The sequence below is a fragment of the Oryctolagus cuniculus genome, chromosome X, assembly GCF_051225735.1.
Source record: "Oryctolagus cuniculus isolate XC-2025 breed Fujian yellow rabbit chromosome X, ASM5122573v1, whole genome shotgun sequence".
In the NCBI taxonomy this organism is placed as follows: domain Eukaryota; kingdom Metazoa; phylum Chordata; class Mammalia; order Lagomorpha; family Leporidae; genus Oryctolagus; species Oryctolagus cuniculus.
Window position 1 is genome coordinate 75,141,842 of NC_142888.1, and position 72,089 is coordinate 75,213,930.

The window sequence follows — 72,089 nt, forward strand, 5'->3', positions numbered from 1 at the left end:
ACTTTATTAATCGCATGGTTTACAATCAGGGGCAATGTGGCCTTTGGTCAAAACCAAAAGCATATTCCTTTGAACAAAATAAAGGAAAGTTCCTTTATAGAGGAATTTCCCATCTAGGTTCTCATTGAACTCTACTTATCCAAAAGAAGATGCCAAGCTTGTTAGATTCTGATTCGGTTATACAAATCAGATATTGTGTGTTGATCAGCTTGATCAGTTGACCACAGGTTGTAGTCCACTGGAAAAATCTGGTACTTTAGAAGCAGGAACTGCATGAAGTCCAAGTACTTGTTCAACATTCTCTGCTTTTTTCTGAGAACAGAATATAGATGATATCACCTTGGTCCAATGGTTTCTCAGTTTCATTTTGTTTTAAGCCTCTGCTTAGCCTGTGGGAATCCATTTTGTCTCTTACTCTTTCACACATTGTGGTGTGCCAGGTACAGCAATACAATGATGTGAAGGTAATCCAGAGAAGGGAGGGGAAACTGCCTGGGGAGGTCAAGTTAAGGATGAAAAAGAAGGAAAGAATACTTCAAGACATGTAAACAGCATTTAAGAAGGCACAGGAGTCCAGAACATAGTAGTATGATTAAAGATACTTGGAAGTGTTAATACATGACTATGACAAATTTAACGTATAAGGAGAAATAGTAGATATGGCTGAAGTGGCAAGCAAATATCAGGTTACACAGAACTCTGTATCTCCTGCCAGGGATTCTGGGGCTTGGAGGAATGTGAGACTTGTTAGGAAGACCAGTTAAAAGGCAACTGCAAAAAAAAAAAAAAAAAGAAATGAGGACCTATGCTTAGGCAGAGGAAGAAAGTAGATTCAATTTGGGAAGGATTTAGGAAAATCTAAATGAAACGTCATTTATAGATGATACAAATTTTTTCTAATTGTTTTTTTCCTGAGTCATTTTAATAGGTTTGGTAATGCTGTTTCAACTGGGATTCCTAATAGAATGAATGTGTAAAACTGATGGGGCAGGAGTAGGAAGCATACAGTTATTAATCCTATGCTTAATACAGTAGTTCTAAACTTGTTTTCTTCCTCCACATTGCAAAATTGACTCCAATTAGTAACAACATTTATTACCCTGGGGTTATTTTAAACTTGAGTGGGGAGAGAGTCAGTATGAAGGGAGTTAAGGAATCTTCCAGGTAGCATCTTCAGTTTGAAAATGCTCCAATCATATGCCTTTGAGAATCACTGGCATATTTTCAGCATTGGTGAGAGAAGACACACACACACACACACACACACACACACGTAACTGGCTAATGAATTCACATTCACACAGAGAGTACATAAAGGCCTTGACTAAAGCAGCCACTAGTTCAGATTAATAGGAGGCCACATCATTATGCTCTAGTTTTCTTCTCTGTGATGCTGTGATTTTTAATGCATTTCTGATAATATAAATCAACTCATTGGAAGAAAGTTAAGCCATGGGGAGAGAGTTAAGGGAAAAAGCAAGGGACAAACATTCAATCTAGATAGGAGGGAATATTTTATGGCTAATTACTTTCATAAAGATGTTCATTTTGAGCTGGTTGCTGTTGTAAAATTTCCATAGGATGCAGCATTTTGTGAGTGCAATATAGGAAGAGTGCTCTCTTTAGGAGATGGCTAGATCTCTGACTGAGGTCAGAGAGAAAATATTTAAGGCATCAGAAATAATTTCTGTTAGGGGCCAGAGTTAATTCAGAAAAAAATGTGATTTTCTTCCAGGTCCTTCTACTTTATACCTGTGGCATTAGTTTCCTTTCTCACCTACCTAATACTATTATCTTACACTTTAACCCATACGATGATCCCTTTCCATCAATCATAACTATTCAGTAGCAATGTGTCCACATTGTGGTGAGAGTAACTGACAAAAATTTAGGTTGGATCAGCTGTCCAAGAGTATAAATAAATACTGGGAGGACCTTTTTAAAAAAATTTAATTCACTGTGCACTTACTCCTCATGTAGGATCTTTGTCCTTAGTGTGCTGTACATTGAGATTTAACGCTATAACTAGTACTCAAACAGTATTTTTCACTTTATGTTTCTGTGTGGGAGCAAACTGTTGAAATCTTTACTTAATGTATGCTAAACTGATCTTCTGTATATAAAGAGAATTGAAAATGAATCTTGATGCGAATGGAAGGGGAGAGGTAGTAGGAAAGGGGAGGGTTGTGGGTGGGAGGGACGTTATGTGGGGGAAGCCATTGTAATCCATATTTTGTATTTTGGAAATTTATATTCATTAAATAAAAGTTTAAAAAATTTTTAAGTATTCATTTTATTAATTTGAAAGTCAGAGTTACACAGAAGAGGAGACAGTGTTCTTCCATCTGCTTGTTCACTCCTCAAATAGCTACAATGGCTGGAGTTGGACCAAGACAGACAGGGGTTTGAAACTCCATGTGGATCTACCATAGAGGTGGCAGGGGTCCAAGTACTCAGACCATGTTCTGCTGCTTTCCCAGGCCCATTAGTAGGGATCTGGATCAGAAGTGGAACAGCTGGGACTTAAACCAGTGCTCACATGGAATGGTAATAACCCCGGTAGTGGCTTAAAATGCTGCTCCACAAAGCCAGCCACAAGTTTTGATTTTTTAATAGTGCTTTAAGTCAGTACAGCTCACATTTCAGTACCATTTTGCATGACAGGAACATGGCCTGCATCCTCATGGTGCTTACAGCCTAGTGCCAAGATAAACAGTGGGGAGCTGGCACTGTGGAATAGTGGGTTAAGCCACTGCCTGCAATGCTGGCATCCTAGGTGAGTGCTGATGGGTACTACTGCTGATCCAGCTCCCTGCTAATGTGCCTGGGAAAGCAGCAGAAGATGGCCAATTCTTGGGCCCCTGCACTCATGTAAGAGACCCAGAAGAAGTTCTTTTCTCCTGGCTTTGGCCTGGCCCAGCTCCTGCCATTGTGGCCTTTTGCGGGGCTGGGTGTGTGTGTGTGTGAACAAATGGCCAATGGGTAGAAGAGTTTCTCTCTCTCTCCCTCCCCCTTCCCTCCCCCCTCCTTCCCCCCTCCCTCCCTGAAACTCTGCCTTTCAAATAAAATAGATAAATCTTTTTAAAAAAATATAAAGAGTGAATGTATACTCACAGGTATGATCATAATGTTTTACAAGAGGGGCAGTACAAGGAATGAATCTTGACTGTGGCACCAGGTAGAGATACTCTGAGTTGGGGTTATTGTGGTTTCCTTTATTATACCATTAAAAATGTACCCTAAAATTGAGTACTCATCCTTACCCATTTATCAGCATTCCAGCTGGGGACCCAGTTGCCATTGCACTGCAGCAGAACATAGCTTTCTGTTCCCTGCTTGAGTTTTTCTCATTTAACTCTTTCTTGGCTTGTGTTTGAGAGCTCACAAAGTGGCGCAAGAAAAACAATGTGCATAAAATATTAATCATTCTGTAATATCGTTATAGTTTAATGTAGAAATTTATCCCAGATTATTTTTAAAGGTTATCCATTAAGAGAGAAACTCACGTCAAAGACAAAAACCAAACATGGCTTCAGCTGATTGTATTTATGCATAAATCCTCCTTACAGTTCCTCTGCAGGGTTTCTTTTCTTCTGTCCTGTCACTTTTTTGTTTGGTCAAGCCATTTTAATTCACATCTGCCATGTAGGCTTTGTACCAGAAGACTCTTCCGGCCTCTTTCAGTGAAGGGTCTATTATATACTGCCATCTTTGCTCATTTATGTAACTGTGCCTGGGAAACTCACATTGTCCAGAGACCAATTTGGCAGAAACCCAAGTAGCTCAGGAGGTAATGTGCCTGAGATGGGAGGTCATTTTGAGTTCCATTTCCCAGTAATCTTGTGAAAAACTGTCAGGTGCGGACTTTTGAAAGGTTAATTTTGCTCTCAGGTTGTAAATTCTGACCTCAGATTTTCTTCTCCTCATAAACTGTCACAGGGTCATGATACTTCCTGGTACTCCCTCAATTTATTCATTATGCATGACAAACAAACTCCTTACTGGAACATTCAGATTTAGTCTGTGCCCACATTTAGTGTGCTTTGCATATCCAAGAATACAATTTCCAGCTTGGAAAAATCTTCTAGCGTGATATTTAGTTTATATTGAGTTTATGTTGTGAACTTATTTACAATCTGGCTTCCTTACTGGTGCCCAATGGGTTATTGAACATGGATGACTCTGGAGTCACATTAGCTAGTGAGGCTAGTGCAGCTATATGTGTTTTTTTTCTCATGGCCTTGGAACCATTATCAGACAAGACTAGCACAAACGGAAAAGGAAAGTGGTGATTCTGACTGCTGCTACCAACTGGCTCCTTAAGGGTGAACCTTATCACATATTTCAGTAACATGACCAAATAAGGCAAGGATGCCTGGATACAAGACAGTAATGAGAATTATTAGATAAGTAACCCCGAGTGAGACTTTTATAATTGTGATTGACAATCAGAAGGTGTCCTACATTAGTGATTTCCAAAAGGTTAAAGTGAGCCAGGCCTTAGAAACCACAACAAGGGTGTGGGGTCTAGAATCTTAGGTTATGCATGGTCAGGAGTAAGGTAGGATGCAGACATATGGGCATGGTGCAGAAAAACAAGAAGAACTCTGAGGTTAATGTAGTCAGAAATCCAGAAATATAAGTACTTTGAGATTAGGAGCCAACTATAGAAGTACAGAGGTAAACTCTGTCCTAAGTTAGGAAGTGCATTTTTTCTGGATTCTTTGGTATTTCAGATAGAGGGTGTAAATTTTGATTGAGTGAGGTAGTCCCTGATTCATGGGTATAATCAAGGAAGTAGCTAAAAATATATCCTTAACTGTCTAGGCTGAAGTTTGGAGAGGTTGTTTCCAGAAAAAAATGCTCAATCTAGTGAACATTGGATTAGAATGATGCTTCTCATAATAATGATAAAACTAATAAAACCAAATACTTATAAAGTATGTATTAGGTGCTGATATGCTTCATATCATTTCATCCTTACACAACCCTGTGTGTCTGTTATTAATTATATCTGTTTTACAGATGGGAAAATGGAGGCTCAGAAAATTTTACTTACTTTCCCCAAGATCAATCAGCTAATAAGTTGCAAAGACGAGGTCAAAGTGCCTACACTGCTGTCTTTGATTGACCTATATAGGCTAACATTACCATCATAGTGCCATCTAGCAACCTAAGACATGAAGATCCTCATGAACAGAGGAGCATGGTACAGGTGGTAGAATGACTGATGTAACTTATGTTTTCCACTCTATTTTGTGCTCTATTGATACCTGCCTAACAAGGAGTCTGTTGGTTGACTCTATTGGTCAACTCAGAAACCATCTACTGGACACCTCTTCTCCACATAGTATCATACTGAGTCATCTGGGTTTATTTTTCACATGTGTTCTAATCAAAAAGAAACCAGAGAAGAATAGGAATAATTAACTTTAGTAGGTGATGCTACCTGTGGTATGATTTCTTAATGTAATTATTTTTACATATTGGAGCGTTATTTTTTTAACTCTCACTCTTTTGATGATTGCATGCATGATTAAAAATGATAATCAAGTGAGTAGCCTTCTAGGTTCTTATTCCAATAAGCTTTCTTTGTCCAGTTGCTACTTGGCAGGCAGTCTGAGAGTTTGCTGCCAAATGCCTCAGGGTTACAGGAGCATTCTACCCTATGGATTATCCCCTTTTATATCTCAAGAACCAGTTGTGTATCTTTCATTTGGTTCCTGGGCCTATTCTGATGTCTGCTTTTGATACCATGACTTTTTATGGTAATAAACTGGATAGTACATACAGAATTCAGGACTGGTTTTGACTAATAATGTTTCCAAATTAATTCCAGTCATAGATCTGTCAGAGTAATTAGTCCTCTAAACATTTTCTTCTACCCTACTTTTAGGAAGTCTTACATCTCTGTGCTTCTAACTTTTTGTGTAGCATATCATTTCCATCCTAGTTCCTCATTTTCTCACACTTTATAATGGGGATAATCATTCTTGTTCCTCCTTTGCCACAGGGGTAGCAGGATAATGAATGTGTCGGGCTGTGGAGTCCTTTGTGGCCTTGGGGAAAAAAAGATACCCTATTAATGTAAGGCAGTAATATTGAGAAAGGATGACTATTAGGAACACCTATACATTATTTAGTTTGATCATATCAATTGAAGTTTATACAAGATGTTTTTAAAAATTTTTCTACTGATTTCAGAGCCTGGGTCTCCAAAGCCACTAATAATGTTTTCAGGGATATGCAGATATTTTAGTAATATATGGTCTCTGCCTGTAAGTAGAATCATTGAACGAATTGACGTTTGGAGTACATTACTTTACAAAGAAATTCTGTGAGAGACAACTGACCATCTTTCAAACTAAAAAAATCATACAACCTGCAATTATAAGTTACAAATGACTGCAAAAATATAGGAACAATAGAGTCTTGAGAATCTGACAAGGGAATTATGGTTTCTCCTTTTTTTATTATCTATAGAATGGGACACAAACTCTAATCTCTTTTGTAAAAAAATAAGAAGTAAAAAGTTCACATTGGAGAATGAAATGGAGAGTAAGGGAGTTACACATTCTGAGGCAGTTCCTGACATTGACAAGGAACAGGCAGGAAAAGATATCAAGTAAAGATTGAGGGAAATTTGTGCAAATGAGATTAAAAGATAAGTTTATTTTGGAGCAAAAAAAAAAAACAAACCTTGAAATCTATGCATATGAGAGATGTTTTAAAAGCTCATGAAGGACCCAGCATTGTGGCATAGTGGATGATAAAGCTGCCGGTGATGCCAGTGTCCTGTATAGGCAACAATTCTTCTCCTACCTTCTCCACTTCCTATCCAGCTCCCTGCTAACAACCTGGGAAAGCAGTGGAAGATGGCCCAAGTGTTTAGCCCCTGTCACCTATGTGGAAGACCCAGATGAAGATTCTGGCTCCTGGCTTCAGCCTGACCTTGCTGTGACTGTCATGGTCATCTGGGGAGTGAGCTGATGGATGGGGAATCTCTCCCTTCACCCCTTCCTCTCTCTTCCTCTCCCTCTCCCTTTCCCTTCCTCCCTCTCTCCTACTCCCTCTCCCTCTCCCTCCCTCTCCCTCTCCCTCCCTCTCCCTCTCCCTCTCCCTCTCCCTCTCCCTCCCTCTCCCTCTCCCTCTCCCTCTCCCTCTCCCTCTCCCTCTCCCTCTCCCTCTCCCTTTCTTCCTATGGCTCTAAATTTTAAATAAATACATTTTTAAAAATAAATAAGCAAACTGAGAAAAAAGTTCATGAAAATGTATATCACGGGGCCAGCATTTGTGGCACAGTGAATGAAGATATCACCTACCATACTGGCTTCCCATAACAGAGTATTGACTTGAATCCAAAATGCTCCACTTCTGATCCCATTCCCTGCTAATGTACCTGGGAATGCATTAGAAAATCGCCCAAGTAATTGGCCCCTGCCACCCATGTGGGAGACTCAGATAGAGTTCAGGTTCCTGGCTTCATCCTGGCACAGCCATGAGCCTCGTGGTCTTTGGGCACTAAGCCAGCATATGAAAGATTTTTCTCCCTCTCCCTTTCTTTGTCACTCTGCCTTTTAAATAAATAAATATTCAAAAATTCATATTACAAAGAGACTGTTTGGATTTCAAAATTTTACATCAAAATAAACTTTTAACTTTTTTTTAATTTGAAAGGCAGAGTTGTTATATATGGAGAGACAGAGAGAATATCTTCCATCTGCTATGTTACTCACCAAATGGCCACAATAGCAAGGTCTGGGCCAAGGTGAAGCCAGGAGCCTGGAACTCCATCCTGGTCTCCCATGTGGGTGGCGGGAGCCCAAATACTAGCATAATCTTGTGCTGCTTTCCCAGATGCTTTAGCAGGGAACTGGATGGGAAGTGGAACAGCTGGGTCTTGAACCAGGGATCATATGGGATGCCAGTGTTGGAGGCTTAAAGCCATGTGTCACAATGCCATCCCTCAGATAAACTTATCTACATTTTTCTTTCCATGAACTTTTAGAAATACCCTTGTATTTCATAGGAGTCCCATTTTCCTTCTATTACTGCCTGTGGCAAAGTATGTATGTTGAGAGTGGGGATGAGTGGAGATGGTTGTAGAGCAATGTGGTGATGACCTTTTATGGCTCTGCTCTTGTTATTGGGCCTACTTGTATAATGACATTTTGCCCTGCCCTGCTCTTGTCTTTAAATGGTGTACTTGGCTGAGCTTTTAGAATCAGGCAAAAGCTCCACAGCCCACACAGAGGCTGTAGGCAATCAGTGCAGCTAAAATCTCTTTCTCATTTCCTCTCTTGACTTCCCCTTGAACTTTATATGCCATCATCCATTCATTTTCACTTTATGGATTTAAATTTCTTGTTCTTTTCATTTAGAGGTTTTTATTGAAATCAATGTCCCTTCAAAATGATGAAAGGAAGAGATGAATTTTAAGTATACAAGTAAATAGCCAATCACTGATACATCAGACAACATCCCATCATCCACTCAGGAATCTCTGAAAGGAAAGATTACTTCTGTTGCACATGATGGTTGACTTGATTAAAATATTTAGTGTTTTTTATTCAAATATAGTACCATCATCAAATGTTATGAATATTTACATAGTCATTAAGATAAGAGGAAGCTTTTTGAATTTTTCTGTTTGATTTTGAGATATCTGATAACTGTAACTGATCTGTTGAGTGTCGTACTCTTTCCATCGTGTTCATAGATTTGACAGTAGGCAGATAGCTGAATTCTTGTGTAGCACATAAGACATTTGTCACTCCTGCGTGCTAAAGTTTTCAACAGTGGTAGGGGTTGGCAGAACACATGGTTCAGTTCTCAGCCCCAAAGAAGGTATTTGTATAATTATTTAAAAGTAGGTAGTGTGACATAGTAGAAAGTGTACAGGATCATAAGCTCAAGTACCTGTCTACTATCTATTAATTAATCACAATGCCCAAATTACATAGCTAGTAAGAAGCAAAACTGAGCTCCTAACCTAAGTGTCTGAGTAGAAGACATATGCTTCTAAATTCTAGCTACATTGGCTTTCCGGAGGTATTATACCTTATCCTAGAATGACAACTGCCATATTGGATTGAAAACTTACCGCATTCCAGATATTGTACTTGACACGCATCATCACCTTTAATGTGTAACAGCTGAGGAAATAGGAGCTTCAGGAAATCTTTACAGGCTTTGGAGCAGTCATTTCATTTCTCTAGACCTCCATTGCTGCTTCTCCCAGGAATTTCAGCAAGTCTTCAGTGCTGAAGAAAGGACATTCAGTGAGCATTTGTGATGATAATGCTGAGTTCTGCCATGAAATCCTAGGTTCACTAATTGCCCCTCCCCCACCCAGTTCTTTTTTGCCTTCTGAAACTCTGTGTTCTCTGGCATTGTTAGCTGTTCTTGTATTTGTTTTTCTCTTCTCTGTACCTGTTACCTTCCTGAGAACTTCCTTTCCTTGTCATCCTCTTTCTTGTCTAGGCTTCCTACATCAGCATTTCAATATGCACATGCGTCCCTCCACTTAAACATGATCATAAAATTCCTCCATCAAAACTCTATATATACTTAGAAACTTGAAAATGAATCTTGATGTGAATGGAAGGGGAGAGAGAGTGGGAAAGGGGAGGGTTGCGGGTGGGAGGGAAGTCATGGGGGGGGGGAGCCAATGTAGTCCATAAGCTGTACTTTGGAAATCTATATTCATTAAATAAAAGTTAAAAAAAATTTCATAAAAATTTAAAATGATATGACAACATCAACTTAATTTGACTCAAAATATTTCTCACTTGAAAATTGTCTCTTTGTAGCTACTTAATGATACTTCTGTAATGCCAAATTTGTGCATATATATATATAAGAAATATCATTAAATAATTTAATCCTCACTATTTCCAAATCCAGAAAATATTTTGAAAAACAAAAGTGTCAATTTGTTAAGTCAACAACAGGAGTCACTGTGCACTTACTCCTCATGTAGGATCTCTGTCCTTAATGTGCTGTACATTGAGATTTAATGCTATAACTAGTACTCAAATAGTATTTTTCACTTTGTGTTTCTATGTGGGTGCAAACTGTTGAAATCTTTACTTAATATATGCTAAACTGATCTTCTGTATATAAAGAGAAATGAAAATGAATCTTGATGTGAATGGAAGGGGGGAGGGAGAGGGAAAGGGGAGGGTTGTGGGTGGGAGGGAGGTTATGGGGGGGAGCCATTGTAATCCATAAGCTGTACTTTGGAAATTTATATTCATTAAATAAAAGTTAAAAAAATAAAAAAACTCTCTATATACTATATATGTATATATACTATATATATGTATAAATAACTTTTTTAGTTAACTGACTTATTATATCTACTTTCTGATCACTGTTCATCCCATTGGGATCAGGCTTCTTCCCTAACTACTGTCCCTTTCTTCTGTGTCAGTTTCCTCTGGCTGCCTATGATGTGAGAAGCTTCCATTTTGGAAGCTCTAGGGGAAAAATCAATTTCCTCACCTTTTCTAGCTTATGGAGGCATCCCGCATTCCTTGTTCATAGCTTCTGCCCCCACCAAAGGGACCCCAAATCTCCCTACATTGGGTGGTAAAAACACCACCTTACATGTTAAAGTGATCATATGCATAGGATTAAGTATCTGGTAATAATAATAGTTAGAATTAAAAGGAAAAAAAAAGAATTAAAAGGAGTAGGAGCTGGTGTGGTGGCGCACTAGGTTAATCCTCTGCCTGTGGCACCACTATTCCATGTGGGCACCTGGTTCTAGTCCCGGTTGCTCCTCTTCCAAACTAGCTCTCTGCTGTGGCCTAGGAAGGCAGTGGAGGATGTCCCAAGTGCTTGGGTCCCTGCACCTGCATGGGAGACCTAGAAAAAGCTCCTGGCTCCTGGCTTCGGATCAGCGCAGCGCTGCCCGTAGCGGCCATTTGGGGAGTGAACCAACGGAAGGAAGACCTTTCTCTCTCTCTCACTGTCTATAACTCCACCCGTTTAATAAATAAATAAAAATCTTTAAAAAAAATTAAAAAGGAGTGAATACTCCAACATGTGAAGCAGTCCACACAGCAGACTCAGAATGACAATTGCTTTATGTAGAATACTGACTTTGGAATCAGCCCTTAAGGCATTCTGGTCTGCTGAAAAGCCCACAAGAGCATTTCAGGCATGGAAAGCCAAGAAACTATGGCAAAAAAAAAAAAAAAATCCTACATGAAGGACTTCGGTGGGTGAGACCCCAGTGGAAAGAAGTGGTCATTAAAGAAGGAAGTACTTTTGTCGGAAGGGAGCAGAGAACTTCCACTTTGCTTATGACCTTGTCTAAATACTGATGTAGATTGTGGACGCAAAAGACTTCCATAGCCTAGGCATCTCATGCCAAGAGCCTTGGGTGTTCACTGATGTCATACATAAGAGTGTTAATTGTTAACAACAGGAGTCACTGTACACTAACTTCCCATGTAGGACCTCTGTCCTCAGAGAGTTGTATTATAATTGTCTAAGGGCTCTCAAAAGATGTATCATTCTTGGATGCTTCTTTAAAGTTAATGAATTTTCTAAAAAAAAATGAAATGAACTTCAAGATGTAATGAGTTTGAACAGTCCTTGTCTCAACTGTTGAGGAAAAGCTTTTTGTTATTTTTTGTGCAAATTGTTGAACCCTTTACTTTAAAAAATAAAAATTGTTGTTCTTCAGAATTTATTAAATTTTCAATCCAATTATGTTTTATCTATACAAATTCTTCCTTAACTATTTCATCCATTTCCATGAATTAAACTGAAGTTATATGAGAGGATCTTCCAAAAATTCATAGAAAATGTGTATTTCGAAAAAAATATCCATTGATTTAAAAATGTTTATACTAAAATAGATTCATCTTATATTTATTTATTTTTATTTCTTTAAAAGGCACAGAAGCAGAAACAGAGACAAAACCAGACAGTGATTTCTACCTGTTGGTTCACTTCCCTGGTGCCTTAAATAGCTGGGGCTGGGCCAGGCCAAAACCAGGAGCCCAAAATTCAATTTAGGTCTCCCATGTGTGTGGCTGGGACCCATGTAATTGAATCATCAGCTGCTGCCGACCAGGGTGCACATTAGCAAGAAGCTAGAATCAGAAGCATAACTAGGATGTGACCTATGCCCTGTGATATGGAATGCGATGTCTCAATCTGCAATTTCACCACTGTGCCAAATGTCTACTCCTAAATTTATCTTTTAATTCCATTTTCCATGAATTCTTTGAAGTACCCTTTTATATGATAATCACATTTAGTAGCCTTTTAAATTCAGAGCTGTGTCTCTAAATGTTTACAATTATGTCTTTATGTGCCTATTCTACATGCACAAATTGGTTATGACACCTGACATCTTCTTTCAGCTAATGAAAGCACTATCCATCTAATTGTCCACACTTAAACAATCTCCGACATTCTTGGCAAAAATCTTTCCATACCTAACACCAAGCATTCTAATCATCAACCATATTTGCTACTCTGCATCTGGGCCATTTCTATTGCCATTGTCTCAGTTCTTGACCTCATATTACTCTAAGATTCCTGCAAAGCATTTGGCACAGTGAATTAAGAAGCCACTTAAAACCCCTGCATCTTGTATCCATGTGCATGAGTTCAGGTCCTGGTTCCACTTTTGATTCCAGCTTCCTGCTAATGCACATTCTGGGAGGCAGTGGATGATGGCCCAAGTACTTTGGTCCCTGCCACTCACATGGGAGACCAAAATGGAATTCCAGCTTTCTGGCTTTGGCGTGGTCCAGCCTGGCTGTTGTGGACATTTGGGGAGTCAAACAGTGGATGAGAGATCTCTGTATCTCTTTCTTTTTGCTTTTAAAATAGATAAACAAAAAATTTTTAGAAGATTCCTGAAGGACCTTCTTTGTGCCACCCTGTCCTCTTAATCTTTTTTTCTTTTCACACCACAGCCAGAAGGATCTGTTTAAAACTTTTCTTTATTTCAATAAAAGTAAATCTTTATTCAGATACAGTATTTTTCAGAATAGGTCACACAGTAAACATAACTGTATGCAATTTATAAGAAATACATTCAAGAGAATGTATTTAGAAATTTTGAAAATTAAATATACTCCAGGGAAGTACAAACACAAAGAAAACAGGAGTACATTTATTTTAATATCATGTAAAGTGGAATTCAAGGCAAAGATCATAAAATGAGGAAAGAAGGCATACTTTTATATAAGGGGTATAATTCAGTGAAGACAGCATTTATAAATATCTATATACCAAGAAATATGACATCTACATTTTAATGTGTATATTTAACTTCCATATATTAGTGAAAAAATTACCTTCTTGATTCTCATTCCATGTTTTTCAGTGTATTCAAGATAAATCTAAGCTCAGTAGCTTGGTGTATAGTCACGTTTATGATCTGGTCTTATTCCATTTTCAACTCATTATGCACCTTCCCCTTCACACAACCCAGCACCCATCACCTAACATGCCCTATGATCTAACTTCACCCTATATTTCTCTGGTTTAGTACATTACTCTGCTTCCTGAAAACATTCTTCTTTCTCCCCTCCCTCATTTAAGAATGATTTCAAATAGCATTAAGAAGGAGAAATGGGTTATGGAGACAAAAAAAGTTAAATATATGCATATTTAATTTTCTAATTAATTAACTAAGATCTCAGTATGCATTCTTATTGAAGATATATTTAAAATTTGAATCCTTATAGATAAGGCTAATGTTCTGTATGGTTATCCCTTCCCTCTATAGCTAGTGTTCTGCAACTTGCTTCTTTGCTCAGCTCTATGTCTTGGGTATCTTTCCATGTCAGAATATAGAGATTTACCTCCTTTTTAGTTTCAGCTTTCTATTACACAGTATGTCCAAAGTGTAAGTATATATAAACTTTAGGGTATTAAAAGAAATTTAGGTTGACTCTTGATTTTTACTTCTATGAGCATTTCTATAGGGATTATCCTTGTAAAAGTGTCGTGTTGTAAGCATGTGCAAATGTTTCTCTATGGTAGATACTAATACATAGTATTCCAATGATACTAACACTTGATTTCCATAATATACATTATCCATTTACTGTTTCATTTCTCTCACTAGTTTACAAATTCCTGAAAGTAATGACTGTGTTTATATATTCCTAGACCCAGGCAAACATTGGCAAATAATAAATTTTATGTTGTGTGTATATACAGAGCCTGCCATGTAATATGTGCCTCATAAACATTAGTTATATGAACATGTCTGACTGTTCTCATTGAAACAAAGCATCTTCCTCACTGACTAAAAGGCATCCTTCCTCTCTTTTTCAGTGTGGCTTTAAGCCAATTATCATGGTAGTCCTTATGCAGTGTTCCTCTAAATCTTGATCCTGGGGCAGGATTTATGTATATCTATTGCTAGAGAGACAATCCTTACAGCCACTTGAGTATGTTTTGAAGGTGCCACCATTGTGAGATAATCATTTTCTCATCTATCTTCATAGAGCAGTGTACTTCTATTTCCTCAGACTATTTGTGAACCTCTTTGACACTTACTTTTGTCTCCTCCCTGAATGTAAGTTGAGAAGTTCCACATGATTGCTAGTATTCAATTTATTTTAAATAATTATTTGTTCATTGTCTATAAAATGAAGACAATGTTTAAACTTATCTCCGGCTAAGACAAACAGTAAATAATTAGACATGATCTTAGACTTTCAGATAACAGAACTACAGGTATTACATGAGGAAACTGTAGAAAGAGAAAATTCTTCTTTAGCCCAACATCTGTGTAGATTCATGTGTCGCATCAAATCCATTACACTATGTCCCTTTAAGTCAAATAATACATCTCATTCTCCCTATGTACATAGCACTTATGCCCAGCTATGTATGTGTTGAATCAATGCATGAGATATCATAATAGTAGTTAAATAGATATGATCAATACTTATTTTGCATGACTTATTATTCCAATTTTTATAATACTGTTTCTATCAGTCAGTAACCCAATACATTTAATGAGTGCCTAGTTTGTATTAGTCACTGCACTATTTGCTGCTGATAAAATAGTGAACCAAGCAGGTACTTTCCAAACCATAAGGAGAAATCTTACAGCCATGATTTTTGCAAGGGGCACTGATAGTAAGGATCTTCCTTCTGTTCTACTTGAATATGAGAACTTTTCATTCATTCTCTGTCTGAGGACAGAATTAACTATTAGAGTTTACAAGCGAGCCTACCTGATAAAAGGGCATTGATGAACTCATTTCCTCATATGATCCATCACAGCATATAGAGATTCAAAACATACCCCTGTCTAGAATATCCAATTTTCACTTTTTCCTCCTATGAAAGTATAGATCATTGATGACATTTTGTCATGTTTCTTCACTTCTTTTATTCATTGCTATCCTGTACTGTGAAATCTAGTGTTCTGTCGCTTGTGAAAAGTAGTTCCTCGTTATCTAATATCACATGCTACATTTATTCCCATATCTTTCTTTGCTTCTGGTATGCCCTCATCCTGTAATTCTTTATTAATTCTTGCCGAACTGATTTTTCAGTGCTCAACTCCAATATTACCTCTTCCATGTTACTTTGACAATGTAGTCTCTCATCCTTCTTTGAACTCAATTTATAAGCAAATTCCAATAATCTGCTTCAGGATTGTGAGCACTCCCCCCCCCCCCCCCAGTAAGACTCTAAGTCACTTTAGGGCTGATTTTGTCTTTAATTCTCCATAGTGTAACAGAATGGAAGATTGATTGGGAGTGTTACTAATTTACAGCAGCAGCATTTCAATGCCATTTGTGAACAAATGGGTATGACATGCTAAGCATTTTTTGTGATACTATTTCATTCAAAAACCAAATTTATTCATCACCTATGTACCAGATACTATACCAGATTCTGATAATCATTAGATGACTAAATGTGGTTCCTTGTCCTCCAGAACCTTATTTGATTAGACAACATGGACATTAGCAACTGAATACAGCATCCAGTGATAATTTCTTTAATGAGAATATGTAATTCAGGTCATATGATGATACAAGAAGATTGGCCTTAATCTGTGTAGGTGTAGTCAGGGAAGGCTTCCCAGTGAAAGTCAGGCCTGAGCTGACCTTTCTTAATTTCAGACTCCATTACCTCAAATAACTCACTAATACAATAATCTGATATATACTTGCAAAGGGACATAATTATAATCATACTGATATCCAAGTTTTTAAATTACTTTTTAGAATTTTGTATCATTTTATGAATATTTCCCCCACAATGCTGCATAATTTATTTTTTCATATTATATAATTAATTTTTTATTTTTAAATATTATTTAAGGCATACAAATTTTATGTATGTTCTATAAACTGTTTTAGGATCGTAGTGATAGTTTCCACCATCCCCTCCCTCCCGTTCATGCTCCAAGCCTTCTTCCTCCTCCCTCTCCTATTCCCATTCTCCTTTTTTTTTTTACAAAATCTATTTTCAGTTACATTTATACTGATAAGATTAACCCTACACTAAGTAAATAATTCAACAAATAGTATGAAAAAAAAAACCACTGTTCCTCAACAGTAAAGACAAGGGCTATTAAAAATCACCAGATCTCAAAATGTCAATTTCACTCCTATGGATTACCTTTCAGGTATTCTATTCATTAGCACAGATCAGGGGAAACATATGATATTTGTATTTTTGGGACTGGCTTATTTCACTAAGTATAATGGTTTCCAGTTGCATCCATTTTTTTGGCAAAAGACAGGATTTTATTTTTTTAAACAGTGTGTAATATTCCATATTGTATATATATACCATGATTTCTTTATCCAGTCTTCAGTTGATATATATTTGGGTTGATTTGGTATTTCAGCTATTATGAATTAAGCTACAGTAAACATTTGGGGTACAGATAACTGCTTCATATGCTGAATTGATTTCATTTGCGTGAATTCTCAAGGGTGAGATGGCTGAGTCACAAGGCAGGTTTATATTCAGATTTCTGAGATATCTCCATACTGTCTTCCACAGTGGCTGTACCAGGTTATATTCCTACCAACAGTGGAATATGGTATCCCCCCCGCCCCACATCCTCACCAGCTTTATTTGTTGAAATCTTTATGAAAGCCATTCTAACTGAGGTGAGGTGAAACCTCATTATGGTTTTTATTTTTTTATTTTTTTTTATTTTTTGATAGGCAGAGTGGACAGTGAGAGAGAGAGACAGAGAGAAAGGTCTTCCTTTGCCATTGGTTCACCCTCCAATGGCCGCCGCGGCCAGCGCGCTGCGGCTGGCGCACCGCGCTGATCCGATGGCAGGAGCCAGGAGCCAGGTGCTTTTCCTGGTCTCCCATGGGGTGCAGGGCCCAAGCACCTGGGCCATCCTCCACTGCACTCCCTGGCCACAGCAGAGAGCTGGCCTGGAAGAGGGGCAACTGGGACAGAATCCGGCGCCCCAACCGGGACTAGAACCCGGTGTGCCGGCGCCGCTAGGCGGAGGATTAGCCTAGTGAGCCGCAGTGCCGGCCTCATTATGGTTTTAATTTGAATTTCCCTGGTGACTAGTGAACTTGAGCATTTTTTCATGTGTCTGTTGGACATTGGAATTTTCTCTTTTGAAAAATTCCTGTTCAAGTCATTGGCCCATTTCTTTTTTTTAAAGATTTTATTTATTTATTTGAGAGGTAGAGTTACAGACAGTGAGAGAGAGAGAGAGAGAGAGAGAGAGAAAGGTCCTCTCTCTGTTGGCTCACTCTCCAAATGGCTGCAATGGCTGGAGATGTGCCGATCCGAAGCCAGGAGTGAGGAGCCCCCCTTCTGGCCCCCAACGTGGGTGCAGGGCCCCAAGCACCCAGACCATCCTTCACCACTTTCCCAGGCCAGAGCAGAGAGCTGGACAGGAAGAGGAGCAGCCGGGACCAGAACCGGTGCCCATGTGGGATGCCAGTGCCACAGGCAGAGGATTAAAATACTACACCATGTTGCTGGTCCCATCATTTGCCTATTTCTTATTTGGATTGTTTATTTTGTTGTTGAGTTTCTTGAGCTTTTTATAGATTCTGAATATTAATGCTTTATCAGTTGCACAGTTTGCAAGTATTTTCTCCCATTCTGCTAGTTTCCTCTTTACTGAGTGTTTCTTTTGTAGTTCAGAAGCTTCTCAATTTGATGTAATCCCATTTGTCAATTTTGGCTTTGATTGCCTGTGCTTTTGGAACATTTTCTAAGAACTCTTGGCCTATGCCAATGTCTTGTATGGTTTCTCCAGTGTTCTCTGGTAATTTGAAGGCATCAGATAATAGATTTAGGTCTTTGATCCACTTTGAGTGGATTTTTGTGTAAGGTAGGGTTTTTGTTTCATTCTTCCACATGTAGAGAACCAGTTTTCCTAGCAGCATTTGTTGAAAAGACTGTCTTTTCTTCACAGATTGATTTTAGCACCTTTGTCGAAGATAACTTGGTTATAAATGGGTGGATTGATTTCTGGAGTTTCTATTCTGTTCCGTTAGTCTACACATCTATTTTTTTTTTTTGCCAGTGCCAGGCTGTTTTGATTATAACAACTCTGTAGTATGTCTTGAAATCTGGTATTGGGATACCTGCAACTTTTATTGTATTAGATTGCTTTAGCTATTCAGGGTTTTCTTGTGTTTCCATATAAATTTTAACATTATTTTTTCCAGATGTGAGAAGAATGCCCTTGGTATATTGATTTGGATAACGTTGGATCTGTAAATTGTTTTGGACAGTATGGACACTTTGTTGATATTAATTCTTCAAATCTACAAACACGGAAGATTTTTCCATTTTTTATGTGTCTCCTTCTATTTGTTTCTTTAATATGTTGTAATTTTCATTGTGGAGATCTTGGCCTCCTTGGTTAAATTTATTCCAAGATATTTAAATTTATCTGTAGCTAGTATGAATGGGAATGAAGTTACAAGTGTTTCTGAGCAACGGCGTTGTCTGTGTAAACAAAGGCTATTGAGTTTTGTGGGTTAATTTTATATCCTGCCACTTTACCAAGCTCTTTATATGAGTTCCAATAGTCTTTTAGTAGAGTCTTTTGTTTCACCTCTATATAGTATCATGTCATCTCCAAATAGAGATAGTTTGACTCTTCCTTTCCAATTTGTATCCCTTTGATTTTGTTTTCTTGCCTAATGGCTCCAGCTAAAACTTCCAGGACTATACTGGATGGCAATGGGGAAAGTGAACATCCTTGTCTGGCTCCAGATCTCAGTGGAAATGGCAAATCATTACGACACTAGCATTAGGTTTGTCACAAACTGCCTTAATTGTGTTGAGAAATGTTCCATCTATACCCAGTGTACTTAAGGTATTCCTCATGAAAGGATGTTGTATTTGATCAAATGCTTTCTCTGCATATACTGAAATAATCATATGTTTTGGTTCTACAGTTTGTTAATGTGATGTATCACATTTATTGAATTGCAAATGTTGACCCATCCCTGCATACTAGGGATAAATCCTACTTGTTATGCATGAATGATCTGATGTATTGTTGGATTCGATGAACTTGTATTTTGTTGAAAGATTTTTGCAGCGTTTCTCTTTGGGGATTTGGTTTATCATTCTCTTTCTATGTTGTATCTTTTTCTGGTTTAGGAATTAAGGTGATGTTCACCTTATGGAAGGTGTTCGTGAGGATTCCTTGAGAAGAATTGGAATTAGTTCTTTAAATGTCTGATAGAATTCAGCAGTGAGGCCATCTGGTCCTGTGCTTTTCTTTGTTGGGAGGGTCTTCATTGCTGAGTCATTCTCCACCTTGGATATTGGTCAGTTTAGGTTTTCTACATCTTCATGACTTGATTTTGGTAGATTGTACGTGTCCAGGAATCTATCCATTTCTTCTAGGTTTCCCAATTTGTTGAAATACAGCTCCTTGTAGTAATTCCTGAGGATTGTTTTATTTCTGTGTTATGTGTTGTTACTTATCCTTTTTCATATCTGATTTTATTGATTTGGTTATTCTCCCTTTTTTTTGGTTAGTTGAGCCAATGGTGTATCAATTTTGTTTGTTTGTTTTTCTTTTTTTTTTTTTTTAAAAACCAGCTCTTCATTTCATTGATCTTTTGTTTCAATTTTATTTACTTCTTCTCTTATTTTAATTATTTTATTCCTCCTACTTATTTTGTTTTGGCTTATTATTGCTTTTCTAAGTCCTTGAGATACATTGACAGCTCATTTATTTGATACCTTTCCAATTTCTTGATGAAGGCACCAATTGCTATAAACTTCCCTCTTAATACTTCTTTTGCTGTATCCCATAAGTTTTGATATGTTGTATTATTTTCTTCATTGGTTTCCAGAAATTTTTTTGATTTCTCTTTTGATTTCTTCTGACATGCTATTTATTCAGGAGCATGTTGTTAAGTCTCCATGTATTTGCATATATTCCACAGATTCTTGAGTTTTTAATTTCCAGCTTCATTCCGTTGTGGTCAGAGAAGATACATGGTAAGATTTCGATTTGTTTGAATTTGCTCAGATTTGTTTTATGCCCTAGCATATTGTCTATCTTAGAGAAATTTCCATAAACTGATGAGAAAAATGTGTGTTCTGCCACTGTGGAATGAAAAGTTCTGTAGATATCAGGTCCATTTGATACATAGTGTCAATTTGCTCTTGTTTCTTTGTTCATTTTCTGTGTGGTTGATCTGTCCATTGCTGAAGGTAGAGAGTGTTGATGTCCCCCTTAACTAATATGTTGGAATCTATGTCTCCCTTTAGATCCATTAACATTTCTTTTAAATAGCCTGGGACCCTAGAATTGTGTACATATACATTTATTTAGTCGCATCTTCCTTTTGAAATGATCCGTTAATCATTACATAGTTCTTTTTTGTCTATTTTAACAGTTTTTGTGTTAAAGTCTATTTTTTTCTGATAGTAAGTTAGTTATACTAGCTCATTTTGCTTTTCGATTAGCATGGAAAATCTTTTTCCATCCTTTTACTTTCATTCTGTGTGTATCTGTTTTGTTGAGGCATATTTCTTGTAGGCAGCATATGTATGGGTCTTGTTTTTTGATACAGTCAGCCAGTCTGTATTTATTAACTGTATAATTTAATCCATTTACAATCAAGATTACTATTGATAAGTAACTACTTGGCCTTAGCATCTTTTCATAAATATTCCTTTTGTTTACTTTGGATTTCCTTTATATGCTACTGGAAGATTTTCTGCATTCACATTATTTCATAATGGTGACTCTCTCTGTTTTTCTGTACATAGTACATCCTTAAGCATCTTTTGTAAAGCTGGATGAGTGGCAACAATTCTTTCAATTTCTGTTATGGAAGGTCTTTATTTCACCTTCACTCATAAATGAAAGCTTTGAAGGGTATAGTATTCTGGGTAGACAGTCTTTTGTTAAAGCTTTCCACTGCATTTTTATTTGACCTATTGAAGTCTTCATTTCTAATATTTTATTTTGATTTCTATTTAAAATCTAACTTTCATGGGAAATTTTTTCATTCATATCATGTTTGGATTTCTTTAATTTGTGGATTTGTTTCTCATTGCTTCTGAATAATCCTATGATTTAAATTTCAATTCAATTTCAAGCATTTCATCAATCTCCCCACCTTTACATTCTAATATTAAAGTGTTGTTGTGTTCCTTTGGGTGGTTCATGTTGTCTTCCTTATTCTTATTTCTTGTATTTTGGCATTTAATTTTAGACATTTGTGGAGAAACTTGTTGGTTTTTACCTCTGATGGATTTTATCTTTGAACTATGTCTCTGTGGCTTAGTGGAGTGTCTGTTCTCCCAGTGAATACCCAGATATGTGTGCTGGGTCTGGCCAGGGGGCTCTGGTCAGTGTTCCAGGGTGGGATGAGTGTCCAGGGTGACACCTAAGTTGGGCATAGTACATCTCATCTTGTTAACAGAAATGGGGTATGGTCACTGCTGTTGGCAAATCATCCCCTCACCTCCCCTCTGCCAAAGTGATCAATTCCCTGGGTGTTAGCCCTCAGTTTGTGCAATAGTCATTTGTGATTCTGCATGAACTACACAAAAGGTTGATGCTGTCCTCAATGTGAGCATGATTTCTGATGCAATGACCTACCCCAGGCAAACAGTGCACTCTGAGCTGTGTGGAGTTTCACACATCTTGCTACACCTTGCACCTTCTCATGCAGCACAGAGTTACAACAGTTTCAACGCACAGTGCTCCCACAGTCATGGGGTACAGATTACCACTTTGCCCTGTTAGCCTCTCCTCTCCACAGAGAGACTGTGACATTCCCAGAGGCAGCTGTCTGTGTGTGCTCCACCTAGACAGTTTGAGCCCCAGACAGACCCTGTGATTTGTTGAGAGGCTGGGGGCACGTCACACACATCTCACACATCACAACAGTCATATGTGGTGCCCAGCTCCTTGTCATTCCTTCCAGTCAGACTCAAAGTCAATGGGGAACATGGATTTTTCCCTCTGGTAAAATTCCTGGATCACACACGTGCACAATACCTGCTCTCTGCAGCCCTACTTGTTTGACAATTGTTCCTTCTCCTCTCTTGTTGCTTGGTGTGTACAAGAGTCACTGCATCTGGTATTAATGTTGGTATGGCTCCATCTCCATGCTTATTGCTGGGCGTGTGCACCCGAGCTGCTGTGGTTGCCTCTGCTGACAAGATGGTGAACTGTCCCTGCCAGTTGCTGGTGCACACACAAGAACTACAGAAGCTGCTACCTTCTTAGTGCAAAATGTTGCCCACTCTCTGTCAGCCAGTTGCTGGGCACCGTTTTAGGGTGTATGGGTAAAGAAAGCCGTGCCCCTTTTATTTTTCTGTGGGTGAGCAGGCACCCTGTTCTCCTCAGGGCTTTGAGTGCATGTATGCACCTTCCACACAGATCCATGGTGTCTTTCCTCCTGCAGAATCCCCACTGCAGTTTCCCCTCCAACCCTCCCCTAAGAATGCACTTTCTCCACTATTTTTTAAAGTATTTTCCTTTAGCCTAGAACTGTCCGTGCTCTTACTGTTCTGCCATCTTGGAATCTCCTTGCCTTTTTTATAAGTATTTATTTTTATATTTGAAAGGCAGAGAGTTACAGAGATAGAGGGAGAGGCTGAGAGCAAGAGAGCTAAAGAGAGAGAGAGAGAGAGAGAGAGAGAGAGAGAGAGAGATCTTTCATCTACTGGTTCACTCCACAAATGCCTGCAATGGCCAGAACTGGGCTGATCTAAAGCCACATGCCAGGAGCTTCTTCCACTTCTTTCACGTGGGTGCATGGGCCTAAGTACTTGGACCATCCTCTGCTGCCTTCCCAGGCACATTATCAGGGAGCTGGATCAGAAGTGAAGCAGCCAGAACTTTAACTGGTGCCCATATGAGATTCTGGTTTCATAGGCAGCAGCTTTATTCACTACACCACAATGCTGGCCCCTTGAGATGACATTTTAAGGAGGCATATTTTGTAATTTAGCTTAATGAAAATGCTGCATATAAAATACTAGTGAAATTTCTGACTAAATAAAATGTAGATCATATATCAATTGCAATGTGATGGGAGTATATGCTTTTCTTTTGGAGGTCCTTCTTAGAGCTTTTAGTGCCGTCAATTTTGGAAAGTACTGAAGAGCCACAAAGAGTTTCTGTTTTCTCAGAATGTGAGTAACCTGGTACTTGTTGGCAGAACAAGGCCCTTTGGATGAGGTGCCCATTTAGCATAAGAGCTTTTTGAGGTCTATAAAGTACACTTAGGAAAACAAGGAGCAGGTTGACTACAATGTATTCGGTATCTAAGGTTCCAATTGTGCGCCAAAATTCATTACCCTTATCAAACACTTCTAATGCTAAGTAATCATAATCTCTCCTTTTGTTTATGAATAAATGTAATTACTGATTGTACAAAGAGAAACTAAATTGGTTTAGCAAGCTGCTACATGCCATTTCCACATTGAAAGAACCTAAAACTTTATTACCCTTTTATTTCTTGTCATTTCATTATTTTGTATATATTAATGTGTAGAAAGCAACGTTTTGGAGTGCAGTTGTAAAGGCAGAAGTTCTGATCTCACAGCTTCAAATCTTTGAAGATTAACATCCTACTCTAGAGGCCGTTCATCAGCTGATGTTGGAAATTTTCTATTGGGTTCCCAGAAGCAGTAGGACAATCAAGAGAATCCAAGGAGAATCTTCAATTTTGGCTGGACTTATAGGAGAGCAGGTGGTTGGGAGTAATTAAGGTCTGATTCCTGGTGGCCTCTCACCAACATAATTAGGTGCCTTCAACCACTAATGAATCTCACACTCATGTTGGGCTATTTAAATCATCCAAGAAAGCCTTGGCCACAAAGATATGTCTTGCATCACATTTGATAATAACCTGCTGGGCTCTCCATCCCATGAGCTTCCCTGTCCTCACAAGTGAGGGTGTTTTTAATCACCTGCCACTTTAGCCTATCCACGTAGTGGAGGTCTGGACCTGTCTGAGATAGTGGGAATTTGAGGTACCCACAGCATTGGTTTAACATCCTACACATTACAATTTATCATGACTTGACCTTGTCTATAAGTCAAATAATTCAGAATTTCATTTATTTTATGGTTATGACAATGATCTGTCTTTGGACCCTAGTCCTGGTAACTGGATTTGTGTGTTAGATATTCTGTGTTGACTCTTTTGGGATGGGCTCCTTATTCTTTCTTTAACTTTCTTAGAGGTCAGAGCTAGCTTTCCTGAGGTGACTTTTAAGCTGAGACTTGAAGGACGCAAAGTATCAAAGTATCTAGGAATGTTAAAATCAGGAGAAAGAGCATTCCAGAAACATAGAACAACTGGTGCATATTTTCTAAGACAATGACAGGTTGGTGTGTTTGAAGATAGAAGGAATGGAAGTTTGGATGTAATGTAATGGACTGATGGAAGGAGAGTGGAATGGAGGAGGTCAGGGAGGTAGAGTCAACTTCATTGTTCATGGGCTAAGTGCTGGGTGGTTATGAACAAAAGAGTGGATAAGGGATAACTCTAGATATTGGATTGACCATTTTGTAAATATGGTAATATTTCTTTTTGAAATTTGTAACACTAGTGGAGAACTTGGGAAGTATATGCGTAGTGGTGGCAGTGGTGATGGAGGGGAGTCAGTTCTTTCTGGATATGTTAAGTTTGAAGTGTGTCCTGTATATGCAAATGTAGATATCAGAGACTGGTTGAGGAATGTGAGACATAAATTTGAAAATCCTCAGTGTATTTACCATATTTAAATACATAGAATTCCCTAAGATTATCCAAAGGGAGTGTTGATAGGTTAAAGAATGGTGCCTGGATTGAGCTATATGATATTGTAACATTAAGAAGTATAGCAGAGGAAGATCTGGCAATGGAAACAAAGAAGGGCAACCATGAGCATTGTGACATAGTGGTTTAGCTCTCACCTGCAACAGCAAAATCCCATATGAGTGCCAGTTCATTTCCTGGATGTTTCACTTCCAATCCAGCTCCCTACTCATGTGCCTGCAAAAAGCAGCGGAAGATGGGTATTTGGGCCCCTGCCCCTGATATAGGAAACCCAGTTGAAGGTCCAGGCTTCTGCCTTTGGCCTGGCCTACCTGTAGCTGTCCTAGCCATTTGGTAAGTGAACCACAAGATGGCAGATCTCATCTCTGCTTCCTTCCTATCCCTTTCTCTCCCTCTCTCCCTCTTTTTTCTCTCTCTTTTTGGTACTATTTACAATTTCAGGCATCCACTGAGGGTCTTGGAACATATTCCTCAAGAATATATACAGAGGGGTTTGAAACTGAAGGATTTTTAAAGATAGGAGGCATTATATCTGTATGCAGGTGAGAACTATCCAGTACAGAGGGGGAAATTGAGGTTGTAGGAAAAAGCATGATTACTGGATTGAAATTCTTGAATAGGTAAAATGAAATGAGATCCAGAGAACAAGTAGAGCAGTTCATCAATGATAAGTCTATCTGAATATGAAATCAGGGGCAAATGAGACAATTTTTCAACTCAAGTGGGTATCTTTCATTTTGAGAAAACTAAAGTTCAGATATTCCTTAGTAATTATCACTCTGTGGGCATTTGCTCAAGCCTGCTCCTTCCAACCTCTCTTGTTAGAACTTTTCCATATAACCTACCTTACATGATCTGGATGCAAGGCTATTTTGCAATCAGCTGAGTCCTGCCTTTCTAGGCTTCTGACACAAGAAATACTAGAGTTTGAGGAAGATTATGCAGGGCCTCATAGACATGGTAAGGAGTTTGATTTTAGTTTTTGTTTTAAATACAGTGGTAAGATGCTAGTTTTAAATAGATGGAGTGACCTGATTTACACTTGAAGATGATAAGTCTTGTCATACTGTGTGTAATAGATTAGAGGGAGCAAGAGTAGAAACTCAGGGATTCCAAAGGAAACAGTTTTAATAGTCTATGGAAGAGATGCTGGGACCCATACTAGCATGGTAGCAATGGAGATGAAGATAAGTAAATGGAAAAATGTACATTATAGCTATTTCAACTCAGCTCTATGATTTAATAGAATGTTACTACTTAAACAGAAAGAACGTTCCCTTAATTAAAAATAAGCATATAATTAAAATGTTAGAGGTTAATACATAGCATTAAGATAATTATTAAGGAAGTGACCTATTATAGAAACACTTGGAACATAGTGGGCAGTTAACTAAAAACTGTCAATTCTTTCTCTTCTCTTTAACTTCAAGGGTAAACAGTTGGCTTGTTGTTATGTGGTGTTTTGAAAGACCAGAAATATAACTGAAAGTTATTACTTGGAATATTTCAAATTAATGAATACATTTCAAATCATTAGAATAACTACAAACTCATTTCCAGCACAGGAGTCCTGCTGCATGGTTGTCTTCCAAGGGATAAACAGACACACAAAAAAATCATTAAAATTGATTCTGATCATGTATGCATGCTGTAGCAGGTGCACCAAGGTCTCTGCCCATTTGTAATTCTGTCCTTTGGTATTTAAAGAATAATGCAAGCTTTGCCTCTGGCATTGAGAAATTACCCATTCATTAGGACTGAGCAAATCAAGTTGTATGTATAAGAAGGGATCCAAGCATTGACTTAATCCTGAAGGCTAACCATTACAACATTAGATGCTATGATTCTGAGTTTATAGTTTTAAAGACTACTGGAATAAATGGGTTAGCATAGGAAACCACACAGCATTCCTGGGAGACAAATCAAGACTATCTAGGTTACAGAGCAAGTCTATGATCATGCTAGGATTGGCAATTCTCTGGTGATGTTTGGAGACCAGCTACTGCAGTTAATAGTTTGTGTCAGGGATTATTAGGCAAGAAGGTTGGCAAACTAGGGTGAGGGCTAAATCATGGAAAGATTTTTACCCTTAACTAATGAGTTTGGACATAATCCTGATTGCAGCAGGAAGCCATTTGATAGTTTTAAGCAAGGACTTTTGAACACTATTTTCTTTCAACTTCCTGAGTATAGGATTTCACTTTGATTAGTGTTAGCACCAGGGAGACAAAGTCTCTTAGTGGGCCATTTATATATCAGCCTTGGGGATGCTTAAAATTTTCCTTATCAATACTCACCTCTCATTCTCTTGAATTTAGTTGTCATTTACTGGGTATCTACCATGTGAAAGACACTGAGCTAGGTACTTGTTACTCTTTCAGTAGAGATCTCAAGTCTAAACACTTAGGCAGCACAAATTCTGAACAATTTCTGTAGAACAGGAATCTAACTTTTAAATGCTCAGATTTAGTTTTCTTTTTGTGAATTATTTATTTTGTGGTTCAAATGATTGACCCAATTACAATCCTCCCTATAACACTGCATCCCCCATTGTCATCAAGCAATAACATTCCCTTTGCCAGTTCACTATGGCTTCTGGGATCAAGTCCAAATGCCTTAGCTTGGCTTACCAGACACTTCACAAATCTGGCATCAACTGGCCTTTCAGACTTGTTTTTTCTATTTCTGAATTCTTCCGTACCCCATGCATTCCACCTCCAACTTCTCCTTGGTATACTATCTGAACTACAGAGTAAGTTTGACTTTCTAATCATGAATTTCCCTTAGTATACTGAGCTAGTTCATGGCTCTGTGGTTTTGCATACCATTGCAATTGATGAGAATGTGTCAAATCTCTTAAACTTGTTGGGACTGAAAGCAATTCTGTGTTGAACTAGACTGAAAATTCCTTTTATTCAAAAATTGTAAATTATCCCTAGGCAGAGAACATATCTGATTTATCTCTATCTCTCTTCTTTTATCAAGGCCCTAGCTGAGTGACTGGAAGATAGGAGGTGACCTGTACAACACAGGTGTGTTCAGAGAACTCAAACTGATTTTAATTGCCTAAGCCAAGCAGAGTCAGGATAATGAGTCTGCTAGAGGTCAGAGGTGAAGTGCAGTAGGCAGTGAAGAGGAGAGTAAATGTGGGAGAGCCTGCACCAATGGGAAGAACTTTGATTAACTGGTGTTTTAGATCATCTGCCTCACTGCTTCCCTCCACTGGTGTGTATAATTGAGAGCAAGGAATGGTTCTACTGGTTAATTGACTTTTCTGATTAACTAATAGTTGACTGGAAAGCTTTCAGCTTTTGAGAGAAACCTCTCCCTAAAATATATCAAATACTGGTTTCTTAAGTATGATAAAATTCTGAAAGTATAAATCTCGTTATGTTTCAGGAATCATAAAGATTATTATAAAATATGTGATTATTTATAAAATATATATTAGTTGATGCTTACCACAAAGCCTTGTAGAAGATACAAGATGAATATGACTTACAGAATGGACAGAAGCCTGCAGAGTGCTGGGAGGAATTCATGGAAGAAACACATTCTTGGAAGACATGAGTAGCACAACTGTTGGAACTTGAATTCTTGAGGCTTAGGTCAAGGAAAATGGAAGAGACCGAGATGTATTCCAAGTTGTACAAAACATAAGAGTGAAGGAGAAAAGCATAAAGAGCACATTGCACTCTGGAATTGAAGACCATTAGTGGTAGATACAGAATGGTGATATGGGGGGTGAAAGCATTAGAGGAGAGCTAGTCCCATAGGAAACAAAGCTAGAAGGTTTTCCAGAGGTGTAGTTTTGGATGGCCTCAAATGCCAGGTTAAGAAAAGTGGGCTTTATTTAGCAGGCCACTGGAAGCTGGGAAAGGACTCAGATTCTTGTGTTTTTTTTTTTTTTTTTTTTTTTTTTTTTTTTTTTTTTTGGACAGGCAGAGTGGACAGTGAGAGAGAGAGAGAGACAGAGAAAAAGGTCTTCCTTTGCTGTTGGTTCACCCTCCAATGGCCGCCGTGGCCGGCGCTGTAGATTCTTGGTTTGAAAAGATCACTATGGCATAAGTGTGCAAGGATGTATTTGAAAAGTGTGCAGACAGAGGAACAAGATATAAGGTTATTTGGATAGATCATTCATTCACTCACATATTCATTAATTATTTCCACAAGTGTTGAATAAGCATCTATTTGGGCACATCTATTTGGGTAAGGCACTGTTCTGACCTGGAGGATAAATGGTAAATTAAAGGAAAGCTACACTAAAAAGAATGAATGAGAAGATGATAAAATGACAAAATCAAGAATATGAATTGAATCTGAGTGTCATAGAGGAATACATTGTGTTAATGACAGATTTCCATTTTGAATCACAAAATGAAGTTTTCATTTTGTTGCAGGAATAGGAAAGGGATTCTCCATTTAGGATTTTCATACCCTCTGCCATCAAAGCATAACAAGGAACAGAGGCCAGGGAATGATTTGACAGTAATGGACAAAACTTCCTTTTGGATGCTGTACCGTCAGAAAGCACAGAAAGTGAGTAGGATATGCTTGGAACCATAAGGCAAATAGAGCTCATTTCAAATGCCTCTGAGACTTCGGAAGGGGCATGGGTTACATTGGAAGATTCTTGCTAGTTGTCTTTAACTGACTGCTAGAAAGTATATCATAACTTTTGTATATCTGCATGTACCTGTGAACCATCAGTTATGGGCTTAGGATGGAGTCTGATGAGGTAAGACTGAACTATGGAGGACAGTGTTAGTTGGTTTAGATTCATAGGTGGCAAATTGACAGAATTTGGTTACTAGATTTCAGGAGTAATAGAAATTTGAGGATATTAATATTATTAACTAGGTAAATCTTTTGACTTATTTGTGTCTCTTTTGCCTCATCTGGCAAATGAAGTAGTTGAAATAACTCAGCTCTGTGGCAGACAGAATAATGGCCCTCCAAAATTATCCAGGTATTAGCTCTCAGAACCTGCAAGTATGTTTATGAAACAGCAAGTTTGCAGATTGAATTCATGTTGCTAGTCAGATGACTTGAAGAGATTATCCAGGCTTATTTGAGTGGATCCAATGTCATTGCAAGGTTCCTTAAATGGAGAAGAAGGATGCAGAATAGGAAGAATAAAAGAAATGTCTTTATGATAAATTTCAACATGGAAGGAGGCCACAAACAAAGGCATACAAGTAGCCTCTAGAGGGTAAAATGAATTCTCTCTAGAGCCTCTAGCAAAGAAGGCAGTCCTACAGATACCTTGATTTTAACCCAGAAAGGTCCATGTTGAACTTCTGACCTTCAGAACTTTCAGATTCCTGTTATAAGTCACTTAATGTGATGACTTGTTTCAGCAGCAATAAGAAGGTGTTACAAACTAAATCACCTAATTTCTTAAAAAATGCTCAATCTAAAAGTTTTTAGTAGAGATGCATATCTTCATCATGCATTGCTATAAAAATCTGAGCCCCCTTTCCAGAAATTGGTTCCTGTAGAGCTGAGACAGAAACCTGCTATCTTATTACTTAAAGGTATTTTTAAAATTTATTTATTACAGATAGAGAGAAAGAGAGAGAGAGAGAGAGAGAGAGAGAGAGAGAGAGAGAGAGAATGAATATGTCAGAGTCTATCTCCCATCCACTGATTCACTCCTCAAATGGCCACAGCAGTTGGAGCTAGAGCTGGGCCAATCTGAAGCCAGGAGCCAGGAGCTTCCTCCAGGTCTCCCACATGGGTGCAGGAGCCCAAGGACTTGGGCCATCCTCTACTGCTTTCCCAGGTGCATTATAAGGGAGATGCATTGGAAGTGGAGCAGGAGGGCCTCAAACTGGTGCCCATACATGATGCCGGTTAAATTAAAAACATTGATGTGTAAGCAATTTGGACATAGTCTTGGAATGCCAATAAAGTCATTCAAAGCTCATTCTTCAAGAGCCATTAACCAGCAGAGTTCTGTGAAGTCCCTTTCTTGGGCATCTTTTAGTCTACCAATCCAGTAACCTTGTGTAGTTATCAATATAAAATTCTTACCAAGACAATCCTCTAATAAATTTTTTAGTGATACTCAGTTTCAGAACTTTGTTCTGCAAATCATTTCCTATTTTCATAAGTTTTTTAACATTAAGACTTCTTTGACTGCTGGACATTCTCAGGATACCGTACAAATATTTTGATGTTTTTATTGCATAATCAATCTCCTTTGTAAGCAAGAAAAATGGAGAAGTAGGGTGGAAAGGATAAAATAAAAAACCAAGGAGAGATTCTGAGGCAATCCTGTTATATTGGCTCAAGTGTAGGAATATGAACTCTTGGTCAACCAGATATGAGCACTGATCCAATAATACAGATTCAGTCACTCAGTGGGCCTGTGGTCATCTGCAGAACCTCAATGGGACAGCTTTCAAAGCTCTCGGAGCAGGACAATGAGGAAGGCAACCTTTGGGCAGGGAATTAAATAGGATTCCTTATGAAGACAGAAGACAAGGCTGAGCACATAAGGGCTTTGCAAAAAATGAGGTATAACTGCAATGATTAAACATTCGTTTTAGCTCATTACCACAGGGGAGTGACAGTCCCAGTGGCAGCATATAAAGCAGGGGAAATAGATGAATCTAAGGCAATAGGAAAGCAGACCTCGATATGCCAGCCCCAAAGGAGCTTCTGTCATCACAATCTGCCTGTGACATGTATGTGAGGTCACTGCACATGAATAATGTATGATGGCTAAGAGGGAGGAAAACAAGCTTTCATATCCAGCTGGGGCCTGACTTTGCATCGTATTAAAATATATTAGGAAGAGGATGGCTCCTCTGTTCTTCCATGGGATTGCTGCTACAGTGGCTCCTATTCTTTCCTTTGTTCAATTTCCTATTTAATAAGAAGAAGCCTCCCTGACTTAGACCATCCATAGCAATCCTGGCTGTATAGGCCATTAGTAAGACATAGGATATGGAATCAGAGTCTTAGACTGAGAACTGAGTGGCTTGAGTGCCAGTCCTTGCTCTGATACTAGCTAGTGATGTGATCATCCAGATCACTTAATCTCTCTGTGAATGGGTATGGAGATACTTAATCTTCTGGTACTTTACAAATACATCAAAGTCAAATGAGATAGGGATTACTGTGAAAGCCTTTTAAAATATACACAAACCTGTATGAATGCAGGATGTAATTGTTATCACTGAGAAAGCCTCCTCATCTATACTAGGTCTATCGTGGCCCTAGAAGAAAAGAATAACTTCCAAATTCATTTATAATATCATACAGACACACAGAAGCATGGCAATGTTGTCAGCACTTTTAAATTTTCACCATGCCAAGCAGTATTGGCTGCCGCCTTCTGTTGTTTTATGTATCTACAGGCTTGTTCTGGTGCCTTATGCAGGAAGATTCAGAATCTTGTGTTTTAAATGATGCAGTTCTCAATGAGTACCACTGTTGGGTTAATACATTTTGTGTTGCTATACCAGAATACCCGAGACAGGTTACTTTATAAACAAAAGAGGTTTATTTTGCAATCAGTTTTGGGGAATTGCATTATAAGATCAGGCATCCCCACCTATTCAGCTTCTAATCCTGGTCCCCCAGCTGTATCCCAACATGGCAGAGAAGCAGAGAGGGAAATGACAATATAATAGAAGGGCCCAAGCACAAGGGGTGGCTTTACTAACTCCCTCTGTGATATGAGCATTAATCTCTTCCTAGGGCAGTGAACCATGAGCTAACAACCTCCCACTAGTCTCCAGCTCTTAAAAAGCTCTATCACCCCAAATACCACATTAGGGACCACATTTTTAGCATATGATAAACCATTTCCAAACTGCTGCAAACACTTCCTGGGAATGGCTATTAAAATTCCTTTAAAAGGACATGCTCAAGCTGACTTGCCCCAAATGGTAGAGTTAGAAACATACCAGGGGATTCCAATTCAATCCCATCAAGGTGGCATGTACCAATGCCATCTCACTATTCCAAGTGATCAATTTCAGTTCACAATTGATCATAATGAAAGGACTAAGAGTCAAAGGGAGCACATAAACAAGTCTAGTACCTGCTAACACTAACCGATAGAATAAATAAAGGGGAGAGTGATCCAACATGGGAAGTGAGATACTCAGCAGACTCATAGAATGGCAGATGTCCTAAATAGCACTCTGGCCTCAGAATCAGCCCTAAAGGCATTCGGATCTGGCTGAAAAGCCCATGAGAGTATTTCAGGCATGGAAAGCCAAGACACTCTGGCAAAAGATCTCTGTGAGTGAGATCCCAGTGGAAAGAACAGGTCTTCAAAGAAGGAGGTACCTTTCTCTGCAGGGAGGAGAGAACCTCCACTTTGACTATGACCTTGTCTAAACAAGATAAGAGTCGGAGAACTCAGAGGGCTTCCATAGCCTTGGAAACTCATGACTGGAGCATAGGGAGATTACTGATGCCATAGACAGGAGTGTCAATTGGTAAAGTCAACAACAGGAGTCACTGTGCACTTACTCCTCATGTAGGATCTCTGTCCTTAATGTGCTGTGCATTGAGATTTAATGCTATAACGAGTACTCAAACAATATATTTCACTTTGTGTTTCTATGGGGGTAAAAACTGTTGAAATCTTTACTTAATGCATACTAAACTGATCCTCTGTAAAAAAAACAAAAAACAAAAAACAAAAAACAAAAAACAAATTATCAACTCCCAACTTGACTCTCACTGGGATTAAACATGACAATAGGTCTGATCTGATTTCATCATCATTTAAGAAAAATCATCTATTATTTTTCACTTTATGTTTCTGTGTGGGAGCAAACTGTTGAAATCCATACTTAATGTATACTAAGCTGATCTTCTGTATATTAAGATAATCGAAAATGAATCTTGATGTGAATGGAAGGGGAGAGGGAGTGGGAAAGGGGAGGGTTGTGGGTGGGAGGGACAGTATGGGGGGGAAGACATTGTAATCCATAAATCGTACTTTGGAAATTTATATTCATTAAATAAAAGTTAAAAAAATTCCTTTAAAAGAGGAAAAAATATCTATATCTAGATAAGATTCAGTAGCAATGACCAGATTGGCCCTCCCATCCGAAATAACCAAACAGTACTATAAATGAAATAGTGGTTTCCAGGTTACTTGGTATCAGGCAATGAAGGCAGTGATTCCTGAGACAACTGAGGTGAATGGTATGCTTACCCCAAATTCCTGTCTGGAGAGAACTTCAGATGATGATGCAAGGATCCCCAATCTAGGCAGAGCCTGGTGGACTCTGTATTGAGGAAATGCCTTTGAGAGTCCAGAAGGACCAAGACAGATAGAGTATAAAGGACAGAGTAATGGGGAGGAAAGAGCTGTATATATAGAGAGGGAACCCTAGAAACTTGCAGAGAGCTCCCCATGAGGATTCAGATGAATATGATCCTCAGGCTGGAGAAAAAGAGATACCCAAAAGAATTAGAGTTAACAGTACTTGGCACCCATATAGGGCTGGGAATAGTGCCTATTCCTACCAGGTAGGCTGGAAAACCTCAAGATTTATAAGGCATTTAGGAAACATACTGGTCCTAATTATTAGTAAGAAATAATTATCCCTAGACGGAGCACTGCTCTGATCATACCTGACAAACCTTGACATAAATGTCCAAAAGGATTCAACTTTTTTCAAGTAATTTAACCATATACATTCTAAGACAACCTCAAGAAGATTTATAGAAAAAAACAAAGTATCAAGTACCCAACAAGGATAAGTCACAATGCCTGGAATCCAATTAAATATTATAAGCCATATATGAAAATAGGAAAATTTTGCATAAAAGGGTAGAATAAATCAATAAAACCAAACACATATTGTCACAGATTATAGAATTAGCAGACCAGGGCATTAAAACAGTTATTATAGTTCTGTTCCATATATTCAAACACTTAGAGTAATGAAAAGTGTAAACAGATTGAAATTGAACTTACACAAATTAAAAGCTGGTGATTATAAAGTAAAGTGAAAGACTGTCATTGCAAAAATTAAGAATAATTAGAAAGCAAGGAGGAGATCAGGTGGGAGCAAGGGATGAAAGGGAGGATAAGATGGTAAGTATCATATCCATGAAATACATTAAATTTGTTCCCTTTATATAAATTAACAATTAAAACAGATTTAAAATTCACTGTATGAGATCAATGGCAGATTATATAATGCAGAAGAAAACAATTAATGTGAATATATAGCATTGCCATTTACCTAAAATAAAATACAACAAAAAATAGAATGAAATAAAAATAGACCTTCCGATCAGTGAGCTATAAGAACAATTCATGAAGCCAAATATGAACATATTTAAGGATGTCTGAATGAAAAGAGAGGAATGAAAATATTTGAAAAAATAGTAGCCAAATATATTTCAAATTTGGTTAGAAGCTTAAGCCCTCAGATTCAAGTAGCTTAACAAATCCCAAGGACAAATAACATGAAGAAAATGATACCAACACAAATCATAATCAAATTGCTAAAAACCACTGATAAATAGAATCTTTAAAGCAGCCAGTGAGAGAAAAGTCACACTAGGTAAAAAGGAACAAAGATAAGGATGACAATGGATTTTTCATCAGAAAACATGAAAATAATAATGCAGCAGAAAATTTTTAAAGTATTAAAAGATAAAAAATATCCCCAAGAACCTAACAACCTAGATTTCTATACTCAGTAAGGATGCTACTCAAAAGTAAAGCAATAAAGCAAATAAATACAAAATTTAGACATACAAAAGCTCAACGAGTTCATCACAACAGACTCTCATAAAAAAATGTTAAAGGAAGTAGTGGATGGAGAAACAGACAGAATCTGTATTGACACAAAAGAATGAAGAATGCCAGAAATAGCAAATATGTGATAAGTATATATTTCCCAATATTTTAAAACTCTTTCATGTATAGTTGGCTATTTAAACGAAAATAAGTTTGTTTGCAGAGTTCAGAGGAAAAACTTTAAGGTCTGAATAACTGTCATTTTCTTAACTTTTGAAGTGCAGGAAGACACAAATACCTGTGTATCATTAATTATACACCTGAAAAGCTACCAAGTTATCTTCTTTTTTTTTTGACAGGCAGAGTTAGACAGTGAGAGAGAGAGAGAGAGAGAGAGAGAAAGGTCTTCCTTTTCTGTTGGTTCACCCCTCAAGTGGCCACTATGGCCGGCACATTGCAGCTGGCGTGCTGCACCAATCTGAAGTGGAGTTTATAACATATATAAAAGTGAAATGAAGGACAACAGTAGCACAGAGGCAAGGAGGAGAGAAATGAAAATATACAAGTTTAAAGTTGTTATATTCTATGAGATGATATTGATATGACTTGATGATAGACTGAGTTGTTAAAGACGTGTACTTAAAAACTCAATCACCAAAACTACAAGACAGATATTTTCAGGTTGGATTTCAAAATAAGAACCATATATTCTACTTTAAATATAAATATGCACTTTAAGTATAAACACACAGGGTTATAAATAAAAGATGCAAAAAGATCATCTTGCTAACAGTATAGCATGCTACTCAGTAGATAGCTGAGTGGCTATACATTAGACAAAGTAGATTTCAGAGCAAAGAATTCTAGAGAGGAAAGAAAACATTCCCACTGGAGAGAACCACAGGAACTCTGTTTTCATTCATTCCAATAGCCCTCAAAGTGTTTCCCACAGTACTTGCAAGTAGTTAATATTCCAGAAAGGTTTGTTTGCCCAAGGAGCTGTGCCAGGTCTCCTGGCTTTTTGTCTTCTGCCTTTCTTGTACAATCTTTTTCTTTTATTTTTTTGCGCAGCTGTCTGTTCTGTGCACATTGCTGCATTGCTTGGTCTGATGTTCTAGAGTAAGGTTTTTTGTGTGTGTGATATGGTTTTTTTTCCCACCAGTTAGGCTTCTAAGCTTCCTACAAGGCTGTATGCAAAGTGGTGGGTGTTGAAGTGAGTGGTGTTTCTAATCTAACCTCCCTTCTAGTTGTTTTACCTTTGTTCTGTCTCCTTTTCTGAACCTCAGACTATTTATTGGTTGTACATTCTCTTTAATTTGCTTCTTTAAAACCACAGATTTTTTTTTTTTTTGCCTCTAGGTATCTGATAGCTCCTTTTGGTTTTTACTCTTTTCTGATAGTTTGTTTTCTCCATTCATGGAATGTTAGGTTTACTTCATCAAAAGGATCAAACTACTTCATCTGTTGTTGTCAGGAGGAATACAAATTAAGTGTGCCATCTGGTATAACCCATTGATATTTAGGGGACCCCTCCCACCAACACACATACAAATAAACATTCAGCAAGATATTGGTGTCTCTGGCGGATATCTTTTTAAATCTCCATGTCACTTAACTTTTTTCTTTGTCAATATTTCTGATTTATTTAATGTTATCAACTCTACCTGTCTTTATATAAGCTAGTCTCAGACTGTAATGCAGAGCATAAATATCTTGTGATTTTTAACTAAAACCTGTTAATTTTACATCCTTTTTTTTTTTTTTTTTTGACAGGCAGAGTGGATAGTGAGAGAGAGAGACAGAGAGAAAGGTCTTCCTTTGCAGTTGGTTCACCCTCCAATGGCCGCCGTGGCCGGCGCGCTGCGGCCGGCGCACCGCACTGATCCGATGGCAGGAGCCAGGTGCTTCTCCTGGTCTCCCATGGGGTGCAGGGCCCAAGCACTTGGGCCATCCTCCACTGCACTCCCTGGTCACAGCAGAGAGCTGGCCTGGAAGAGGGGCAGCCAGGACAGAATCCGGTGCCCGACCAGGACTAGAACCCGGGGTGCTGGCGCCGCAAGGCGGAGGATTAGCCTGTTGAGCCATGGCGCCGGCCCATCCTTTTTCTTATTCAGCACTATTTAAAATGATTAAGGTGACCATATGACATACCACTTTATTATGCATAGTTTATTCCATGGTACAGACAATGAATCACCTCCATCATGGTCAATGGGGTAACAGTGACATTTGCCCAGGTTGTCAGGTCAATGAATTCTTCCATTTTGCAAACAATCGTGCCATTTACACAGGTTGGCTCTGATTCACAGGATGTAATAGCCAAGGGAGTGGTTACTTGCATTTGAATTTTAAAATGTACATGTGAAGCTCTGTAAGGCCATTTTCAATATGAAAATCTTTCCAAGTGCTATATGTATAAAATACACAGTGGCACCCACAGACACTTCTAATGACCTTTAACACTTCTGTTTCCATAAAGGAAAATGGAGAGTCCTAAAATGTTTTACTATCTCTCAAAATACAAGTGAGAAACCTGGGCCTAATGAGTTTTCAATCATAGTGCAGTTCAACTGGAGGAGAAGAAATCTTATGTAACAGGATTTCCTTATAAATGAAATGAACCACTGACAAATTTTTAAAAGAATCAGGCAAAAATGGCTGTAAAGATGGCCTAGTTTATTTGCGAGGGCATGTAACAAAGTTACAGAACATTTGTACTATGAAAGATAACTTGGGACCGGCGCAGTGGCTCACTAGGCTAATCCTCCGCCTGCGGCGCCAGTACCCCGGGTTTTAGTCCTGGTCGGGGTGCCAGATTCTGTCCTGGTTGCTCCTCTTCCAGTCCAGCTCTCTGCTATGGCCTGGGAGTGCAGTGGAGGATGGCCCAGGTCCTTGGGCCCTGCACCTGCATGGGAGACCAGGAGGAAGCACCTGGCTCCTGGCTTCGGATCGGCGCAGCGCGCCATGCCAGCTGCAATGCGCCAGCCATAGCGGCCACTTGGGGGTGATCCAAGGGAAAAAGGAAAGCCTCTCTCTCTCTCTCTCTCTCTCTCTCTCTCTCTCTGTCTAACTCTGCCTGTCAAAAAAAAAAAAAAAAAAAAAGAAGATAACTTGGTAGCTTTTCAGGTGTATAATTAATGATACACAGGTATTTGTGTCTTCCTGCACATCAAAAGTTGAGAAAATGACTGAGTTATTCAGGCCTTAAAGTTTTTCCTCTGAACTCTGCAAAAATTGAGCAAAAATGGTTTTGATTAGAATGATACTGATAGGCTTTAGTTTCCCATTTCACCTTTGTGTAGGCAACCTTAGATAGAAAGCTGTACACAATTCGTTCATGGAGTAATTAGGGGACTTCAAATACATGTGTATTTTACATAAAAGTATCATTTGATTTGGCATTAAAGTGCTATTAAAAATTCTACTCTAAAAAGAAAACAGGAAAACAACTCTCATGTTATTTATACAAAGTAATTAAGGCAATTGAAAGATCTGCATTTTCTTTGTTAGGGATAATCTCTAGGCTGCTTTACTAAACTAGAAATTGTTCTAGAAATTTAGTCAAGATATAAGTGAAATAGGATCAGTCTCTGGAAAAAGAGAAAACCCTACCGTTTCTAATTTATGCAACATGGTGTCTTAACCTCTCAGAATTTAATATTCTTAACCTGTATATACGGTATAATTTTATGAGGAATTGAGACTATTAAATGAGATAATATGTGGAAACCCCTGGCATATAGTTCTGTTCAGTAAATAGTATTATTTCTTTATGTTTATTTTTTATATATATTTATTTTTTATTTTTTATTTTTTTTGCACTTCGAGCCTCTTTACTGCCCCGAGCCCCCCGGGCTGCCGCTCATCATGAAGGGCGCAGGTGGCGGCCGTGGCAGCAGCCAGCTTAGTTGGTGGACGGCTTGGCCCACTCCACGTTGAGGATGAGGTGGTCATAGCCGAAGCCCGACACCCCGGCGATGGCATGCGCGGCGTCCTCCCGGCGGTGGAAGCTGATGAAGGCAAAGCCCTTGGACTGGCCGGTGGTCTTGTCCTTGGCCAAGTAGATGCAGGAGATGGAGCCGAAGGGCCAGAAGAGCTCCTGCAGGTCCATCTCGCGCGTGTCCTCCGACAGGTTGGTGACGCGGATGGTGGCGTTGTCGTCGGCTCGGTGGTTGGGCTGCATGGACTCTCCGCGGCGGCTGACAGGCAGAGTGGACAGTGAGAGAGAGAGACAGAGAGAAAGGTCTTCCTTTGCCGTTGGTTCACTCTCCAATGGCCGCCATGGCCGGCGCATTGCAGCCGGCGCACTGCGCTGCTCCGAAGGCAGGAGCCAGGTGCTTCTCCTGGTCTCCCATGGGGTGCAGGGCCCAAGCACTTGGGCCATCCTCCACTGCACTCCCTGGACACAGCAGAGAGCTGGCCTGGAAGAGGGGCAACCGGGACAGAATCTGGTGCCCCAACCGGGATTAGAACCCCGGTGTGCCGGCGCCACAAGGCAGAAGATTAGCCTATTGAGCTGGGGCACCGGCCAGTAAATAGTATTATTTTTAATGTATCGAATCACGGAGATTGGGAGAAGGCAGCAGGCAGGCAGGCAAAGTAAGCTTTAGAAGTGCTGTTAGGTTTGGCCCTAAACACTCTGTGAATGCTGAAATGGTACAAGCATGATTAGGTGTAGATCAGAAATGAACAATAAAGAAGCTTCCCTGTAGAAATAGGGTCATTGACCCTTTAGTCAATAGCAGTGCACATACTTACAAGTTCATTTGATTTTCTCTATAAAGAATGCAGGTGCATTTCCTGGCCTATTCAGCCTTTGTTAATCCTTATTCTTTGCAGGCATATCTAATTTGGTAGAATTTATTTGCTTTCCTCTCAAGCCTGTGTACTTTTCAGTTCTCTTTTATTTAAATATCTGGCTTTTCTATGTGGGATCTGTCCATTTTGGAAAGTGGAAATGCCTTTGTATGCTGAAATAAACTGAGCAAAATCACTTATTCCACACAGACCTTGCCTAACACTTTATCTGTACTTGTATTACAGCTCTTTTGGTCACGAGCCTCTGGTCTTAATCATTGGTGCACCTGTCTGATTCTCTCCTCGATTGCATGGTCTTTGGAGGGAATGTTGGGTCTTATTCAGTTTTGCTTTGTGAACTTTGGAGCTTAATACAGTACCTGACACATAGTAGATATTCAGCAAAAGTCTGTTGATTCATTAATTTACAAAGACTTTCTAATATAAAAGAGATCACTCTATGCTTTTTGTCTAATTATCAGACAAGAACAATAATACAGATTATTGGTAAGGCTGCAGAGAAACTAGGTGGCTGTAGTATTATTGTCACTGTCGTCATTATTTTCAGTGGTAACTGAGTGTAAATTGGGCAATCTTCCTGGAATGCATTTCCACAACATGTGAGAAAATTCTTAAGTATTTTCCTTGGCTTTCTTTTTTGTTGTTGTTGTTAATCTTTTTTTTTTAACTTTTATTTAATGAATATAAATTTCCAAAGTACAGCTTATGAATTACAATGGCTTCCCCCCCATAATGTCCCTCCCACCCGCTACCCTCCCCTTTCACACTCCCTCTCCCCTTCCATTCACATCAAGATTCATTTTCGATTCTCTTTATATACAGAAGATCAGTTTAGCATACATTAAGTAAAGATTTCAACAGTTTGCTCCCACACAGAAACATAAAGTGAAAAATACTGTTTGAGTACTAGTTATAGCATTAAATCTCAATGTACAGCACACTAAGGACAGAGATCCTACATGAGGAGTAAGTGCACAGTGACTCCTGCTTTCAAACGTTCGTTTCTAGCACTTTCTTTGGAAAACTTACGACTGTTTATAATAAGTTTCCTGTGAAAATGTTCATAGCAGGGTTGAATATAATAGAAATGGAATCTAAACAAGTTGAATATTATGTAATATGGAAATGGGTAAATAAACACAGTGAAATATACTTTGTAAACTAAAAAATAGTGATGAAAAACCACATTTCTTAGGATAGACATATATTCTCTATAGACCTGAGAGATAATAGTCTATCGATGGTACAATTTTTATATTATATAGCTATACATCTTTATCCCTATCCATTTATCTATCTAGTGTATATATGTGTTGAATATCTATGCACCAAAATGTGAATAGTGTTTATTATGGGGTGGTATAATTATGTATGTTTTAAATTTTCTTTTTTTTCTTCAAATCAATGCCTTCTAATTTTTCTGAATTGAATGTGCAGTACTTGTGAAAATTTGTTTCTAAATGAATACAGGGAGGGTAGAGAGGTGCTTGAATAAACGAGTAATTACAAAATACTTATTAACAGTTCCATGCTGATTCCATCCCTGAAGGCTCAGCCCCAAGCCACTGAAGTGCAAATGAGAGTGTGAATTTTAAAGAGGGTGACAGAGGTCACCCCAGTTTTTCTATTTTAAACAGAACTGACATGAAAATAGGACCTTGTTTTTCATTTTGGATACATAAAACTTTACAAGAACACGAGTAAATGCGAGTATATGGTGCAAATGTTAACATACACATTCTAAGGTAACTTTACAAATACTTGCTTCTTTGTTATTTGAAAAGATGCAATGATTTTAAAAAGAAAAAAATTTTCCCAGGTAATGAGATTGCATTAATTTTTTTTTCCTGCAGCAAGCGCCTCTTTTTTTCTTCCTGCAGATATGAAAATCTTGTTTTAATATCAGAACATTTATGTAGAAACAATCAGCTTGGCAGTTTGACTATAGCCTAATCAAAACACATATATTCTTTGTTTGCAGAATGATTTAGTCTACTGATGTCTTTGTAAGGATTTGAGGACTGTAGCTAAGCCTATAATAACGGTGCCACATTTCTTCATTAAAAGATAGAACTACACTATTTCATTTTCCAGAAATACCACAGAATAACAGTGTTTTAGCACTTTGGCATCTGCTTTAAAGGCAGATTTGCATTAGTTCTTCAGAAGTGAGAGATTCACGGAAACATAATTGCTACTGCCTGAGAGGAGATGGTGATGATAAGGGAGGAAATGGAAGACACCTGTAGTGATAAGAAATAGAAGTGGAGAAAAATTATACAACTGGAATCTTGCTGACATGTTTATCTCTTGTATAGAAGGCAGTATAAACTAGGTCCATCTGGGTTTAGGTACCAGAGTGCCCAGTGGGTTTTATTATAAAGATGATTTACTTATATAGTAACTCTATCACAGGAATTCCAAGGGCAAATTCATACTTGGGAAAATACAAATTTAGAGTACTCCTGGTGCTTTCTTCACTCTGCTTCTTTTGATCGTGTTCCTGCTCATTGCTCTTTTTCTCTAGGGCTTGATGATGATGGCTTAAGCAATGATGCTTATATGATTGCAATGTCCATTGGTAATGCTAAGATCATCATTTTAAAATAATTTATATATGTACTAAACAACCTGCATAACTAGAAGGCTTACAAATCAGGACTAAAGAAACACTTAGGTTTCAAACTGTCACATATTGAAGACAAACATATTTCCTCAAATTATTGAAATTATCAGAATAATTATCTATTATTTTTCTTAACACTTACTATGTTCAGTTGTGTTTTACATTTTTATTCCCACTAAAATGTTAGCCCCCTTGCTACAGAGAATTTTTCTAGCCCTCTGTTTTATTTCCAGCACTTGGGATGTTCTTAGCACATAATAGGTGCTCGATAGATATCTGCTGACTACATTGATTTTCCTTTCTTTAATAGATAGTAGTAGGACTATCTTTATGTTTCTTGTTAGGCCATACTTTTGGAGATCGATCCATAAGTTCACATTATGAATGATTTTTTTCTTTTTAAAAAGATTTATTTATTTATTTGAATATTTGAAAGAGTTACAGAGGGAGAAGGAGAAGCCATGGAGGGGAGAGGGAGAGGGAAGTCTTCCATCTGCTGCTTCACTCCCTAGTTGGTTGCAATGGCTGGAGCTGTGCTGATCCGGAGCCAGGAGCTTCCTCCGGGTCTCCCATGCGGGTGCAGGGGCCCAAGGATTTTGGCCATCTTCTACCGCTTTCCCAGGCCATAGTAGAGAGCTGGGTCAGAAGTGGAGCAGCTGGAATCCGAACCAGCGCCCGTATGGAATGCCAGCAGTGCAAGTGGTGGCTTTACCAGCCATGCCACAGTGCCAGCCCCAGTGAATGTTTTTCTATGATAAAATATGCAAATTGTTAGTCTAGCCCACTTAATGTAATTCTAATGGTCATAACACAGTGCATATGATATTAAGGTATGACTTATATTTCATTTTGCTAAATATTTTTGAACACTTATAGCCTTAATTTCTCTCTCTATGATAATTACTGACAATATAGGTATGAACAAAATAAAGTCATAGATCTAAGGGAACTCATAATTTAAAATATAGGCATTTGTAAAAATGTTGTTTTGGTAACAGTGTACTGTGAGGAAATAGAGGTATACCCAGAAGGCATGAATATCAGGAAGGATATGATTAACCCTGACTCTGAGGGCTGGATGTTAATTTAAATCAGTCATGGTCTTTTGTTATCAAGGCATTTATAGTGAAGTGAGAAAGATAGAAGCAGAACTATAATGTAATTTACTATGTTATATTAGAGATACTAATCAACTGCTATGATCACATAAAATAACAATTATGCATAAAGAATTTGGAATAAGCTTCATGCAATATTTGAATTGGGTTTTGGAATCACTAGGGATGATGGAAGTAGAGGGCAGGATTGGATGAGGCATGATAAAATGTAAAAAACCGTGTCAAGGACTAGGCATTCAGCATAATGGTTAAGTCACCATTGCAGGACACCTGCATCCCATGTCAGAGTGTAGGGTTTAAATTCCTGGATCCTGGCTTCATTCCAGCTTCTTGCTAATGCAGACCCTAGGAGACAACAGGTTACTTGTTCTAGTAATTGGATTCCTGCCACGAATGTGGGAGAACCAGATTCAATTCCAGGCTCATGGCTTTTGCCTGGACTACCCATGGCTATCATGTACATTTGGGGTGAACCAGAAGATGGGAGAATATCTCTCTCTTTCTCTCCTTCCCTCCCTCCCTCCCTCTCTTTGTCTTTGTTTTTTCCTTCAAAATAATTTTTAAATAAATAAATGAATTACCAGGAAGAATTTTGAAAAATGAAGTTTGAGCAGCTAACGTTTAATAGAGTGGAAGGAAGATGCAGAAATTAAGGCTATAAGGGTAAAGGTCAGATTATGAACAATATGGGATGACATATGCTAAGGATTTTGTACATAAATAATGGGGATATTGAAGATTTGGGTGTCTCTATTTTTCTCTGGTTTTAGTTTTGTGGGTTGACCTTGGTGGTGTTTATACCAGGCTGATTTAGCACTGGGAAATCACAGTTTTACAACGAAAGCATAGGAAAATGTTTATAAACCTAGTCACTAATTTACAAAGATAAATGTTTCTGCCAAAAAGATCTGGAATATTTGTTTTCACCTCCTACTTGAGAAGTCACAAGAGGGATGCAAGGTTGGTTGAACAAATGAAAAAGTAAAGAGAGTTGTTATTAAGGAAACAAATCTATGGTAACAAGTGAAGTAAATGCTCTGCTTCTTACAGGGAAGTCCCTGATAGACAGACCAGCCAGGCCTACGCACAATTCTGAGGAAGACCTGATTTGTCTTCAGACTGGGTTAAATAAATTACCTGAGTTCCAAATCTCCTGACACTCCTCTAGTTTCTAATCCCTGAATCTGTTTCACAGAGCTCTATAATTCAGAACGACTTTGAAACATTAGAAGCTCTTACTGCCTTGTATAGAAAATTCCCACTAGGGCTATTAGAAGATCCAGTTGTATTCATCATCCAATCATGTTAGTTTACTCTCAATACAAAGATGTGCTTTAAGGTAATAAAAATGAAATATCAAGCAAATAATGGATAATCTACACCATAGCCAAAACAAATATCTTTGACTTTGAAGCATAAACACCAGAATTTATCTACGTTAACACGGAATTAAGCACCTTAAACTTAATTCAATATTTGTGCAAAATTAAAAATGGTACCAAAAACCAATCCGATATTTCTAACAAAAGCCAAATTGCAGAATATGTAACAAAACTGGAAAACAACAAATCCAGAGGTAACTAAGAGAAAGGGGATGAGAGAGGAAAGAAACGTGAATTGGTTGAAAGATAAACCATGTTCCAAAAAATATAAGCTTTTCAGCTTTGTGGGCCAGTTGTTTGGCTTAGTGATTCAGACACCTGCTTCACAAATGGAAATGCCTGGGTTCAAGTCCTAGCTCCTTTCCTGATTCCAGTTCTCTGTTAATACCTGCTAAAACATACCATGGGATGCAGCAGGTAACAGCTCAAGTAGTTGAGTCCCTGCAACCCATAGAGGAGACAGAGATTGTGTTTTTACTTCCTGGCTTAGGCTTGGCTCAGCCTGAGCTGTTGTGGGCTTTTTGAGTGTGCACCAGTGAGTGGAAGTGAATGCTCTCTCTTTATCTACTTTTAAGATAATGAATTTAAATGAAGCTTTTAAACTTTGTATTAGGCCAGATGATAGAAGTTAGTTCAAACATAAATCAATGAAACAGAATAGAGAACCTAGAAATTAATCCAGATACATATAGGCAACTGATTTTTGACACAGATGCCAAGAACATACATTGGAGAAAAGGATAGCTGGCAAAACAGGGCATACATATGTAGAAGAATGAAATCAGACATCTACCTTTTACCACATAGAAAAATCAACTCAAGATGGAGGGAAGACCTAAATGTAACACCTGAAAAAATGAAAATACTAGAAGAAAACATAGGGGAACCACTTTAAGACATTGTGTTTTAGGTAAAACCTCAAAAGCACAGGAGAGAAGCAGAACCAGACAAATGAGATTATATCAAACTCAGAAGCTTCTGCACAGCAAATGAAAAAAATCAATGCAGTTAAGAGAAATCTAACACAATGGAATAAAACACTTTCAAGCTACTTACCTTACAAAGGGTTAACATGGTTAATATCCAGAATATATCATGAACTCAAAACTTAACAGTAAATCAACAGCCAGTCAAGAAATGTGCAAAAGATCTAAACATGCGGTTCCCTAAATAAAAAATGCAAATAAACAACAAATATATGAAATAAATGATCAACATCACTATCTATCTGTGAAATACAAATCAAAACTACAATGAGGTATCCCCTCACCCTGTCAAAATGGCTGTTATTCAAAGACAGGAAATAACAACAGCTGGCAAAAAAGAAGAACACTTATATACTTTTGGTGGGAATGTAAATTGGTGTAGCCACTGTGGAAAACAGTGTGGAGATTTCTTCAAAGCTATAAATATAACTGCCATATGATTCAGCAGTCGCGTTACTGGGTACACACCAAAAAATGAGGTCATTTTATCAGAAATAGATGTTTCACCATGTTTATTGCAGCACCGTTCATAACGGCCAAGAGATAGAATCAACCAAGCTATCTATTGTCGCTCCCCCTCTTCACGGAGGAACGACACAGGACCCTGCGCTGTTCTTTTGTCTGCTCGGCCCTTCCCGGGTTTGCTGCTGGTTTTTCCCGGGTTGGCTTCTGACCCCTCCACCTCCGTGGAGGGGCAGTTCCCCCTGCCACTTTCCCCACTTCCGCGGGGGAGTGGCACACTGCCAGCCGGCTCTCTCAGGGGCTGCTCAGATGTTATCCTGATGATCCCTTTAGATGTTCCTGGTGCATGTTGTCTCTCTCCTCCTTTATAGTCCTCTTCCACCAATCCCAACTCTGCTACCCACATGCCGAGCACTCTGCTCTCCTCCAATCAGGAGCAGCTCCTGCAGTTTATTGGTGGAACTGGAGGCAGCAGTGTAGAAGCTGTTTACTCCTCTCCCAGTGCCATATTGTGGGAGAGCAGATGCATAGAATAAGTCTTAATTCCAGTAACTTAGTCTAGTCCGAGTTGCTCCCCACAATTCCCCCTTTCTTTTTATTTTTGGCGTTGATACGCGCCTGTGTTCGGTGCCCTGCAGCACACACTCTGCTGTGCTTGCTGGAGTTGCCCACAGGTGCTTACAAGCCCTACCAATCAGGCAAACCGAATCCGGGTCCTCTCTTCACCATGTTGTGAGGAGGTTTTTAGGTGCTGATGCGTGCCTGTGTTCGGTGCCCTGCAGCGTATGCTCTGCTCTGCTAGAACTGCCTGAAGGTGCTTACAAGCCCTAGCAATCAGGCAAACCGAATCCAAGCCTTCTCATTGCCGTATTGTGGGGAGACTTATTGGTGTTGATAATGTGCCTGTCTTTGGTGACCTGCAGCAGATAGTCTGCTAGCCACCCACAGGTGTTTATCGTCTTACTAATCAGGCAGACCAAATCCAAGCCCTCTCATTGCCATGTTGTGGGGAGGCCTTATTTTTCTCTATTTCTCTATCTCCGGGCATTCCTATCTCTCTTATTTTACTTCTATCTGCCAGCATTCCTATTTCTCTCATTTTACTTCTAAACTTCTGTTTCTCTTATCCCCGCGGTTTCCCGGTGCCCGCCCTGAGGCTGCTTCTTGGCGCCTCGCCCTGCAGCGGCTTCCTGGCTCTGTGTGGCTCCAGCCCACGCTTCTCTCATTTGTGCGGCTTCCCGGCTTCGCACGCACTCTGGGGTCCCACGCCTTTTTGCGCCAGCCCCACGGCCTCCGTGCTAGCCCCGTGCTCCCTATCTACTCGCGCCCCGTGCGCTCTCTCCACTTGTGCCCCGCGCGCTTTCTCTGCACGTGGCGGCTTCCACGAATCAAGGCCTAGCTCACGTTTCCGCTTCTCGGTTTTCAGTCTAAGTTCCCCGGGCTAACCTGGCGAAATCCAACCTAGCTTACGTCTCCGCTTTTCGGTTTGGCTTCCCGTCCAACCTAGTTTATGTCTCCGCTTTTTGGTTTGGCGTCCCGTCTTTTGCTCCCCAGGCTAATCTGACCGATTCCAACCTAGCTTACGTCTCTGCTTCTGGTTTTAGTTTTTCGCCTTTTGCTCCCCGGGCTGACTTGACGAATCCCAACCTGTGGGGAGCAACTCGGACTAGACTAAGTTACTGGAATTAAGACTTATTCTATGCATCTGCTCTCCCACAATATGGTGCTGGGAGAGGAGTAAACAGCTTCTACCCAGCTGCCTCTCACCAACTTGACCAGCTGCAGGAGCTGCTCCTGATTGGAGGAGAGCAGCGTACTCGGCGTGTGGATAGCAGAGTTGGGATTGGTGGAAGAGGACTATAATGGAGGAGAGAGACAACATGCACCAGGAACATCTATCTGAAGGAACACCTGTGCAGCCCCCGAGAGAGCCGGCCGGCAGTGTGCCGCTCCCCCGCGGAAGTGGGGAAAGTGGCAGGGGGAACCGCCCTTCCACGGAGGTGGAAGGGTCAGTAGCCAACCTGGGAAGAACCAGCAGCAAACCCGGGGAGGGCCAAGCAGACAAAAGAACAGCGCAGGGTCCTGTGTCATTCCTCCGCGAAGAGGGGGAGCGACATAATGGTGCCGTGACTCGGATATGAAGCCTAGGCAGGGTTTAGTGTCATTCCTCCATGAAGAGGGGGAGCGACATAATGGTGCCGTGACTCGGATAGGAAACCTAGGAGGGAAGAAGCAGGAAGAAGCGGGAAAATACCGGAGAGAGAGACTAGCAAAGAGCCTAGGGAAAAGCCGGATGGAAAAGGTGCCAGAAGAAGCTATCGAAAGCCTAGGCATAGACTCGGATACGGACTGTGGGAAAGAAGTTAGGATTGGACGTTAAGGTTGAAAGTGAAAGTGAAACCTAGAAGAAACTTAGACTTGGATATGGACTGTGGGGAGAAGCCAGGAGAAATGAGAGGGGAATGTTGTTGGATTAAAAGTTAGGAAACATACCGGGTAGAGAAAAATGTTAGGGAAAATGAAGCTGCGGGGGCAGGCTGAGGCAGAGACGTAAGCTATGTTGGGATTCGTCGAGTCAGCCCGGGGAACAAGGGGCGAAAATCTGGAACCAGAGGCGGAGACGTGGGCCAGGTTGGAATCCGTCAGATTAGCCCGGAGAGCAAAAGACGGGAAGCCAAACCGAAGCGGAGACGTGAGCTAGGTTGAATTCGCCAGGTTAGCCCGGGGAACTTAGACTGAATACCGGAGGCAGAAACGTGAGCTAGGCTGTGTGACTCACGGAAGCCGCCGCGCGCAGAGAGAGCGCGTGGGGCACGAACGGGGAGAGTGCACGGGGGCGCAAGTAGGAAGTGCAGGGCTAGCGCGGAGGCCGTGGTGGGGGTGCGAAGGGCACAGAGACCGCGGAGCGCGAGTGAAGCCGGGAAGCTGCGAGGAGCCGAGAAGCAGCCTCGGGGCGGGCGCCGGGAAACCGTGGGGATAAGAGAAACAGAAGTATAGAAGTAAAATGACAGAAATAGGAATACTGGCAGATAGAAGTAAAATAGGAGAAATAGGAATGCCCGGAGATAGAGAAATAAGAAAAATAAGGCCTCCCCACAACATGGCAATGAGAGGGCTCGGATTCAGTCTGTCTGATTAGTAAGACGATAAGCACCTGTGGGCGGCTGCAGGTCACCGAAGACAGGCACGTTATCAACACCAATAAGTCTCCCCACAATACGGCAATGAGAAGGCTCGGATTCGGTTTGCCTGATTGCTAGGGCTTGTAAGCACCTTCAGGCAGTTCTAGCAGAGCAGAGCATACGCTGCAGGGCACCGAACACAGGCACGCATCAGCGCCTAAAAACCTCCTCACAACATGGCGAAGAGAGGACCCGGATTCGGTTTGCCTGATTGGTAGGGCTTGTAAGCACCTGTGGGCAACTCCAGCAAGCACAGCAGAGTGTGTGCCGCGGGGCACCGAAGACAGGCACGTGTCAACGCCAAAAAATAAAAAGAAAGGGGGAATTGTGGGGAGCAACTCGGACTAGACTAAGTTACTGGAATTAAGACTTATTCTATGCATCTGCTCTCCCACAATATGGCGCTGGGAGAGGAGTAAACAGCTTCTACCCAGCTGCCTCTCACCAACTTGACCAGCTGCAGGAGCTGCTCCTGATTGGAGGAGAGCAGCGTACTCGGCGTGTGGGTAGCAGAGTTGGGATTGGTGGAAGAGGACTATAAAGGAGGAGAGAGACAACATGCACCAGGAACATCTATCTGAAGGAACACCTGTGCAGCCCCCAAGAGAGCCGGCTGGTAGTGTGCCGCTCCCCCGTGGAAGTGGGGAAAGTGGCAGGGGGAACCGCCCTTCCACGGAGGTGGAAGGGTCAGTAGCCAACCTGGGAAGAACCAGCAGCAAACCCGGGGAGGGCCGAGCAGACAAAAGAACAACGCAGGGTCCTGTGTCATTCCTCCGCGAAGAGGGGGAGCGACACCAACCTAGCTTACGTCTCCACTTTGGCCTGCCCCTGCGGCTTCATCCTCCCTAACATATTTTTCTCTACCCGGTATGTTTCCTAACTTTTCTTCCAACAATATTCCCCTCTCATCTCTCCTGGCTTCTCCCCACAGTCCGTATCCGAGTCTAAGTTTCTTCTAGCTTTCACTTTCGCTTTCAACCATAGATTTCTCCTAACTTCCCCGCCATAGTCCGTATCCGAGTCTATGTTTCTTCCAGCTTTCACTTTCGCTTTCAATCCTAACTTCTTCTGGCACTTTTTCCATCCGGCTTTTCCCTAGGCTCTTTGCTAGTCTCTCTCTCCGGTATTTTCTCGCTTCTTCCCACTTCTTCCCTCCTAGGCTTCCTATCTGAGTCACGGCACCATTATGTCGCTCCCCCTCTTCACGGAGGAATGACACAGGACCCTACGCTGTTCTTTTGTCTGCTCGGCCCTTCCCGGGTTTGCTGCTGGTTCTTCCCAGGTTGGCTTCTGACCCCTCCACCTCCGTGGAGGGGCGGTTCCCCCTGCCACTTTCCCCACTTCCGCGGGGGAGCGGCACACCGCCGGCTGGCTCTCTCGGGGGCTGCTCAGATGTTATCCTGATGTTCCCTTTAGAAGTTCCTGGTGCATGTTGTCTCTCTCCTCCTTTATAGTCCTCTTCCACCAATCCCAACTCTGCTACCCACATGCTGAGCACTCTGCTCTCCTCCAATCAGGAGCAGCTCCTGCAGTTTATTGGTCGAACTGGAGGCAGCAGTGTAGAAGCTGTTTACTCCTCTCCCAGCACCATATTGTGGGAGAGCAGATGCATAGAATAAGTCTTAATTCCAGTAACTTAGTCTAGTCCGAGTTGCTCCCCACAATCTATCATCAAATTAATGGAAAAAGGAAATGTTTTATACATACAGTGGCATACTATTCAGCCATAAATAGGACTTCTTGTCACAAAATTGATATAACTCGAGAACATGATGTTAAGTAAAATAAACCTGATGCAGAAAGACAAATACCGCATGTTTTCTGTCATATATAGGCACTAAAAAAAAAGTCAATATGAATATAGAATGTGGATTACTAGAGGTTTTAAAAAAATCTGGGAAGTTGGTTATTGCTCATTAATTGTGACAAATATATTATGAGTTAATAGTAGAAGAAGCTGGGTGTGGTTTACTGATTGTTACCAACATATCAGATTAATATAACATGTTAATAGGAGAATCTGGGTGTGGAACACATGATAACTCTTTGTACTATTTCATGTTTTTTGTAAATTGAAAACTATTCTCAAAATTTAAAGATTATTTTTAAATGGCCATTTGAAACCATAACTTTGTGGCTTTTACTGTCAGTTTTTTTTCTTCTTCTATTTTTTTTTCTTTTGAAGAAGGCAAACTGTAGTGCAATAATATCACTGAAAGAAGCAGGGGATATTTGTTTACAAGCTGGAGGAGGAACAAGGAAAAAACACTCTCTGTCTCCCCAGAAAATGCAACATTGCCTCAGGTCTATAAATGTTGGAAAGCTACATTTATGTGGGAAGTTTTGAATACCCTTTCTTTGGCTATGCAAGAAATGCTGTCCTCTTCATCAGATATTTTTCAGCCCATCTGACATTTATTACTTAGTCTGACATTATTTCAAATACCCAGAAGGAAAGATGAGTGTGGGATCCAATTCACAAAGAGCTCTTTGAAGAATGGAAATGCATTGTGACCTTTTTTCTAGACCCTTTTGGTGTTGATTTTCTCTTTTTTCTTTTAATTCAGCCTCTAGTTATTGGGCTCCCTGTTGAAGGATTTATTTTGTGTTTCACTAAGAAAGTGACCAACAATTAATACCAAAGTCTCTAATGTTTGATGGCCTTATTATGGCAGAACTGCTGGAGAGGAAACTAGAGGCATGGAAAAACCACATTGGAAAGTTGAATAGTGTGTGATTGTATGAAGCAAACTGTTTACAACTTGTGTTCATGGCTCTCAATGTTTCTGCTGTAACTTCTTATATAGATGTCTTGTCATTTGTTCAGCAAACATGTGTTAATAACAGTCTATAATATTAAATACCACTTGTTCTCTTTGATAGGTGACAACTAACTGAGCACCAAAAAGGAAACCTGTTAAAGTGAAATGAACACTGTGAGAAACGGTGACTTGATAGCCCTCACCCTGACTGTTGATGAGCAACTTGATATGTTATCCCTCTTAGTATTTTTTTTGTTTGTTCTACTTAATACTTTTGGTTGAATACTGTAATCAATACACAATTATTCTTAAGTGCTGAAACTTAACTGAAAAGTGATCACTGTTAAATATAAGAGTGGGAATAAGAGAGGGAAGAGATGTGCAATTCGGGACATGCTCAAGCTGACTTACCTCAAACGGTAGAATTAGAAACATACGAGGGGATTCGAATTCAATCCCATCGAGGTGGCATGTACCAATGCCATCTCACTAGTCCCAGTGATCAATTTCTGTTCACAATTGATCGTAATGATAGGACTAAGAACCAAAGGGATCACATAAACAAGAATAGTGTCTGCAAATACTAGCTGATAGAATCAAAAAGGGAGAGAATGATCCAACATGGGAAGTAAGATACACAGCAGACCCATAGAATGGCAGATGTCCTAAGCAGCACTCTCGCCTCAGAGTCAGCCCTAAAGGCACGTGGATCCGGCTGAAATGCCCATGAGAGTATTTCAGGCATGGAAAGCCAAGACACTCTGGGGAAAAAAAAAACCTAAATGAAAGATCTCCGCGAGTGAGATCCCAGTGGAAAGAATGGGTCATCAAAGAAGGAGGTACCTTTCTCTGAAGGGAGGAAAGAACTTCCACTTTGACCATGGCCTTATCTAAAAATTATCAGAGTCAGTGAACTCAAGGGGCTTTCATAGCCTTGACAGCTCATGACAAGAGCCTAGGGCGATTACTGATGCCATAAACAAGAGTGTCAATTTGTTAAGTCAACAACAGGAGTCACTGTGCACTTACTCCTCATGTAGGATCTTTGTCCTTAGTGTGCTGTACATTGAGATTTAATACTATAACTAGTACTCAAACAGTATTTTTCACTTTATGTTTCTGTGTGGGAGCAAACTGTTGAAATCTTTACTTAATGTATGCTAAACTGATCTTCTGTATATAAAGAGAAACGAAAATGAATCTTGATGTGAATGGAAGGGGAGAGGGAGTGTGAAAGGGGAGGGTAGTGGGTGGGAGGGACGTTATGCGGGGGGAAGCCATTGTAATCCATAAGCTGTACTTTGGAAATTTATATTCATCAAATAAAAGTTAAAAAAAGAATACAGAAATGAATAATATATCACATCCTCCTTCAAGGAGCTGATATTATAAGTGGAAATACCGACAAAAATATGCAACTATAATATAGCAATATAAAATTTTTGATGTCATGGGCACATGAACACATACACATGGACCCGAGGCTTTATGGAGACACATAGGAAGACTCTTAATTAATTTTACACGGAGGTTCCAGGAATAAGATGATACTTGAACTGAATCACAAAGTCACAAAGTTCAGAGTGAGGAAGAGACTCTGGGCAGAAGAAATTATATATGTGAAAGTGTGCATATGTAAGAGAACACGCTGTATACTGGGGACTGCCAATAGATTACATGACTGAAGGCTATGTAGGGTGTGTATTGCGGAGATGCCTGGAAATGAGATCAGAGAAATAGAAAGGTTAGTTGTATGTGTTGTTCTTGAGAGTTTGAAGTAAGGACATAGATCCATCCTTAGGAGGGGAAGGGATTTGCACTGTATTTACAGTAATGTTTATTTGTAGATTTGTAGTGATATCTGTACCTCTTCTCCATCAAGTTGACCTTGTTGTTGTTGTCTTTTTTTTTTTTTTCTTAAAATAGTAGGTAGTTACTTTGTCTTCCTTGGCTTTGATCCGCTTAGTGGGCCAGTTTTCTAAAGTTATAACCCTGAAATAAAGCAATGATAATGGGTCTAATAAATCGGAATTGAAAAATGTCCTTTATGTCATTAATGCTGGGGCCCAAGAAGCAGTCAGCTACATTTCAAATTTGTTAAGGGATGCAATGGTGCTAATGAGATAATGGAATGCGTGAATGGCAACTGGTGATTTAATCCCAGATCCTGGGTTTGGTTCTTAGTTTATCAGAATAGGAATAAAATTTGATGAGTTTGCCCATGCTAATTAAAATTAGATACCTTTCATCTCCTAGTAGTCCATTTTATTAATTTATAAGAATTCTGGCCGGCGCCACGGCTCACTAGGCTAGTCCTCCACCTTGCAGCACAGGCACACCGGGTTCTAGTCCCGTTCGGCAAGCTGGATTCTGTCCCGGTTGCCCCTCTTCCAGGCCAGCTCTCTGCTGTGGCCAGGGAGTGCAGTGGAGGATGGCCCAAGTGCTTGGGCCCTGCACCCTATGGGAGACCAGGATAAGTACCTGGCTCCTGCCATCGGATCAGCGCTGTGCGCCGGCCGCAGCACGCCGGCCGCGGAGGCCATTGGAGGGTGAACCAATGGCAAAAGGAAGACCTTTCTCTCTGTCTCTCTCTCTCTCACTGTCCACTCTGCCTGTCAAAAAAAAAAAAAGAATTCTATGCAGCAGTATAGTTGGTGTTAATCTTTTGTACAGGGTACACTCTCCTGGTTGGACATTCACTCTGGAGATGAAATCTTGATTCAGAATATTACTTTGTGAGCACAGAGTCAGAACAAAAGGCATCTGATGTTCTCAGCGGACATTTCCATCAAGCTATGGTGGTGTGACAGATTGTCCTTCTCCACTCCAGAAATATTCCTCTCTTGAGAACTGGCATTTGTTTTTAGAATCATAGCACTTATTCTCCTGGACAAAGCACATTGACACATTTTCACATTTTCATCTCCCTAGAATCCATGCTAACACTTTTCCACCCGCACTTGTTATGACATTTCTTGTCATAGTCTGGCTTATATTAATCATAGTTTGGTCTGGATAGAAACTCATCAGTACACTTCCAAGCTTTTAGGGTGGAAAGACTTCTGTAGGTGGCCTGCTTTATTTTATTACTTTGTTTCACTTTCGGAAAGTAACACTTTCTAGTTTGACAGCCCGTTTAGGGTAGTAGTTCCCATTTTGAACTTCTTGCATCAATAGATCTTTATGAACCAATAACAATTTAAATATCAAAGATTGCTAAGCAGAAAATAAAGCATTCCAATTCAATAATTGGTGAACATTTAAAAAGCACTGGAACCTTGTTGATAGATGATATTATTCTCAGAACACATTAAAAACCCCCACTATGAAAGCAGGGCCCCCAAAGAAACAGATCTATTTTCATCTGCTCATTTTACAGACGGGAAAACTGATGCTCTTAGAAGGAGAGTGATGTGTGCAGGATAGCACAGCTAGTCAGTGGCAGATTCAGGATGTGGAACTAGATCTGACTTCCAGTCTGATGCTATTTTGTACTGCATCACTTATTATTCATGAAACATGTAGAAAGATAAGAATGGAAAAGCCAACTGATACCTGCAAAACTCTCATCGACAGTTTCATGTAGAAAATTTCTAATGAAAGCTTCAAAAACTCTTGATAGTAAAAAAATGAACAATAGAAAGCATTGTTATTTGCTGTTTGAAATTTCCATGAATGCCCCTATACACTAATCTGCTTTCTGACTATTTAAATTACTCAAATGTCTGACTCCTGTGCCATTTATTTGCAGTCATCATCAAGCTTTTAAAAATGTGTGTTGAATATTATCAACATAAACATAGGGTATTTAGAAAATATTATCAATATTAATATAGAACCCATTTTCTAGAAATCCTGAGAAATCTAATTTACCATAAATGTTAATTGTGCAGAGTGGTTGACACTTGCTGGGTGTATCGTCAGCAGGTATTGTTGGGTGGGACCAGTTTGAGTTGGGTGGTTTTCAGGGAATCTCTGAGAGACTTCTTCCTTAGATGCTATAGTCTACACTGGTTCCTGACATATATGTAGAGCTGACCCTAGAAGATAGAAAGTTTATAGCACCAGTTTGGAGTTTCCCTCAAGCACAGTGGTTCTCTTCCCTGGGCTGCCTGTTACCTGTTGGCTGAAGAGAACTCTTGGTAGTTTGTTTTGAGTGAATGAAAATCCCAGCTCCAGTTTAAGGCTCTATTTCTGCCTCCAGAACATGAAAGGAGATGATAAGTTCATCTCTTAGGTTCCTAGTAGTTCGAATATTATGCATTATATAATCATTTGTTTATTTAATAGAGTTCACTAATGCTGAGCTCTCAGTGGTCAGGCAGAGCATGTGGAAGACCATTTAAGCCATGGTACCATATATGCTGAGTACGTTGCTATTTCTATTTCATGCTCTTCATCCTAGCTATGTGCCTTTCCTCATTTCTCGACCCCTCTGTCCCATGGAGATGATTAACTGTGTGTTCTCCATTAAACCTGTATCTCCTGCTTTTTATTTATTTAGTAGTTAGCCCCTCCCTCCCTCCCTCCCTCCCTCTCCCTCTCCCTCATCCCTTTCCCTCCCTCCCCGACCCACCACCACTTTCCTTTCCTCCCAACTTTTTTCTCTCTGTCTCCTGAAAGCTAGGTAATCTTCTACATATTGGTACACAAAGATAAAATTCACCGGCCTCAACTGGAAGATAGTAACTAAACACTGGCAAAGCATTGTGACAAAAGCACTGAGGCAAGTATTCCGGAATTGGTATGGATATGAGGCCCCTGGGTGCAGGGAAGAAGACTATCTAGCCATATATTGGTTAGGGTTTGATGAGAACATGAAACTTATGGTAAACTTGGGATGATGAAAAGTTAAAATCCAGGTGAGGTGGGGGAGGTGACACAAAGACTTGCTTCAAGAGGCAAGGACCTGCAGGATTGCTTTAGTTATTAACGTTCTGTCAGTATTCATCACTTCAGAGAATCCACTTTTGTGATTGACCTTGGGTAAGATAGAAAAGAAGTACATAAATTTTGTAACTCATGTGGGGTTTGTATGCGAAACTTACAGTTTTATGTTAGTTGCTTACAATGTGGAATACATTTCCCCACAGAAAACAATGGTTTCCAGAGTAATTAGGCTCCCAGGCCAGCCATAAAAGCCTATATCAGCCATTCTTTAAAGGTTCATGCTATGTAAGTAATACTACATAAAGCCATGCTTCTGTGGGAAAAGTCATTCTATGTTTCATTGGTGGGTTCCAGAAACATCTTTTCTCACTGAAGATTCTATGGTATATGAAGAAGCTCTTGTGTTGCTATCCTTCTAGGTGGTAAAACAGTGTGATCAGGAATTTTCTCATCTCCTTTTTATAACCAGTGACTCATGGAACTGGGGAGAAGATGTAGCAGGGAGACAGGAGGAGATAGCTACTTTAGAAGAGAGAAAAACGTTCTGAGGAAGAAAATAGATACAATAAAGTGACCAATGATGTTAGAGAGGAATAGGTTCCCTAGGGAAAATAGTGACACAAATGAAATCATAGCTAGGAAAGTACATCCTTGCCCAGGGTGTGAATGGGGAATGAAGGCAGGAATTATCACTTACTGAAATTTTACTGGGTTTTAGCACATACTACATAGTACATCTGTTTTTTTTTTTGACCTTTAGAAGGGATGACTCATTATTCCTGATTTTGAGGGAGGAAAATGAGGTGCAAAGAAGTGAGGAGTCTTGCCCAGAGTCACACAGTGAATTGATAACAGGGCTGGGATCCCTAATCAGATTCCATGAAGTTCCTAAAATGTGCATGTTTCTTAAGAATAAATATTTCTAAGCTGAGATCTCTTATTTTACTGCTAAGAATATTGAGGCAAAATATGTAAGAATGATTTAAGAGACTACCAATGCATAGAGATAGTACCACTAGAAATAACACCAGGATACCATGCCTCAGTCCTGTATGGCTCATTGCATGCAGTACCTACCTGGGCAAGGAGATACCTTAGGCACCAGAGTAATTCATATCCATTTAGAACATGACCTTACTATGTAATGCCTTGGGATTAAATTGTCCCAGCCAAGTAGACAAGGCCAACTATGATAAACACCAGAATAGAGGAATAAACACAGTATATTGGGGGAAGATGATGATTGTAATTCTGACTCAAAAAGATTGGTGGAGGACAGTGGAGGACGTGGTAGTACTTTCTAGAGTTGGGCTTTGAAAGATTAATAACTTGTTATAGGTAAGCAGACCTAAAGAGGAGAAACACGAGGGAAAAAATGAGCATGAGCACATCATAAACATAGTATTCATTTATTGAACATTTACTCTGTGTCAGATACTGGACTATGTGATTTTTGTAAATCATAACATTTACTCATCAGAGTAACTATATGAATTGAGTACTCATTTTAGAAATAAGGAAATTAAGACTCAAAATAGATTATTAATTAAAATCTATACAGCAACAAGTAGTGGAACCTGGAGGCTACCTACATTTTATACATACATATTCATTCAATTAAGTGATCATATATGGTATGGTGGGAGAGTGCTATGGACTCAATTGCTTCTCTGCAAATTCATATTGAAGCCCTAACCCTGAATACAATGGTATTTGAACATGAGACCTTTGGGAGATAATTTAAATGTGGTTATGAGGGTGAGGCCCTAGTGGTGGAGTTAGTATACTTATAGGAAGAAGTGCCAGGTAGCTTGTGTCTGTGTTTTCCCTTCCTTCCTCCCTCTCTCCTCTTACTCTCCCTCCATCCCTAATGCATGGGGCCACAACAAGAGGGCAACCTCTAACAAGGGAAGAGAGACCTCAGGAGAAACTGACAATGATGGCATCTGGATCTGGGACTTCTAGAACTGTGAGGAAATAAATTTCTATTGTGTAAACCTTCCAGTTTATGTTATTTTGTTATGGGAGCCTGAGCTAAGACAGAAATGAAACTGACAAAGTTGGCTAGAATAACTTGTGAAGGACTTTGAATGCTGTTTCAAGGAGTTTTAACTTTGTTTATTTGGACATTTTTTCATAAACTATACAACTACACATTTTTGGAGTGATGAAGGGTAGCTTGATCAGGTGCTGCTATCCAGTAGACTTTGCATGAAACCAATAGAGGAATGGAAAGGGATCCAGTTATAAATAAAAATGAAGTACCAGGAGTAGTAGGGTAGGTGGAGAAGAGAGAATCATTTGCTAGATTTCCTCAGAATGGCATCATAGAGTAAATACAACTTGATATAGGCCTAGGTAGGACATACATAGGGAGGCCAGAAGAAGCAAGTCATTCCAAAAGAAAGAAATGCCATGTGGAAAGGCATAAAAGTGGGGGTGGTGGGGAATGGTGTGTAAGTTTTGGGAAATAGTCCTGTTTGGTGGGAGCAGGTTGTAGTGTAAAGTAGGATAGCAGAATTAGTTTGCCAATAACAAATAATATTTTACCTTTGGGCTAAGGTGATGATACTACTTTAGGTCTCCATGGTTATATCACTTTTCATAAAGGTAAGGGACTTCAGGCAGTGAAAGTGCTAGAGTTGTAGGCATTCATCTCCATCGCACACTAATCATTGTGTACCCAGTACTGTTTCAGTTGGGAAGTCCTTTCCCTCCATTCTTTTTAGAGACCAAATAATGTGTTATAAAAATATGTGAAACTGACACATACAAACAAGTGATGTATTTGATCAAACTGTACACTGAAGGCCAGATAGCAAAGGTAATCATTTGAAACAATTGGGTAGGCAGACATGAAGGAGGGGTATCCTGAGTGCATGAGTTAGAGTATATCTTTGCACAGAAGGGACATTTCTTTCTCTGAGCTGGGACAGGACAATTGTGGGAGGTGAGCCCAAAGATTTCTTGAAGTAAGGGAAATGTGATTCACTATTACATATATAAACACCTAAATTAATTATGTGTTGTGTGACAGTTAAACCTGTGATGGAGTATTATTTTCTAAGGGGCAAGAATTGGGTTATAGATAATACACTGCATGTAGAATGTATGCCAGTGGCACATTTTAGAGATATATCCACTGAGAGTTTGTTGTTCTTGCTGAGTTTATATACTTTTATTGGACCTTTATTGAAACAATTACATTCACTTCCTGTCTTCTTTATTTTTATTTAGCAACCGAAATACCACAGAGACGCTAAGAATCAGAACTTTATTGTTCTTAAAGGAAAGGCTGTTTCTCATGTTCCCCAAGCATCGATCAACACAATATCCTTTAAAATCAATTGGAATTATTATGTAGTAATCACAGGACAGCAATCTAAGCACATGTTTTTGGCTTTTTTTTTTTTGCCTGTTGCTGCAAGTGTGAACGTTATGCATGTTTTGCTAAGAAGAGTTCACATTTTAGAGAGCAAATTTCAGGAGGGCATATAACAGAAAGAAAACAAAGGATGAATCATAGAGTTACATGCAGGTATTTTATGTCATTATTTATAGCCATTCATTATTTACTTATAGTATTAATGATTTATTTAGTCCAGCTCTATGATACTTTTTTGAAAGCTATAGAGCAGGGGTAGGGAATGTCTGGCCCATGGGCCATGTAAGGCCTACAAATTAATTTGATGTGGCCAAGCCAAGGACAAGCAGGACTCAAAATTCAATAAATCTGTAGCAAACTAATTTTAAGTTGATAATTTTGTGTGGCTCACAAATGATATTACAAATATCCAATGGCCATTGGCAGAACAACATGTCTCCCACCCCTGCTGTAGAGGCTACAAATTAAACATGACACATACCTGTCTTTAAGTGGTTTATAATATTATATATTAACATATAGATTGGTTAAGAGGGAATAATGTCTTTAAATCATCATGGCAAGAAGACTAGTGCCAAATTAAGGGCAAATTAGGTGAATCCCAATTATAAACAATGATATATATGTATATAATTTTCATAATAGTCATAAGACCTGTAATTTGGGGGTCAAATGGATTCTATTGTGGCTTATGAGTGTTTTATAGAAGAACTTGTGCTGAGCCTTGAAGAATAGGTGGAAGTGGGAAAATGTGAGAATTAAAACAAAGAGCACAGTATGAGTAAATATGCGACAAGAAGACTAATTGTGGCTTCTTTGAAGGACAGTGAAGAGATCCAGAGGCTGTAATAGAGGATTTACGTAAAGGAACAGTAGTGAGAGATGACTTTTAGAAAGCCGATTGGAGCCAGCTTGTGGAGGGCCTTATGTGTTGGGCTAAGGAGATTGGACTTTATGCCTTAGGCAGTGGGGAGCTGTCATATAGTGGTTTAGCACCTTATCCCTCAGACAGATAATAGACTAAAGATTAATTGCATCTTTACATACATATCATATCACAGAACACCAAGGGATGGTATTTAACATTTCAGTATAAGTTAAGTGAGATCTTGAGTGCGGGGGGATGGTACTGGATGAGAAAGGAATGAAGAAAAGCATCATTAATATTCATACTCTGTCACAGTCACAGTTGCACTTCATTTCTTTGTTCTATTCTTAATCTACTTTAAATATTTTTAGCATTAAATACACTATGTAAAGGATTCTAATGAAAAGTTAGGACCATTGTGCACTTGGTGTCAAATTTTCTGACAAGATATGAATCCTCTTTAAATGGATCGGTTAAGAGAGAATGGTGCCTTTAAATCGTCAGGCAGGATGACTAGTATCAAATTGAGGGCAAATTAGGTGAATCACTATTATAAAAAACCCAATCCACCATTACTGTAGCACATATTTCCTCTGTAAGATCAGTGAGGCATTAGAAGCTCAAGCAGAAATGCCTGGTGTCATTATTGGGAGCCTGCTCAATGACTTGATCTGCCAATAAATAGAGTAAGGACATGTCTACATAAGACTGATTTTTCTGATTTATACTGGAGAAAACTGAGAAATTTGCCTCACTTTGGATATTTCTGGGTATTTCCAAAGTTTTAATGTTTAGTAAGCAACATTTTTGCTGGACAGTTTTGTTTGTTTTAGTGAAATTCTTGGCTCTGTGTAGAAAAATTCTATTTATGATGAGGAAACTTTCTATTCATAACTTTCTTGTGGATTTTTTTCTGAACTTTGAATCTTGGTGGAAATAGGAAATATACCATTGTTAAGAAACTGCTGAAAATTCACTTTTGCTCTTTCTCATTCCATCCCATTCTCTTTAAAATGCAGCTGTCTATTAAACAGTCACTGACATATTATTCAAAGGAAAAGGCACATGCATACCCAGAACAACCCATTTTGTGGTCTGTTCACTGGGGGATTTATGCCACTCTAGGAAACAGCCTACTATCTCACTGCCTGATTGGTAGAGTGCAGCATTTGGGGCTGTACTCCAGAAGTTGACAAATTTTCTCCATTATAGTCGCATACACCCAAACAAGCTAGAGAGAAGTTCTTAAAAATTCCTAATGACATGATTGTTATCACTTTGCAACACTTCTACTTCAAGTGTCCAAGCTCTTCCTCTATGCCTATACAAATCCCACCACCAGTTTAAGACCCAGTTCAAATGCTGTCTTCTTCAGGAAACTTTGTCTACCACAAAAAGAAGAGATCCTGTCTTCCTTAGAACTGACCTTGTTGACAACACTGATATGCTAATAACCACACAGAGACTTTTATTAGGGATAATATGGTTGTATTTTATCTATTTTTCAGGGTGAATTTCCAAGGAACAGAGACTTTTTATCTCTCCCAACTCACATACACACACACACACACACACACCCCACTGCTGAGCACATAGCAAGCCTTCAAAAAATATTAATTAAATGAATTCATGCATAATACACATAGAACTATAGACTTTTAGGTGGCAGAAATTACATATTCAGAGTGTTAGGTAAAGTTGCATTCAGAAAGTATTTAATCAGTACAGGGCTTCTGTACTGAGACCGCTCACAAATGACTATGAGGAAACAACTGAACTCTGCTTTGGCAGAATTGGCAAAACTGGTATTGGGGTAAAAAATGTGTTACAATTGAGTAAACTTTTATGGAGTCGATTTTTTATGGCAGAAATTATGTTAATTTTAAGTTTAGAGGGATGAATAAAATAGAATTCCTGTATATAAAATGCTTTAGTCTACTAATGCAGGAACAATGCAGGACAGAAGTCAGGTAAGAAAGAGAGGAGGAAAGTATTCTAGAATACTGATACCAGTTAAATACTACTAACAGCTAAACTGAGAGCCTACTCTTAAAGGACCACTTTCCTATCTTCCTGTTGCATGCTCTTAGTTGCTTTTCAGTAATTCCAAAGGCACACTGAAGCAGCAGAGGAACTGTAGACTATCATAAGGTGATACCCAGATTTGCCTTCTTGTCAGAAAAGTTGCACTTTTTTCACCTACTGTGCCTTGGCATTTCTCCCTTCCAACTGAGATGATGTCAAGAATTTGGCTAATACTCTCGAATACAAAGGTCATTCTCATCACAGAAAAAGGCCAGAAAGGATGCCATCTAGTATATTTCTAGTCCGTGACTTTTGAAAATTCCCTTCACCTACATGAATAGCCAGCTGTAGCCAAAGAACTCCACATTCACATGTATACAAACACACACACACACATACACACACATCATATTCACATGTATTCTTACACATAAAACAGATACAGACACATGCTGACAAACCAAACATACATTTGTACATGTATTCAGGTACATATTTGTATGCTGAAAGGCCCCAAGCCCAGCTACTGTGTTCCATGAATTTGATGATAAGCTTATTGTATGATGTTGAGTTCCACATCCCACTTTCTGTTCACCCAACCCACCAGTTGGCATCCTGCTTCCCAAAGATTTTGAAATTTCAGTACTCCTTGGGAATTTTCTCCCCAGAGTGAGAACACTCATCCCAAGGAGAACCAGACACAACAACTTAATCCCTTCACCTCTTTAGCACTGTGTTGATTTCTTTTTCATGGAAGGTAGGTTTTCATCAAGGAGAGATATTTAAAAGGAGTACAGTGACAAAGTAGATGCACTGAGACTGATTTATGAACGTGCATACCTCTGTTCTATTTGTGCCTTATACAAAACTGAGCCTCAGGTCTTTGGTTCAGATTTTCAGTTTTGCTTTATAGAGTTGGTCAAATGGCAATGATTGCACATCAAACTGACAGCCTGATAACCATTACTGTAGGGAGCATTGTATGTGACTGTTGGGGGGCAATTTTTCTAGGATCCAATTCTCTTGCAAAGATACTTTTAACTAACAATAAGACTCTCAAAACCCTTGTTACATGTCCAGGATTTCCTGCATGTGAGACTGGTGAACTTGACATGTTTTATGTGGATCAATAATATGATTCAGATGATTTTTGTATTTCAAACTAAATGGAACAATATCAGTTCATGCCATAAACAGCACTAAAAAACCTCAAATATCAAAGTTTTTGAAATTAAACATGAATCGAACAGATTACACCCTCCTCCCAGGCCAAGCAGCCTTTTAGCTACTTTTAATTAAAAGTGGCTAAATATAGCTCTTATCTTTATAGACTAGGGATGTGGATGACATTTTGCTAAACCTTTTAAAAATACAAGGCTTATTAATAAGTTATGTTAATTCCTGGAAAAAAATTAAACTTCGAGCTGACCTAGTTTAGACGTCCAAGTAAAGAGAAAGTTAATGGAAAGCAACCAGGATTGGAAAAACATGGGTTTATTGCTGTCTTGGTAATAGCCTGAGATGAGAATGGGGAAATGGAGGCGTCATGATGACAGAGATTTTTGAGAAGTAATTATAGAACTAAAATAGGAATAAAGAGTCTCACTAAAGAAAATCAATCATAGTTACATGGAGATCACCAAGTCTGTCACACTGAAAATGTTGCATTTTAGTCCACAGAAGCTGAGCTGTCATTGCTGGGTACCTACCACCAGCAGCTCACCTCATATGAGGCCTTGGAACAGAAATCAGTTGTGTAACCACATCTTTGATTGGCTTGTCTGCCTGGCCTCAGTGTTAACCTGCTGTGAATTCCAAATGCTGGCTGTGAACTTCCAGCTTGGCCTGATCATGAAAGAGATGAAGATTATGCTTGACCCGAGCAGTCAAGCCACGGGATGTTTACGATTTTGACAGTGAGTGAAATGTAAAGGCTGCTATCTAAGATGTCATTTGAGGTGGCAGGCAGGCTTACTGAAAAGGAAGAGTGATTATTTTCTGAACCAATCCTCCCAACATTTTATGAAATACTGATCTCCATTCAAAATCTTAAGCCAGGCCTTTGGATAAGCTTTTGTTTTCTCTTTACTTCCCACCCCACCCCCAGTGTCTTCATCAGAACAGTGCTTAGGAAGAATGCTTTTTGGATGAAATTTAATCTAATTTTCTTTGAGGAGTAGGGAGTGTATATAGGGAATAACATCTCTCAATGTTATTGGGTATTTTAAAAATGCATTGTTAGATAATTTAATTTGCATCTTTCTTTTCTGATCTAGCACCTATCCAGTAGAGAATAATGAAATGTTCAAAGGGAAACAGTTAATTTAGGTTATATGCATTTTTATCTTGTGATTCTTGATTATTGTAGAAAGATTACACCAAAAAGCTCAAATAAGAAGCAAATGATGTTCATTCTTATTGGGTACCTAGTGGTAATCATTGTATTATATTCTATGTCTTTATGCATGAAATATGTAGGCAATAATAATATACATTAATATATAATAAAATATAAACTGTAATGTAATATACATAGCATATTGTCTATCTACATGCATATGATGCTTTACTATTTCTTCAGAGAATATGTTTGTTGTGTTTCAATTTAGTATTTGGTCTCACAGTGCATATAGTACAGCTATGACATTTGTCTCAACTGTCAGTTACTGTTCCCCCTTCCCATGTAGCTTAGTAAGATATTCAGCAAGTGAAAATCTAATTACAGGTGTATTGTTTATAACCAGGATCTGTTCATTTGATGCTGGCGTACACTCTGATTGGTGCCCATGTTGTACTTATTGCCAAACAGTTGAATATTTCCCCTGAATGCCAGAGGAAATCTTAAGATGCTAGAAAATATCATCCTTTAGTTAAGATTACTAATATCCTGCCATGTGCCAGAAGTCCTCTTGAGACATTGATGTGTAGGTCTTCCTGCCCCACAAAATGCTTATTTCGTGCTTATTAGGTAATCAAGTAGTCATGTTCATTTATATAGGTTGGCCCTGTAGTATGTTAATTAAATTGATAAATTTGTTAAAATTAAATTTATTAAAACTAAAATTAAATTTATTAAAGAATTAAATTTATTTTAAAAATTTAATTAAGCACTCAGAAACCTGGAATGATCAGAGAAGTCTTCACAGAGGAGAGACAGAGAGACATTTCAGATAAGAGAAGGGTAAAGCAATTCAAGTGAAGAGAATAAGAAAAGGATGCGATGTATTTGGAAAACAGCAAGAAAGTTAGTTTTGCTTTTAGATTTATTCTAGATCCTTCCCCTGCTCTGCAAGCAATTTGAGCCCTGCAATTATTTTTCCTGGGCTCCCTTCCCAAATGACTTTTGGTTATATTTGACCAATAGGAAATGCTGGTGAGAAATTGAAGGCAGGAGAAGTGGAAAGGTCATGGTATTCCGCCCCTTGCCCCAATGATTTGTTTTCATTTGGATCTTGGACAATTGATGGTATCACTTCTATGGTTGTACTTCTTACCAGGAGATTCCAGGGTCCCCAGCTTTTGTTGAGCATCTCCTCCTACATGGATCCTGCTCTGTCCTGGTAGCCTTGGATCCTAATTCCCAGGCTGTAGTCATATTTACCTATCACCTTTGTCCCTCATCCCTTTGAGCTGTAGCAACATCTTGCAGTTCCTAAATTCTAAGTTGCAATGCCTTTCCCCTGTTTGCTCCTCTTTCCTTTCTTCTAACACATTTGTAACTTATTTTTTTAATCAAATTCACTTGATTGAACCACCTGGTGTGGGTGTCCTTTCTCTGGTTCTATCTTGACTGATGCTGTCTGTATTGGGAATTGGAGAAGTTGAGGCTAGAAACATAGATAGGACCAGATGGGTGAATGACTATGTTTCTAACCCAAGTGGGCAAGTTGCCATATCATAAGCACCTACAAAAGGTGGAAGGAAGTACACTTAGCTTCTGAAAGTTTAGTGTTTTCCCCACCATAGGTTTTAGTTTATTTCCCAGAATGACACTGTTTCAAAAGCATAGGAATGACTACAACTTCCAATGTACACACCAATAGACATCCAGAAGAGAGGAGAGAAGGATCAAAATGGAACGCAACTCAGCTTCTTGGTAAGGGATGCTGAATGGAGATTGAGACATACTCCAAGTAACAGGGATACTGACACCTGGGTCTGCCTTGGGCAGCAAGCCTTTCAGGTGAAGATGATACCTGAATTGAGTCCCCAAACGAGGCATATTGGTTTCCTATTGCTGTTGTAACAGATTACTGCAAACTTAGTACCTTAAAACACTGTTTATTATCTTACAGTTAGAAAGGACAGAAATCTGAAATGGATCTCACTGGGCTAATATCAAGGTGTCAATCTAGCTGTGTTCCTTTTTGACACTATAAATGGGAATCATTTCCTTGCCTTTCCCAGTTTCTAAAGGTGCCTGCATTCCTTGGCTTATGGCACGCTCTTACATCTTGGAAACTTGCTGACAGCATCTTCAAATACTTAATTCTGCTTTATCCTTCTAGCATTGTTATTACATTGAATACACCTGGAGAATACAGGAAACTTCGTACTGCAAGATTTTTAACTTAATCACATCTGAAAAGTCCCTTTGTGGCAGGCATTTAGACTAGCAGTTTCAATGCCCATTACCTGTTTATGCTTTGCCACCTAATAGTTATATAAGTTTGAGAGTTATATGTTAAAATAGGCACGGAAATTCAAACTTTGTAGGACTTTTGCTAGCCATCTGGAAAATAAGACGTTTGGGAGATGCCAGCATAGTTCCTGACTCACAGCTCCAACATTGTTAAAGCAGTCAAGTACAAATTCTTCATTTTTAGAGGCTGGTACTCAGTAAACTGATAGACCTAGAGAGGGAAAAACATAAGATTGGAAATACAGAACTGGTAAATGATATTGTTTGTCTAACTCCTTACAAATGGAAGAGATTGACTGGAAATGATTTATGGATATTTTAGAAAGCTGTGCAGAGGGTAAATGGGTCAACTGGGACTATAGTGGGGAGCTATCTTGTAGGAAGCCCACACTCAGAATATTTAGATAGGAAATGGTCAAGGTACAAATGTTAGGATATAGGGCTGATGCCCATCTCTCAGATGCACGGCAAACTTATGAGCGAGCTTGAAAGGGCCAGTCTTTACACAAAAATATGATCAAGGTATTTCAGTCATCAACCAAATTCACAATGCACAAACATTTCAGTAATTATATCTAAAAGGTCTTTGTGAATTATGTGTCCTATCTCAGATGCCTATTACTATATGAAAAGCAGGAGCAGGCTTGATTGGAGGGTAGATGTTGTGAAACTGAAAATTTCTCTATCCCTTGTTTCTCCACTAATAACTTTTGCTAGTAAGTAGATGCTATATATCAGATGAATCTCTCAGTAACACTCTGAGGAAGGCACTATTATAACATGGTTTTTATAGGTTAAGAAACTGAAGCTTTGAGAATTAAAGTGAGTTATCCAAATTCACAAACCTAATAAGCAGTCCAGTTAGAACTTCTTAATGATCACACAATGCTATTCATGTTACACCATACCCCAAACGAAAATGGTCTCTGTAATTGTGGAAATAAATTTTAGTCTTATTTTTTCTCTTTCTAATTTCTGTACTCAGCTCTTCTCAGACTAGGTTTTTCTTACCTTGGTTAGTGTTTCCCTTAGTTCTTGTTCTCATTTCCATCCTGCTTCCATCCCCTCACCAACCTATCATCACTCCGTGGGATCTTGCAGACAAAAAGTTCTTTGGGCTCTTCAGGCAGCACAGGGATAATGGAAGTAGGAGATGCCCCGAAATTAGAATACTCTCAGGGTGTGAAACCTTGGGCTAAAAATTCTGTAAGTCTTTGTCTCATCCATAATCTCAGGATAATAAAATATAGTTCCCCATTTTAAGGAATATATAAAATTGTGCAAGTAACTAGATTTGATTGGTATTCAACCAATATTCTTTGCTTTTCTTTTTCCTTCTTTCCCTACACCCAACTATAGTCTCAGCACTCATAGATATCTTCTGAAATCTGTCTCAAAAAGCAGACTAACAAAGTATGAATTTATTATTTGTTACTATCAGTGTTACCTCGGGCAAGTTGTTTATCTGCTCTGCGCTTCGGTTTCTAATCTGTTAAATCGGCATAATAACCATGCCTACCACACAGAGTGGGTGAGTTTGAAAGAGATGTAAAGTCTCTAATGGTGCCTGGCCCATAGAAAGCTTTCTTTAAATGCTAGTTATTGTTAATTTCCATGGGTGTGCAGATTATGTTAAATTCCTAAATAACCCTTACTCCCACTATTGTTCCTTATTGAATATTGATATGTTATCAGTCATCACAAGTATAGCCTTCCCAAACATAACTCAGGTTTCCAATCAATCCTAAATTTCCTCAACTATTAACTGGAAATAATTATAGCACCTCCTTCACAGTAATATTCATGGAGATTGAGCATAATGAACCATGTACAGCACTTAACAGCGCACAGCATAGTAAACTTTCAATTTTTCTTGGCTCTTATTATTATTTGTTCAGTTCATAAATATTTATTGAGCACTTTCTATGTAACCAGTACTGTTCTAAGTGCTAGGGATACAGAGGTGAAAGGTGTTGCCAAGATTAATAGTGGGTGTTCAATATCTTGGGTCTTACAGATGTGATGGTAATTATCACAAAGCAAAATGGAAAGATACAGGACAGTTGGGTAAGAACCTTTGAAGGATCTTGAATGAGTATGACATTGTAGTATGTTGCTAAAGGGACAAATAAAGGACTAGTCTGACAGATTACAGCATTGATCATTTGTGCTGGGTGCTACATTTAAAGCCTGGAATGGCAGGTGATCAAAAAGGCTGCAGGGTGCTGACTACAGCTTGGCCAACTGCAGCATCATTTGGCAGCAAGCCCCATTGACAATTAACCAAAGGGAGCAGTGAAGCAGATAGAGATAATGTACTTTCTTTGTGAAAGTCTGAGGATATTTTAGGCTCCTTCATTTTTTTGTCAATTCTGGAAATCTGGCCCAAATATTCACATTTTTAAACCTTACAAAACTAGCTATTGCTTCTTGTTAGCCTTTAGAATTAGTATTATATTGCTTCCTAGAGGTTTCATGAAAGTGTCAATCTGGATGGGGTATCATTTATTCCATGTATGAAACATGATGGTGATACTTTCAGGAAATGTAAGTAGCAGCTAGTTAATAAACATCCTTGTGCTGTAATGCTGTTTGAAGAGGAGTTGATTTGAAGATTACTGATCTCTCATTGCAAAAGTACTTTTCTATTCATAATTACAAGACCAGCATATCTAAATATATTCTACAATGCATTTGTGCAGACTCACTGTCTTCTGCCTTTTATTAGGAGGGCTAAATACTCACAGACCTGCCTGTTGTGTCAAAGCATTGCCCACAAAGCCAGGGATAGTAAAAGACACTCAAAATTTAAATTAGACTTGCATTCGTTAGCCTCTTTGGGATTTTACAGCAGTAAAGTGCTGACAATTAGTGGACAGTGACAATGAGGATAAATGATGATCTAGATCACATTCAGTATAAGCAACTCTATTGGATCACTGTTTTACATCA